The sequence below is a fragment of the Melanerpes formicivorus genome, unplaced genomic scaffold (genome assembly GCF_026170545.1).
Source record: "Melanerpes formicivorus ecotype bairdi unplaced genomic scaffold, bMelFor1.0.p_v2 SCAF_119, whole genome shotgun sequence".
Classification (NCBI taxonomy): Eukaryota; Metazoa; Chordata; class Aves; order Piciformes; family Picidae; genus Melanerpes; species Melanerpes formicivorus.
This window is the reverse complement of record NW_027142471.1, coordinates 1359929-1425377: the sequence shown is the minus strand read 5'-3', so window position 1 is coordinate 1425377 and position 65449 is coordinate 1359929. Positions and strand designations below refer to the sequence as shown.

The 65449-nt window shown below is 64.2% G+C and overlaps 2 protein-coding genes across 5 annotated transcripts; both read left to right on the top strand.

Annotated features, from left to right (window-relative positions):
* Positions 1-27892: 27892 nt before the first annotated feature.
* Positions 27893-33170, top strand: LOC137456258 (hydrocephalus-inducing protein homolog). The gene is made up of 5 exons (XM_068167556.1): positions 27893-27905; positions 29680-29816; positions 30260-30387; positions 30496-30672; positions 33061-33170. The coding sequence occupies exons 1-5, from the start codon at positions 27898-27900 to the stop codon at positions 33121-33123; spliced, it is 513 nt and encodes a 170-aa protein (XP_068023657.1). The 5' UTR covers positions 27893-27897; the 3' UTR covers positions 33124-33170.
* Positions 33171-38852: 5682 nt separating this feature from the next.
* Positions 38853-63711, top strand: GOSR2 (golgi SNAP receptor complex member 2). 4 transcript variants are annotated; one of them, XM_068167562.1, is made up of 6 exons: positions 38853-38921; positions 42381-42445; positions 47799-47907; positions 51176-51308; positions 58164-58304; positions 60520-63711. In XM_068167562.1, exons 1-6 carry the CDS (start codon positions 38893-38895, stop codon positions 60679-60681), a joined length of 639 nt encoding a protein of 212 aa, XP_068023663.1. In that variant the 5' UTR covers positions 38853-38892; the 3' UTR covers positions 60682-63711. The 4 variants fall into 4 exon arrangements, with proteins under 4 accessions (XP_068023663.1, XP_068023665.1, XP_068023664.1 ...); XM_068167565.1 differs by lacking the exon at positions 38853-38921 and adding an exon at positions 38941-39039; XM_068167564.1 differs by lacking the exon at positions 58164-58304.
* The last annotated feature ends 1738 nt before the right edge of the window (positions 63712-65449 follow it).

The window sequence follows — 65449 nt, the reverse complement described above, 5'->3', positions numbered from 1 at the left end:
CCTGCTCTCTTCCTCAGTGGCACTGTCCTGTGTTTTCCTTCATCTGTTTTTGGTTCTCCCTTTTCCCCTCTGCCAAGCCAGCAGTGGCTCAAGTCTTTTATACAGGTTTCAGTCCTTAGCTCTGTGTCCAAGTATTGTCCCTCAGGAATTCAGGGGCCAGGCAATCATCCCCAGCTCAGTATCCAGGTCTCGTTCCCCAGGACATCTCTCTCTGCATTCCTGTGTGTTTGGCCAGGGGGCTGGATGGAGGGGGGAGGCCTCCACCTCCTCCTTCTCCATCTACCTGCCCACACACTCATTCCATTGGCTCCCCATCCTCCCTTCCCAGGGTACTTGATGGCTGGAAATGATCTTGTCCTCTGCATATCCCCGAAGGTGGCCTGGCTCCATTGTTGTCAGGCCAGCTGTGGCCCAGTGAGCCAGGTTATCTTTGCACCTTCCCAGAGTCCTCCCAGTGGCTCTGCCCAACACACATCAGCTGCTGGCTGGGCAAGCAGCAAGTGATTTTCTCTTTGCTGAGTCACACCAAGAGAGACAAGCTTTTAGTCTCTCCCAGGAGGGCTCTCCAGTTGTCCTTTGGCCTCACGCTCTGCCTCAGGTGTGCACCGCATCCTGATGGCTCCTTGGCTAGTCCTGGCTTTTGGGAGGGCCTCTCTGCCTCTCACAGCCTGCTTAGCTGCTCCTGCAATTCACTGACAAAGCTCAGGGGCTGTCTTCTCCCCTTGCTGCTGGGCTAAGTCCTAGGGAGTGGCACTGAAGCTCCAGGAGAGGTGAATTGAAAGAGCAGTGGAACAGACTGATGGAGCAGCAGCAAGGGGAGGCCTTGAGGTGCCGCCTGGGGGCCCTGCTCAGCTTCATTCAGCCCTGCTGGGGCTTTTCTGCAGCTCTGCTTTCCCTTTGGAACACCACAGCACATCCAGAGCCATCTCCTCCTGAAGGTCTCCCCCTGTGCTTGGAAAGAATGGCTGGTGATGATGAGAGTCCCCAGAGAAGTGGAGCAGGGAAAGGCTGCCAAATGTCAGCAGTTTTGTTCCTGTGGGAAGAGCAAAGTTTGAGACTCTTTGAATTTCAGCTGGGGAAACATTTGCTGGAGTGGGGCAGGTGCCCAGAGCAAGCTGGTGGGAAGAGGCAGGAGGGAGCAGAGGAGTTGGGTGCCAAAGGGCTCCAGGAGAGAACCCTGTGCACACAGGGGGTTTCTCTTGCCAGGCAGCAGGCAGGGTGCTGGAGGCAGAGAGGGCTCAGCAACAGCAAAGTGTCCTGAAAGCTGCTGCTCTGCAATGGAGAGCAAGATGTGAAGGGGAGAGGAGAGCAGCTGGGAAGGCAGAAGCAGCCTGCATGAGAGCAGGGGAGGGAGCTCCTCCCCACACCTGCCTCTTGGGGGAAACAAGGGGAGAACAAAAGCTGTGGGGGAAGAGCAAGAGCAGGCCAAGTGTGTGCTGAGAGAAGAGGCTTTGCCAGGGCTGTGGCTGGAAAGAGAAGGCCCTTTGGCAAGGAAGGCTGCAAAGTGTGGGCCCTCTCAGTTACTGCTGGGGAGAAGAGAGCCACTCCTGCTCTGCTGCCCAGCTTGGGAGTGTTGGCAAGAGGCCCCTGGGACACTGGTGTGCTCCACACTGACCCCAGACACTGTGCTGCTGTCTCCCCTTTCCTCATTAGAATGGCCCTCAGTTTCTCCTTTCCTGTGGCTCTCCTTCCCAGCAGGGCTTTGGCCTGCAGCCTGTCTATCCTAGAGCTCCTTTGCCCAGGCAGCAGGACCTTGACTCCCCCCTTGTCCTCTGTGCATGTCCCTGCAGAGCTGGCAGTGCTTTGGGAAGGAAGGATGCAGCTGGCCATGGCCAGCTTTCTTCTCACCATGCCACAGGTGGCAAAGTCCCACTTGTGTCTTCCCTGCAGGTTCCTCAGCAGGTGAAGGTCATCATGGAGACCTCTCCTTACTTCAGGGTGGTTAGCCCCAAGGGGGTGAGCCAGAAGGTAGCACCTGGCATGGCCTCTACTTTCCGCATCCTTTTCACCCCCGAGGAGCACAAGGTGAGGCTGCAGCTCTCAAGGGGTTGCTGCCTTCAGTGGAAGGGGCAGCTGCAGGGCTGGCTGCAGAGCAGGGCAGCTGGGCTGGCCTTTGAGGAGCTGTCCTGCTTCCAGGAGGCTTGCACTGGCTCTCAGACTGGGAGAAAGCCTTTGCCATGCTGGAGATGCTGCTCTCCTGGGCAGGAGGCACTTGGGTGCTGCAGGGCTCTTTCTCCTGGCTGGGACTCCTGGGGTGAGCTTCCTTGGCTTCAGGGTGAGGCTTGGGGGCAGCCTCTCAAGGTGCTGCTTTCTAGGCTATGTCCATTGCTGCCTCCTCCTGGCACCTTTACTCCATGGCTGAATGCAAAAGCCTGTCCAAGAGTGACCTGTGCTTTGGAGGAACCCAAGTGGGCCTGAGCAGAGTGTGGAGCAGCACCCTGGCAAACTGCTTTCACCTCCTGGCTGTCCTGCTGGCCACAGCAGGCAGACAACAGAAGCTGAGCTCTGGAGCCAGCATTTCTCCTGCCTGCTGCTTCTCAGAGCCATGGAATGGTGGGGGCTGGGAGGCAGCTCTGGAGGTCACCCAGCCCAAGCCCCCTGCTGGAGCAGGGACACCCACAGCAGCTTGCCCACCCAGGATGGCAATGTCCAGGAGGGTTAGGAAGCTCTCCAGAGGAGGAGACCCCACAAGAGAGGCACAGCCTCATGAGCAGGGGGGTTGGACTGGATGATCTCCAGAGGAGCCTTCCAAGCCCCACTGCTCTGGGAAGCTCTGGGAAGCTCTCTGGGCAGCTTGGCCCAGTGCTCCAGCCCCCTCCCAGCCCTGCTGTGGGTGCTGGGCACACAGAGCTCCTTGTTTCTGGAGCTGCTCCAAGCCATGCCTGTGTTCCCCTGCAAAATGGGGGCCTGGGGGTGTCTCTCACAAGGCTCAGCACAGAGCATGGGGTGCTTCTAGAAGCATGGAATTGCTTTGGGTTGCTTGGAAGAGTCCTTTCAGATCCAAGGCAGCTGTTAATCCAGCACTGCCAGGTCACCACTGAGCCTCATGCCTCAGCACCATATCTCCACAGCTTTGAAAGCCCTCCAGGCACTGCTGGGCCTGGGCAGCCTGGGCCAGGCCTTGATGTTCCTCAGGTCCAACCTAAACCTCCGTGGGAGCAACTCCAGGCTGTTTCCTCTTGTCCTTTCTCTTGTTCCTTGGGAGGAAAGACCAAGCCCCACCTGGCTCCAACCTCCTTTCAGTGACTTGTCAAGAGCCAGAAGGTCTCCCCCCAGCCTCCTTCAGTCCAGGCTGACTTAAAGCCACTTCCTTCAGGCACTCCTCAGCAGAGCTGCTCTCCAGACCCTTCTCCAGCTGCATGGTCTTGCTCTGGTCCTCTGGCCCCTCAATGTCATTCTTGTAGTCAGGAGCCCAGCAGCCAGGGTGTGCCCCAGCCCTGTCCCTGTCATGCTGTGGGCAGGGGTGGGCAGCACACAGGGAGCCTGCACTCCCCTGACATACACTCAGGCCAGGACTGTGTCCAGTTGCAGCACCTCCCCCAAGAGCCACTGCTGCTGGGGATGTGGCAGAGGCCTTTGGGCAATGTGCCTGAGCATCCCCTGCCAAGCTGCCAGCAGCTGCCTGCATTGCTGGGACTGCAGCTGGCAGCGTGGCACAGCTGGGCTGCCAGTGCTGCCTCTCCCAGGCTGCAGTGGCTCTGGGGGGCTGGCACCCCTGAGCTGGAGTCACTTGGTTGTGCTGCCTCAGCAGCCAAGTCTCAGAGAATCTGCTCTGCTGCTGCTGGCTGCTGAGAGAGCAGGTGGGGCAGAGGGCTTGGCTCAGCTCTGCACCTTCCCAGCCCTGTGCCACTTGTGCTGGAGGAGAGAAGGGTGCCCAGGGGCCCAGGGGCTGCTGCATCTCTGCCTGCAGCTGGCAGCGAGGCAGAGCCCAGCAGCTTCCCTTCTGCCCCGGGGCCGGCACTGCCTGCAGACTGCTGAGGCTCTTCCTTTCCCCGCAGGACTACTACCACCAGCTGCTCTGTGTCAGCCAGAGGGAGGAGTTCCCTGTGCCCATCCGAGCTGTAGGTGCCCAGGCTGTGCTGGACTTCCCCCAGCAGCTGAACTTCTCTGTCTGCCCAGTCAAGTACAGCACCCAGAGGACTCTGCTGCTGCGCAACCTGGGCCAGCGGGAGGCTCACTACAGCCTCAGCACTCAGAGGTGAGGAGCTCAGCATCCTGCTCTGCTCTTCAGGCCAGGCTTTGCCTGTCCCTGGCTGCTTTCTAGGCTGGCATCTCCTGGGCCAGGAGTTGCCTTGCCATTTGCAGCTCTCCAGGCCAGGTTTCTGGCTGGCAGGAAGCCAGGGGGAAGCTCTGAGTGCCAGCAGCTCTTCCAGCCCTGTGCTCTCCAGCAGCCCTGCTCTGGTGGCATTGCCAGCAGCTGGGCTCTGCAGCCTCACTGCAGGGAGCTGGATGCAGGCTCTGGGGCACCTGCTCTCCTTCTCTACTCTGGCACCTGCTGAGGGCTGAATCTCCTCAGCACTGAGCCAGGAGCTCTCTTTCTGATCCCGTGGGGCTCAGATCTCTGCAGCAGCCCTGCTGTGTCTCTCTCTTGCAGCCCATTCTCTGCTGAGCCCTGTGTGGGAGCTCTGGGGGCCGGGGACGCCGTGCAGGTGGCTGTGGAGTTCCTGCCGCTGCGCACCGGGGAGCACCGCAGGGCCCTGACCCTGCACTGGGACTCAGGTCAGTGCTGGGCACTGCCTGGCTGCCCACTGCACAGCCTGAGCTTGGCTCCCCAGCCAGTGCTGGGCCTGAGGGGTGACAGGAGGAGGGCAGGGCTCTGTCAGAGGCTGTGCTGCCCAGGGCCTCTGGCACTCCTCTGTCCTGTGCTCCGCTTCTCCCTTGCCTTGCCTCAGAGCCTTTTGCTGCACTCTCCTCTACCCATCTCCATCCTACACCTCCCAGCTTCAGCACTGAAAGGCTCTTGGGCTTGGGCAGGAAGTGCTCACTGCCTCCTTGGAGAGAGTCAAACTCCTCCTGGGGCAGGAGAAGCCAAGAGCAGGCCCCAGGAGAAGTGTCAGCCTCAGCAACCCCTTGAGGAGTAAGCGGGGAGCCAAGGTGTGACCTCCAAATGCTGCCCACAGCCTTGGCTCAGCAGAGCTGATGCTGAAGCAGAGCCTTGCTCACAGGTGCCCTGGGGCTGTGTTGTCTCTGCCTGCAGCAGAGCTTTGCTTTGTGCCTCTGGCTGCCCTTGGCTCCTGGGCAGCCTGCTGTGCTCTCTGGGTGCTGCTGTGGTGCTGCAGCCCCGCAGCGAGCACTGCAGCTGGCTGGAGCTTGTAGAAAGGATCCAAATGCTGCTCTAGCTGACAAGGGAGATGAGCAGAGCCTCCCCTTGGCTCTTCCAGGGGGAGAAATTCACACCAGCCTCAGTGGCACGGCTGTGGAAGTGAACATCAGGCTGGACAGGAGCTCCTTGAGCATGGAGAAGACCTACCTGTCGCTGAGCAGCCGCAGCACCCTGCTCATCCACAACAGCAGCAGTGTGAGAGCTCACTTCCAGTGGAAGGCTGCTGCTAGTGAGGAGGAGGAGCAGCAGCAGAGGTGGGTTGGAAAGCTGCACTGCAGGCAGATCCCTCTCCAAGGGTGCCACTGGAGTGTGGCCTCCAGGGCTCTGGGTGCTTTGCAGTGGTTGAGGCCAGGAAAGCCCCCACAGCACCAAGGCCTGGATCCCTGGGCTTTGGGCTACTGGAGCTCAGCACTTCCCTTCCCAGCTGCGTCCACACTCCAGCTGAGGATGGTGTTTGGGGGAGGAACTGCAGGGCCTGGATTTCCTCAGAGAGCAAATTGCCTTTGTGGGAGCCACAAAGCACTGAGGCCCAGAGATGTCTGGGCTCCAGAGGGTCCACGAGGCTGAGGCAAGGCTCAGTACTGGCCTGCATGGAGTAGCAGCACTGACTGGCAGCCAGTCACCAGTGGCATCCCCCAGGGATCAGTGCTGGGCCCCAGCCTCTTTAATATCTTCTTTGATGATCTGGATGAGGGCATTGAGTCAGTCAGCAGCAGATTTGCAGATGGCACCAAGCTGGGAGCAGATGTTGGTCAGTGAGAGGGCAGAAGGGCTCTGCAGAGGGACCTTGCCAGGCTGGACAGATGGGCAGAGTCCAGCAGGATGGCATTGAACAAGTCCAAGTGCCAAGGGCTGCACTTTGGCCACAGCAACCCCAGGCAGAGCTACAGGCTGGGGTCAGAGTGGCTGAGAGCAGCCAGGCAGAGAGGGACCTGGGGGTGCTGATTGACAGCTGCCTGAACATGAGCCAGCAGTGTGCCCAGGGGGCCAAGAAGGCCAATGGCATCCTGGCCTGCAGCAGGAAGAGTGTGGCCAGCAGGAGCAGGGAAGTCCTTGTGCCCTGTGCTCAGCACTGCTGAGGCCACACCTTGAGTCCTGTGTCCAGTTCTGGGCCCCTCAGTTTAAGAAGGACATTGAGAGACTTGAAGGTGTCCAGAGAAGGGCAAGAAAGCTGGGGAGGGGTCTGGAGCACAGCCCTGGGAGGAGAGGCTGAGGGAGCTGGGGTTGCTTAGCAATGAGAAGAGGAAGCTCAGGGGAGACCTCCTTGCTCTCTACAACCACCTGGAAGGAGGTTGTAGCCAGGTGGGGGTTGGTCTCTTCTGCCAGGCAAGCAGCACCAGAACAAGAGGACACAGTCTCAAGCTGTGCCAGGGGAGGTTTAGGCTGGAGGTGAGGAGAAAGTTCTTCCCTGAGAGAGTTGTTAGCCATGGGAATGTGCTGCCCGGGGAGGTGGTGGAGTCCCCATCCCTGGAGGTGTTCCAGAGGGGATTGGATGTGGCACTTGGGGCCATGGTCTGGTCATGAGGTCTGTGGTGAGAGCTTGGACTCGATGATCTTTGAGGTCTCTTCCAACCTTGGTGATTCTGTGGTACTGTGAGACTGTGAGCACAGCTGCATGCAGCACAACTGCTACTGCTCACTGCAGCTTCTCCTGCTGCAGCTGGCACCAGCTGGCAGGCTCCTTTCCCAGCCCTGTGCAGGGCAGAGTGCTTTAGGGGCCCAGAAGGTTGAGGCCATGCTGCTGCAGGCCGTTAACTGCCTGCTGGTGTCCCAGTTTCCAGCACCAGGAGCTATTTCCACCCTGCCTTGGAGGCTGAGCAGAGTTGGGAGGTGGAGGGTTCTGCAGGGAGGGTGGAGCAAGGCAGCACTTGGAAGTCCCCTGGGGTTCCAGCACCTGTGTCTTTGTGGTGGTGAGGCATGGGGCAGGCTCTCCAAAGGCTGCCTGTGGTGAAGCTTGGAAATTGCCACCTCAGGCAGCAGAGGAAGAGCTGGAGCCCGGGGGCTGGAAACCACACTGCAAAGCCTGGGGGACCCGGGGAAGCCTTGGGTGACCTTCCAGCCCCGGGGGCATGGAGGGATCTGCAGCTAGTCTGAAGCCACAGCTGGGGAAGAAAGTGCCTTCAGCTGGAGTGCTCTTCAGGGGCTTCTGAGCAAGGCAAGCTCAGCGTGGTTGGGCCAGGCAGGCCCTAAAGGCCAGCCCCGGGTTCCCCCTGCTCTCTGGTTTGCCTTGCCCAGTGTGTGGCTGCTGTGCAACCTCAGGCAGTGCAAAGAGCAGCCCTGAGCAGCTCTAGGGGAGGAAGAGCCACCTGAGGCTGTTGCTGGAGCCTCCATCAGCTGTGGCAGTGGCCTGGAGGCAGGAAGGCTCCCGGGGGGCTGCTGCCTTTCCCAGAGCTCTTTCGAGCTTGCAAGCAGGGATGCAAGTGGCCAGGGAAGAGGCAGGGCTGGTGGGCTGGGGCTGGCAGCCGGGGGCTCGGGGGCAGCCCCTTGCTGTGCCGCTGCTCTTCCTCCCCGAGGGCTTCTGCCAGAGCCTCTGCAGGGCTGCTGCTGACGCCCTTGCCTGCTGGGCTTTGTCTCTGGGCTGCAGGCTGCAGGGGCAGTTCCAGCCGCGTCCCCCCAAGGAGCCCAGGAAGCAGCCTGCGCCCCAAGGACGCCGCTCCCGGCTCGCCCGCCTCTTCGAGCGGCAGAAGGCGACGGAGCAAGGAGAGTCCCTGCTGCGCTCGGGGATCTTCAGCATCGAGCCGCTGGTGAGCCGCAGCTGAGAGCCCTCCTTCCTCCTCCCTGGGGAGGTGCCTTGGCAGAGCCTGCCCCCAGCTCCCGCAGAGGGAGTGCAGCCGGCAGGGCTCGGTGCCCAAGCCTTGGGGAGCTGCAGGGCTCTGGCAGGCAGCGAGAGCCTGCTGGCAGCTGAGCAAAAGAAGGGCACTGCCTCGGTGTGCTGCCAGCCTTCAGAGGGCTCTGCAGGCTCAGCTGCAAGGCCATCCCCTCCGTGTGGGCTCTGGGGCTTCCCGGAGGCTCCTAGAGCACTGCCGGCTCCCAACCCACCTGAAGAAGGGAAGGAGAGGAGGCAAAGCTCAGCTGAGTCGTGGCAGTAGCAATCCCCTCATGGAACCTGGGCTGCCAGCGGCTCTGAGTCTCCCTGCCAGTCTCACCTCTGAGCTTGGGCCCAAGGCTGGCAGCTTGCAAGGGCCTTTGGGAGCTGTGGGGCACCTGGGTGCAGAGAGCAGTTTGCTGCTCTGCTTCTGGGAGCTGAAGCCCAAGAGCCTTGCCCCAAGCAGAGCCCTGCTGGCAGTGTTTGTGTGCTCTGAGGGGGAGAATGCTGCTGCCTGAGCAGGGCAAGAGCCCTTCTCCTCTGGGAGGAAACCCTGCAGCAATGCCAACCTCTCCTGTCTTACCAAAGAGGAGAAATGAGTGGGAAGGAAGAGGTCATCTGCTCCTGCTGCTTCCTCCTGCAGCCCAGCTGAGGCTGAGAGCCAGCAGCAGCAGCAGCAGCAGCAGCAGCCCTGCACTGTGCCAGCACAGCAGCTGGCAGCAGCAGGATGGGAGCAGGAGGTTGTGGCAGAGCAGGAGGGATGTTGGAGGGAGTGGGAGGTGAGCAGCATCCTGTGGTGTGGCAGAGCTGCTTTGGGAGTGTGTCCCAGGGCTCCTGCTTGCTGCCAGCTGCACTGTGTCTCCACAAGCAGCTGAACCTGCTCTCCAGCTTGGGAGGGGCAGCAGTCTGGCTGCCCACAGCACTGAGTCCTGCTGCTCCAGGTACTGATGGAGGGACACCAAGTGTAGCCTGGCCTCAAGCCCTGGCAGTGGAAACCTTTCCTCCCTGGCTCTGGGGATGTTCCACACTGTGCTCTAGGACTGCCTTAGAAGTGGGCTGCTCCATGGCTCTCTCCCCTTCTGCCTTGGCCAGCCTTCTCAGGCTCCTCATTTCCCAGGCTTCCCTCCCTTCTGGAGCAACTTCCCTTGCAGAGCTCTGCCTCTGGCTGTCTCTCCTCCCCCAGCCCCAGCCCAGCACATGTGGTGCTTGCTCCTCGCTCTCCCTTGGTGCTCTGAAGAAAGGCTGCAGGGCTGTGGCTGCAAAGCTGAGCTGCAAGCTTTGGAGATCAATGGTTTGCTGCCATCCTCTCTTCCAGGAGGGAGAGGTGTGGCCAAACTCCTCAGCCGAGATCCAGGTGACCTTTAGGCCCCAGGCAGCCAGAGTCTATGAAGCAAGGCTCTACTGTGACATCTCAGGTACAGCTTCTTCCTGCTGCTCTCTGCCCCAGGCTGCAGGCCAGGCACCAGCAACCTTCCAGCCCCCTGGCTCCTGCTCGAGTTGCTAGGAAGGCTCAGTGGCCAACAGGACCCGTGCCTGCTGTCCCTGTGGCTCCCAGCTGCTCTGCTGGCCAAGGCCAGGGCTCAGGACACTGCCTCTGGACCACTGATCCCAGAACACCTGAGGCAGGGAAGGGCTCAGGTTTCCTGCCGTGGCTTTGCCCTGCTGGGAGGAGTCTGGGAAGGCCAAGGAGCTACAGAACACAGCAGCCCCATAGCCCCTCCAGCCTGTTTCCCTCCAAGGGGAGTCCTTATAGCCTGGAGGCATCCTGGGGCTCCTGAGGTGGTAGGAGCTGAGTTCCAGAGTGCTGCCAGCCCCTGGATCTCCTCCCACTGGCCAGGTACTGCCAGCCCTTGGCTGGGGAACCCTGCTGAGTGCAGGCTGCCCTCCAAAGGAGCATCTCTGGGAGCAGCAGCTAAGCAGCTGCTCCCCTGTGCTGTCAGGGTGGAAACTGTCCCAGAGTCGAGGTGCCTGGAAGAGGAACCCCAGGGTGTTTAACTAGGGAGCCAGTTAAGTTTGCTCCTTGACTCCTCCAAGCCCCTTGGCTGAGCTCCTCATCCCTCCAGAAGGTTTGACACTGAGGGGGCTGCGACCCTGGCCCAAAGTGCCCCGGGAGGGGGTAGGAGCCCCACTCCTGGAACCCCTTCAGGGCAGGTTGCTTGGGGCTCAGAGCCAGCTGCTGTGCCTGCAGCTCTTCTGCTGAGTGCAGAGGCTTGGGCTGGCTGCCCTTGGAAGGTCCCTTCCCACCCCAAGCCCTCAAGGAGTCATCCAATGGAACTCTCTCCCCAGGCCGGGAGGCCAGGCTGCCTCTGCACATCCGAGGGGAAGGCCAAGGGCCCTGGCTCTGCTTCAGCCTGGAGCAGCTGGATGCTGGGCAGGTGGTGGTTGGCTCCACCAACACCTATGAGGTGAGCAGCAGGGGCTGGCAGGGCTTGGGGGGAAGTCCCACTGTGCAGACAGGCTGTGGGAGTTGGGGCTGTTCAGGCTGGGGAAGAGAAGGCTCCAGGGAGAGCTCAGAGCAGCCTTCCAGGAGCTGGGGAGGGGCTCTGGACAAGGGCTGGGAGTGCCAGGATGAGAGGGAATGGGGTGAGGCTGGAGGAGGGCAGACTGAGCCTGGAGGTGAGGAAGAAATTCTTTGCAGTGAGGGTGGTGAGGCACTGGCACAGGCTGCCCAGGGAGGCTGTGGCTGTCCCCTCCCTGGAGGTGCTCAAGGCCAGGCTGGATGAAGCCTTGAGCAGCCTGGGCTGGTGGGAGGTGTCCCTGCCCATGGCAGGGGGTTGGGACTGGATGAGCTTGAAGGTCCCTTCCAGCCCAAGTCATTGTAGGATTCATTCTCTCCAAGTCTGGCTGCTTTGCATGAAACCCCCCCCAGGCAGAACTTGCCTTTGGTTTCTGCCCAGCAGCAGCAGGCAGCATCTTCTGCCTCTTGCAGCTGAGAGGTGTTGGACCAGGACACAAATCAGGCTCCTGGCAGGCAGGCTCCTCAGGGGTTCCCATTGGATGTCTTGCAGGTGATCCTGCACAACAAAGGAGCCATCCATGCCTCCTTCAGCTTGGTCCCTCCAGCCACAGCTCTGGGCTCCTGCTTCAGCTTCTCCCCCTGCCAGGGCCTCATTTTGCCTGATGAGTTGCAACTCATCCAGATCTGCTTCTGTCCCACTGTCCTGGGGCACTTCAGAGAAGAGTTCAAGTTCAGTGTGGAAGGATGCCCTGAGCCTGTGACCCTGACTGTCAGGTGAGAGGCTGCTTGCAGCCCCCTGTGCTGTGAGAGCAGCTTTGCAGCCTGCCAGCAGCAGTGCAAGCTGCAGGCTCTGCAGTGCTCTGCAGCCAAGCCAAGGCCTCCTCTGCTGTGTCCCCCCAGGGGCTGTGTCTCTGCACCTCCTCTGCGCTTCGATGTCCCTTGCCTGCGCTTCGGGGACATCTCCTGTGGTGAGTGTGGCCTGGCCTTGGAGCACAGCCTGAGGGCTCTGCAGCCCCAGAGTGCAGCCTCAGAGCCTCCAGCACTGGTGGCCCTCCAGAGCAGCCTGCAGGAGGTTCACAGAAGGCTTTTCCCTGAGGGGCTCTCAGCTCTGCCTGGGAAGCCAGTTCTGGGCTGACTGAAGAGCTGTGCTCAGCCTGGCCAGGATGCCTCTCTGTTTTCCTCCTGCTGAGGGACTTGGCTAAAAGAACTGCTGGCCTTTGCTGAGCTGCAGCCTCCCCTCCCTCCATCCCTGCTCTGTCTCTTGGCTTCCTTGTGCCTAGACAAAGCCAGAGGGATGCCAGCAGGCAGCAGCCTGGGATCCACGAGGAGAAGAGTCCTCTCCAGCTGCTGGCCTGGAGAAGGCCTTTGCAGCTGAAGGCTTCCCATGCCCTGCTGGCCACACTCTCCTGAATGCACCCCAGGAGACCCTTGGCCTTCTTGGCCATGGGGGCACATGGCTGCCTGATGGGGAATGAGTTGTCCCCCAGCAGTGCCAGCACAGAGCTGCTTGGCTTCCCCAGCAGCTGCAGCTCAGAGGGAGGGGAGCCAAAGGCCAAGGGCAGCCTGCCCATGCCAGGCTCTTGGCAGCAGGAGGCAGAGGAGCTGTGTGCAGAGGTGCAGAGCTGTGTCCTCTCCCCTAGGCTTCCCTCACAGCCTGTCCTGTCGCCTCACCAACCCCTCCCCGCTGCCCCTGGCCTTCGCCATCCGCGTGTCCGGGGCTGGCACAGCAGAGCCCAGCGCTGCCCAGGACAACTCTCTGCCCTCCTGGAGGACAGACAAGGGGCTCCCCACGACCTGTGACTGCACCATCCGCCCTTGCAGAGGCACCATCCCTGCCCTGAGCTCCCTGGACATCCAGGTAGGGAGCAGTGGGGCCAGAGCGGCTTCAGCAGCTGGGGCTGAGCCTTCCCTGCCCTGGGAGAGGCCTTGGGTGCTGCTGGCTGTGAGGGGGAGGCCAGGCAGAGCCCTGCAGCAGGGCTGGGCTGTTGGGAGCTGTGCTGCTCTGGGGCTTGCCTGAAGGAGCAGCCTTTGGAGCCTGCAGGCAGAGTCTGCAGCTCCTGCCCCCCAGGCTCCAGGCCAGAAGCCACTGCTGAGGCTTTCAGAGCTGCTTAGGTCCTTGGACTGCAGCTGGGCAGAGGAAGGCTGAGGGCAGCAGGAGGCTGTTGCAGGGAGAGATGTGGCTGTAGGAAGCAGTTAGCTTCTCTGCCTGCTCTTCTTCCTCCTGTGCTGTGGGCAGGATGAGTTGGATTCCCTGCAGTGCTCTGCAGGGGGACTGCAGAAGCTGTGGTGGCTGTGAGCTGAGCAGGTTCTGCTGGGCCAAGCTTCTGCAGCAGCTTCCCCCTGCACAGCTGCAGTGCTTCTGCTGGAGGCAGCAGCTCTGCCCTGCATTTCTGCTGCTCAGGGGAGATCAGAGCCTGGGCCCTTAGCTGCCATGCAGTGCTGAGTGGAGGATGGCCCTGCTGGTGCCTGCATTCCTCTCACCCATGGCCTGGGAGCTGCCACAGGCATTTCTCAAGGCAGCTCTTGCCAGCAGCCTTGTGGTGCTGCCAGAGCCTGTGCTCTGCACATGGAGCAGCAAAAGGGCCAAGTCCTGCCTTGCTTCCCATGGCCTGGGAATGGCAGGAGAGCAGCTGTGGGGGTGCTGAAGTGTTTGCTGCTTTGCTCTCCCCCCAGGTCACCCTGTGCTCCAACACCCAGGGCACCTGCGAGCTGGCACTGGTGCTGGATGTGGATGGTGTGGGCCAGGAGCTGCTCTCACTGCCCCTCACAGCCAGGTACCAGCACTTCCCTTGCAGCCCTTCATCTCTCCTGCTGCATCCAGCCCCTTGCACGTGGTTTGCTGGCTCCAGCTCCCCAGGAGGAGCCTTGCTCCAGGAGCTGGTTCTGCCCAGGCAGAGCTGGGAGCAGCAGGGTTTGCAAGCAGCCACCTGGAGGAGCATCAGCCCAGGATGGACAGGCCTGGCCATGAGCCTTTTCCTAGAGGGCACAGCAATTCTGTGGCTGCTTGGCACTGCCCCTCCCCTGGCACAGCCTGGGGCCATTTCTCTTGTCCTGTCACTTCTTCCTTGGGAGAAGAAACCAAGCCCCAGCTGGCTCCAGCCTCCTTTCAGGGACTTGTGGAGAGCCAGGAGGGCTCTGCTCTGCCTCCTTTTCTCCAGAGCCTTCCCCAGCTTTGTTGCCCTTCTCTGGACCCACTCCAGTCCCTCAATGCCCTTCTTGGAGTGAGGAGGCCAAAAGTGCTGCCGGGATTTGAGGGGTGGCCTCAGCAGTGCTGAGCCCAGGGGGGCAATCCCTGCCCCGCTGCTGCTGGCCACAGCACCGCAGGGCCAGGCCAGGCTGCTGGGGGCACTTGGCAGCCCCTCTGCCCCAGGCAGCTGTGTTCTGCTCCCTGCCCTGCCCCCTGAGGAGTCAAGCAGCCTCTCCTCTGCCAGTGTCTCCATTGCCTTTGGCCCTCTCTCTGCCCAGGTGTGTGGCTCCTGCTCTGCAAGTGCCCAACCCCGTGGTGACCTTCGGCCGCTGCTACCTGCAGCTCCCTGCCCAGCAGCTGCTGACCCTGGTGAACGACAGCGACCTGCCAGGCTGCTATGCACTGCTGCCTCAGGTTGGCATCACCCCCACCTCCTGCCCCCAGGGCTCAGCCAGGCTGTGCTGGGGAGAAAAGGCCTTTGGCTGAGACCTTGATGGTTCCCAGTGCGCTGAGAACAGGAGCCAAGCCGAACGTGACCTTAGGGAGCAGGGCAATGGGAACCTTCCTGAGCATCAGCCTGAGGCAGCAACCTCAGCTCTTTGGGAGCAGTTTGTGCTCTGGGCTGCTGGCATGCAGAGCAGCTCAGAGGGTGGTTGAAAAGCTGCTCTGCCAGCCCAAAGGTGGCTGTTGGTGAGTACAGCAGCTTTGGGAGCCCCTGAGGATGCTGAGACTGTCCAAGGCTCGCTTCTTGGTTTGTGCCTTTCTGCCAGGGCCGGGCTGGGTGTGGGGCCATGAGCTGCCTGGAGCCCTCCCGGGCCAGGTCTGGGGCTCTGAGCTGCCTGGAGCCCTCCCGGGCCAGGTCTGGGGCTCTGAGCTGCCTGGAGCCCTCCCGGGCCAGGTCTGGGGCTCTGAGCTGCCTGGAGCCCTCCCGGGCCAGGTCTGGGGCTCTGAGCTGCCTGGAGCCCTCCCGGGCCAGGTCTGGGGCTCTGAGCTGCCTGGAGCCCTCCCGGGCCAGGTCTGGGGCTCTGAGCTGCCTGCAGCCCTCCCGGGCCAGGTCTGGGGCTCTGAGCTGCCTGGAGCCCTCCCGGGCCAGGTCTGGGGCTCTGAGCTGCCTGGAGCCCTCCCGGGCCAGGTCTGGGGCTCTGAGCTGCCTGGAGCCCTCCCGGGCCAGGTCTGGGGCTCTGAGCTGCCTGGAGCCCTCCCAGGCCAGGTCTGGGGCTCTGAGCTGCCTGGAGCCCTCCTGGGCCGGGCTGTGTGGGGCTCTGAGCTGCCTGCTCTAGCTGCAGATGTCCCTGCTCAGTGCAGGGGGTTGGACTGGATGAGCTTGGAAGGTCCCTTCCAGCCCATGCCATGCTGTGCTCCTCCCCCTTCCAGGAGCAGCAGGAGGATGCTGCTGTGCTGTACTCCAGCCCTGTGCCCTGTGGCGTCATTCAGCCTTGCAGCTCCGTGGAGATGCCCCTGACCCTGGTGGCCCAGGTGCCAGGGAGCCAGGACACTCCTGCCTATGTGGCTCTCTTTGGGTGTGCAGGATACTCCTTGGTAAGTCTGCTCGGTGCCACAGGGCTTGCTGGGGCCTGAAGGGTAGAGGGCTGCTGGCAGGGCAGAGGCAACTTGTGCCAGAGGGATCCCTGGCAGCAGGTGGTGGTGAGAGGAGAGGCAGGGTGGTGCCCTCCGGGATGGTGAGCAGAGTGTGCCACAGCAGGGCACTGGGGACAGGGCAGAGGGGGTCATGAGCCAGCAGCCTCCCTGGCTCTCCTCTGCTGTTAGGAGAGGAGCAGCAGCTGCTGCTCCCGTGGGGCTCTTGGGGAGGAGCAGCCAGGGCCAGCCCAGAGTGCTGCTGAAGCAAAGGCTGGGCTGGCAATGAGGTGAGAAGGCTCTGCAGCAAAGGCCTCCACCTTCCTCCTCCAGTGCTCTGGGCCACTTCTGCAGGAACACCACTTGTGGCTCTCAGCTGGCCAAGAGGTGAAAATGCTGCTGGAATGCTGCCATCGGTTCTGTTCTTCAGGTCCTGCCAGCATTAGCCCAGAGCACAAAGCAGAGCTCTCCATCTTCCATGAGCTCTCCTCTGCAGAGCCAGCTTGGTGCCAGCCAGGGCTGCTGGGCAAGGGGGAGCTTTGGGAGCCTTCACCAAGCTGCTGCCCGAGCCTGGCTGTGCAGCAGCAGAAGCCAGGAAGGCTGCTTTGGGGCAAGGCTGAGCAGCAGCAGGGCTGGGAGCAGGCCCAGGGCAGAGGAAGGAGAGCTGCTGGAGGGACTGCAGGCTGCTTGCTTTCCCCCTGACAACAGCAGCCTGTGGCTTTCAGCTGGGCTCCCTCCAGAGCCCACACTTGCTGCAGGCCTCCTGCTTCAGGCTTCCAGCACTGCAAACTTGCAGCAGGCAGAGCTCTCCCCCGAGCAGGAGCAGCCTCAGAGCTGTCTGACCCTTGTCAGCTTTCCCCATGGTGTTTTCCCTCTCTCCTCCCTGCAGAAGAAGGTCTCTTTGGTGAGCACTGGAGAGGGCCCAGTTGTCTCTGTGCAGCCCAGCCAGGTGGATTTTGGCAGCATCCAAGTTCTGCAGGATGTCTCCCGCAGTCTGCAGCTCTGCAATCAGAGCCCCATCCCTGCAGCCTTCCAGGCAAAGATGGTGAGGAGCTGGAGAGGCTGCCAGTGGCAATGGCTGCTCTCTGGCCACCTGGGGCTTGCTTTGCATCTGCAGCTTTCCCAGCTGGCTGCCTGAGAGAGCAAGCAAGATGTGCCATCAGAAAGTGGCCAGAGGAGCCTGGCTGTGGGGGCAGGTTCAGCTGGGGCAGCCCTCAGGAGCCCAGAGCTTGAGGAGAGGTTTGAGCAGCAGTGAGCCTGGATCCTGTTGCCAAGCTCTCCCTTTGCTTTGTGGAAGCTCTCTGGCTGTGAGAGTCATGGCTTTGGAGCTCTGGGATCACAGAAGGCCCTAGGTTGGAAAAGACCTTTCAGATCCTCCAGGCCAAGCCTTAGCCCAGCACTGCCAGCTCCCCACTGAGCCATGGTGCTCAGCACCACAGCTCCAAGGCTTTGAAATCCCTCCAGGGATGGGGACTCCACCCCTGCCTTGGCCAGCCTGGGCCAGGCCTTGAGAACCCTCCAGAGGAAGAAACTGTTCCTCATGCCCAACCTAAAGCTCCTCTGATGCAACTTGAGGCCATTGCCTCTTGTCCTATTGCCTGGGAGGAGACACTGAGCCCCCCCTGGTTCCAGCCTCCTTTCAGGGAGGTGTAGAGAGCCAGAAGGTCTCCCCTCAGCCTCCTTTTCTCCAGGCTCAACAATCCTGGCTCTCAGCTTTGAACTGAGGATGGGGCTTTGAGCAACCTGCTCTAGTTGGAGATGTCCCTGCCCCTGGCAGGGGCTTGGAGCTAGAAGATCTTGCAGGTCCTTTCCAAGCCAAACCATTCTGTGACTCTCTGATCTTCTCCCTGGGACTGGCCAGAGAAAAGTCAACTTCTTGCAGCCTTTCAGTACTTCAGGAGGCCTCTGAGCAAAAGTCCTCCAAGGAGACTGGAGGAGGAAGCAACCTTCTCTTGAGGATGGGTGTCCTTTGGGTTGGGTGCCATGGGGGTAATGAGCAGAGGCTGTGAGAGGAGGCTGGCACGGGGGGTGGTGGTGTGTCAGCTCCTGCAGAGGTGCTGTTTGCAGCCCCCCCTAGCTCAGCTGCAGGCAAAGGAAGCCCTTCTGGTTTGCTGCCCTCACATCCTTGCTCCTCCAGCCCACAAGAGAGCAAGGGCTGCGGCTTCCAGCCTCAGCTGGGCTCTGCCTTGTCTTGCAGGCTGGCAGAGACTGGTGCTGGAGGGTGGAGCCCAGCCAAGGAGTGATCCCCCCCGAGGGCCAGGTGTCTGTGTGTGTCACAGCCCAGCTGGATGACACGGGGCAGTTCCAGGCCGAGGTGCAGGTGCTGGTGGAGCACAGCCGTGGCTACGGCATCCCCGTGCGGGCCCTCGGCGTCGGCAGCACCATCGTCACCGACAGGCCCTTGGCTCCGCAGCTCAGCCTGGGCACTCGCTTCAGGTAGGTGTCCCTCAGCTCCTGCTGCTGCCGGGGGCTCAGCCAGGAGAAGGCCCTGGCACTTCCAGGGCAGCCCCAGGGCTTCTGCAGGCTGAAGCCCAGCAGGAGCAGGGCAGGGCTTGTGCCCCTGTGCTGGGCACCGCTGGGGCTGCACCTTGAATCCTGGGGTCGGGTTGGGGCTCCTCACTCCAGGGAGGGCATTGAGGGGCTGGAGCGTGTCCAGAGCAGGGCAGCAAAGCTGGGGGAGGCTCTGGAGAAGAGGGCTGGGGAGGAGCAGCCCCCAGGCGGGCCGAAGCCAGGGGGGAAAGGGAAGGCTTTCCCAACCCCCCCTCTCTTTATCTCCTGCTCGAAACAAAGCGGAGCAGCGGCAGAGCAGCGAGCTGAGCCGGAGCCAAGTAGCTGCTGAGCAGCAGCGCAGCGGGGAGCGGCCAGGGCCCTGCCCAGCAGCTCTGCTGCTGCCTTGGTGCCGCCGGCGAGGCCGGAGCCAGCTCTGCGCGGAGCCTCTGTCCTCTCCCTGCCGCTGCCGCTCCGGGCCTGCGGCAAGGAGGAAGGGCTCTGGGGCAGCCGGGGCTGGGCTTGGCTGGGCCCCCTCGGGACAGCTCTGCAGGAGGCTTTTCCTGGCTGGGCACAAACAGAGCCGCTGCTCGGTGGGGAGAAGCTCAGGGCCAGGCAAGGGCTGGCTCCTGCCGAAGCTTTGAGCCGGCTCAGCCTTTCCGAGGGGGTTGCACTGCCAGCTGTGTGGCCAGACAGCACCGCCAGCAGCTGGGGGAGCGCTGGGCAGCAGCAGCTCTGCTGACCTTGTCCATCTCTGCTCCTCTTGCAGCCGGCTTCCCTGCTGCTACAGCTTCCAGGTCACCAACCGCGGCCGCCGCACTCAGCGCCTCCGCTGGAGCATAGGAGGCTGCTCCCTGCCTGCCCGCGGCGGGCAGCTCCCTGCCCTCAGCAGCACCAAGGGCAGAGCTCCCGCCCAGAGCCTCGCAGCTGCCTGCCCTGTCTTTCAGCCTCGGCCCAAGAGGATGAAGCTGGCCCCAGGCCAGACGATGGAGGTGGTGCTGGAAGGCTTCTCCAGCACTCCCCAGGTGAGCTCCCTCCCAAGGGCTGAGCCTTCCCCATCACATCACCTCCCCTGGCACTTGTCCTGCACTCACAGGCTCATAGGATCGAGCAGCTTGGGAGAGCCCTCCCAGATCATCCAGTCCAAGCTCTCCCCCAGCCCTATCCAATCAACCAGCCCCTGGCACCGAGGGCCTCACCCAGGCTCCTGATGATCTCCAGGGACGGGGACTCCACCACCTCCCTGGGCAGCACATTCCCAGGGCCAATCACTCTCTCTGGGAAGAACTTTTTCCTGCTGTCCAGCCTGAAGCTCCCCTGGCACAGCCTGAGACTCGTTCTAGTTCCATCCCAACAGCTCCTCCAGCTTTCTGTAGCACTGTGCACATCCAAGGGAGAATCCTTCGGGGCAGGGATTGTCCCAGGCAGCACAGAGGTCCCCAGAGCTCTCTGTGGCTGTTGGGTGCAGCATGACTTGGTGCCATGGTCTGGTAGTCAGGAGGTCTTGGGTGACAGGTTGGAGCTGATGATCTTGGAGGTCTTTTGCAACCTTGTTGGTTCTGTGATGGCCACTGGAGGGCAGGAGGAGTGGGATGCAGCACAAGCTGTGGAGGGCCAGGGGCAAACAGCCCTGAGGGGAGCCCTGAGTGTCACTTGAGGGCAGTGGCAGGGCCGTGGCTGGCAGCTGCAGGCTGTCTCCTGGCCCCCTGCTGGCAGCCCCCATGTGCCCTGTGGCTTCTCCCTGCAGGAGGTGAGGGAGCTGCTGCTGTGCCAGGCCAGGGTGGGCAGCGAGGCCAGGAGCAGACAGATCCTGCAGGTGGAGCTCAGCTGCCAGTTCGTTGCTCCTGCCCTGCAGATGTCCTCCACAGTAATCACTTTCCACCTGGAGAAGGTGAGCCTCTGGCTGGTAGCCTGGCACTGGGTCTGCTGGCTGGGAGCTGTGGGCTGCCTGTGCTTGGCTTCCAAGCAGGAGGGGAGAGAGCTGCTCCCAGTCAGTCCCCAGGGCTTTGGCTGCTGACTGCAGCAGGACCAAGCTTTGGCCATTAGCACTGAGGTCCTTCTTGGCTCCCCTGGGGCTGGGAACAGCCTCAGCAGCTCTCTTCTGCCCTTGCTGGTGTAGCACCACTGAGAGGAGTCTGGCCCCAGCCCCTTGTCCCTTTGGCTCTTGCTGAGCACTGCTCAGCTCCCCTCTGGGGCTGCTCTTCTCCAGGCTCAGCAGCCCCAGGGCTCTCAGCCTTTGCTCCTCATGCAGATGCCCCTCAGCCTCTTGTCACTGCAGCAGGGGCAGCAGGTGCCTGGAAGTTTCTGGCTGGCTGTGCCTGGTCCAAGCCAAGCTTAGGCTGCTGCAGGCTCCCCACTGCATCCTGCTTGCTTTTCTCCTCTGCCCAGCACCCCTGTGTTAGGAGGCTCCTAGAGCTGGCAAGGTGGTAAGGAATGAGTGTAGGTGAGTGGAACTCCTCTTGTGCTGCTGGCCCCAAGAGGGGACACACAGCTGGAGTCAGCTGCTCTGGGCTCACCTTCTGGGCTGGATCTTTTTGCAGCAGCTGCCTCCTCTCAGGGTCCTGTTCCCTGCACAGTCCATGAGGCTGTTCCCCTGTCCCCTGGGCCATGCTGTGGTTTGTAGCCACCAGCAGCATCTGCTGTGCTTGGAGAAAGCCCTTCCAGAAGGGCAGAAACAAAGCCAAAGAGTCCAGAGGAGCTGTTGGGAGCTGTGGGGGCTGAAGGGTTTGTAAGGCAGCGGGTGGGGAAGGAGGGCCCTGGGCACTTGAGCTTGGTTGATGCTTCTCTCCTGTGCTTGCAGCAAGCAGGGGATGTCCTAACCCCTCTGGCCCAGCCTCTGTCTTTGAAGAACATCTGCCCCCTGCCCCTCAGCTTGGTGCTGGCCTTAGGGCAGCCCTTCTCCATCTGTGATGTGGAGCAGCAGCCCCTGCCTGCAGATGCTCAGGTGAGCAGCCCTGGGCCTTGCTGCTGCTGGAGTGTGAAGAGGGAGCAGGGTGCTGGTGTGCTCCTGCTGGGAGGGCCTGCAGGAGAGAAGCTTCTTCTGTAGAGTCAGCAGTGAGCCTGAGCTAAATCAGCTTGGAAGTGAGCTGCTGGAGGAAAGAAGGCATCATCTGAACTGGGAAGAGAGCCATGGGATGGTTTGGGCTGGAAGAGACCTTTCAGCTCCTCAAGGCCAACTGGGAACTCCTCACTGCCAGCTCACCACTGGATCATGGCCCTCAGCACCAGATCCCCATGACTTTGCCATGGGATGGGGACTCCACCACTGCCCTGGGCAGCCTGGGCTAGGCCTTGACAACCTTTGTGAGGAAGAACTTGTTCCTTGTGTCCAACCTAAACCTCCCCTGCTGCAACTTGAGGCCCTTTCCTCTTGCCCTATGGCTCCTTGCTGCAACCTCCTGCAGAGGCCTGGCTCTAAGCCATGCAGGAAAGGGCTCCAGGGCCTTCTGGGCAAGCTGCCTCCTAGGAACCATCCCAGCAGCCCTCCTCAGCTGCCTGCCTGCTCCTCAGGAGCAGCTTGCTCCCTTCAAGGGCAGCCCTGCCTTTCAGAAGGCTGAGGATGCTCCTCCAGCCACTGCCTGCCCCCTGTGTCAGTGGCAGGGGCTGGGCACAGGCTGTGCCAGACAGGTGGTGATGTGGGCATGGGCACCACTCCTGTGCCCTGCCGGTGCCAGCCCTGCCAGGGCCAGGCTGCAGTGCTGGGAGGAGCAGGGCAAACAGCCTTGGTGCCAGGCTGCTGCTCTGGGGGGGGCTTTGGTGCCTCTGCTGAAGCCTGAGGGGGGCTGGGCCAGCAGTGGGGTGGGGCTGGCACAGGCAGGCCCTGCTGGAGCCACACTTGGGCACTGCCATGGGTCATGCCCTGAGCCCTGGGGATGGCCTCCCACGGCTGCTGGATGCTCTTCCTCTCCTTGCAGCCCATGAAGCTGGAGGCAGGGCAGGAACTTCAGCTCTGCATCACCTTTAACCCTGCTCATGAGGAGGGCTTGAGGTGCTGGCAAGTGGAGCAGGCTCTGAGCATCCAGTTCCTGGAGCACCCTCATGAGGAGCAGGTCCTGGTGTGGGGAGAAGTCTGCTGCCCCAGCCTGCACTTCCAGAGCATGGCTGTGGACTTTGGCTGCATCCTGAATGACACTGGAGCTGTGCAGAGCCTGGAGATGAGCAACTGCAGCCAGCTGCCTGTCTCCTACTGCTGGCAGCTGCTGCCAGCCAGCCAGGGCAGCCAGCTGAGGTATGGCCACCTCTGCCCTCTCCTTGCAGCTCTTCCCCTTCCTGCTGGCCTGCTTGTGCTTTGCAGAGACCAAGGTTGTTCCCCTGGGCTCTGGCCAACTGCTTTCCCCTTGCCCTGGCAGGAACAAGCCCTCCAGCTGTGCTCAGGCTGGGTGCTCAGGTGTCCTCCAGCACTCTGGGGATGGGCAGGAGACTGTCCTGCAGCCCAGCCAAGACTATAAGACATTGCCAACACTTCCTGTAGCCCATAAGCTCGAGTCCTGCTTTGTCTTTGGAGCTCCAAAGCCCTGCTTGGGCCCTGGGACAAGCAGATACAAGCTGGGAGCTCTCTGCCTTCCCTGCCAGCCCCACCTCTTCTCATTTCAGTCCTAAGAACCTCCCCAGGAACTGCCCCCAGGCCAGTGTCCAGTGCTGGCTCCCTAGCTCAGGAGAGCCAGGGACCTACTGGAGAGAGTCCCAGGGAGGCTGCAAAGCTGCTGAGGGGCCTGGAGCAGCTCTGGGAGGAGCAAAGGCTGAGAGGCCTGGGGCTGCTGAGCCTGCAGAAGAGCAGCCCCAGAGGGCAGCTGAGCAATGCTCAGCAGGAGCTGAAGGCTGGGGGGCAGGAGGCTGGGGCCAGTGCCTGGTGCCCAGTGCCAGGGCACGGAGCCTACTGCCCCCTGGGGCTTCCATCTGAGCAGGAGGAGAAACTTCTGTTGTGTGGGGGCTGGACTGGCTGCTCAGAGGTGAAGCCTGCCTGGCACCCAGCCCCTGCTCCAAGAGCCTCCACCTTCAGGCAAGCAGAGGCCACTCCTCTGTCCCCCCAAGCACAGCTGCTCTGCTGCTGCCAAAGCACAGGCATCCTCTTGCCCCTGCCCTTGAGCTCTTGCTGAGCACTGAGAAGATCCCTTCTGGGCTTGCTCTTCTCCAGGCTCCACAGCCCCAGGGCTCTCAGCCCCTGCTCTCACCTTGTCTCTTAGAGACAAAGCCTCAGCTCCTAGGGGTGCTGCAGGGACAGGACAGAGGCTGAGGGCTCAGTGAGGCCCTGGCTGCAACCTGTCTGGCAGCTTCTTCTCCTTCCACCTTCACCTGCCCTGGAGTGGTGCCAGGGCTGGGGCATCTCCCCCCTCCTCAGGCAGCCTGGGCCAGTGTCTCCCTCTCCTCAGCATCCCAAATGTCTTCCTCCCATCTGCTCTGAATCTCTCCCTCTGAGTTCACCCCAGCCCGCCTTGTCCTGTCACACCAAGCCCTGCTCCCAAGGCTGCCTCCAGCTGTCTTGTAGGCCACTGGGAGGTCTCTCCTGGGCTCTGCCCCTTTGCTTCTCACTCTCCCTCTTTGCACAGTGTGTGTCTGGTTTCCCTTCCTGCTGCCCTTTGTGCCTCCCCACAGGGCACCCAGCCCTGGCCTCTGCCCTGTCTGCCAGCAGCCAGGTGCCTGCACTGCCCCTGTGCCAAGCTGGGCAGCCCTGAGCCTGGCCCTGCTGCATCCTGGGCTGGAGCTGCTGGGGCAGAGCCCTTGCTGAGCTCAGAGCAGCAGTGGGCAGCCAGGAGCTGCTGGGGCAGTCTCCCCTGCCTGCCCCTGCAGTCCCTGCTCACAGGGAGCTCCTGTTCCAGGTGCAGCCTCCCGGCCCAGGCAGCGCAGGAGGAGAGAGCCTGCGGGCAGCGCTCGGCCTCTGCAGGGAGCAGCTCCGGGCATGGGGGTGTGGAGGAGCCAGCCCAAGCCCTGGGGGCAGTGGGGGACCCTGCCCAGGAGCCAGCAGATGCCCAGGACTGCCTGGAAGCAGAGGTAGCTTTCCTGGGACACCTCCCAGTTTGCCCCCAGAGCCCTGCTGCTGCCAACCTCCCCTCTCATGGCCCCGCGGCCACCTGAGAGCAGGAAGGGCAGCAGGGCCAGCAGCTGGACACAGGGCTCCTGGGGAGGGACAAACAGACAGTCTGCCTGGGGGAGGCCTCCCTCAGCTCCTCCTGGCCTCTGCAGAGCTTGGGCTGGCTTGTTTCCCAGTGGCAAATGAGGCTTTTGTCTGCATGCTGCTGGAAGGCTTTGAGCTTCCTTCTGTGCCAAGCACTGATCCCCATGGGCCAGCTGCTCAGCCCCAGCCATTGGCACCTCCTGGCCCTACCCAAGGCCTGGGACTGCAGAGACAGCCCCAGAGCTGTCAGGGCTCAGGAAGGGACCTGACCCAAGGCAAGACTCAGCCCTGCCCAGTGCCTCATCTGCCTGGGAGATGTAGCTCTGCTTAGGCCCAAGGCTGTCCCAGCAGCGTTCCTGCAGAGCCTGCTGGTGGCCAGGCCCCAGCACAAAGCACTTCTGAGCTGCCTGAAGCAGCAGAGCCTCTGGAGCTGGGGCAGCAATCCCAGAAGCCTCTCTCAGAAACAGGGCTCAGAAGGCCAGAGCCAAGGCTCCTTTGGCAAGGTGGCACCTCTGAGGTGAAAGGCAAGCTGCCAGCTGCTGCAGGGCAGGAAAGCATCTCAGCTGCCTTCTTCAGGAGGGTGTCTGGAGAATAATGACCTGGTGGAGCTCCTCAGCTCTCCAGCAGCCATGAGGGCAGGGAATGAAACCAAAGCACCCTCTGAAACTGGAGAGCTGGGCCAAGCCCTGCCCCAGTGCTCCTTTGCCTCTTGTGGGGAGTCTCAGGGGCAGCTGTGTCCCTGGTTTGGTCCTGGAGAGCCTAAGCTGTCCAGGCAGGAGCTTCTCAGCATGTTCTCTGGGCAGGAGGGAGCAGAGCTGGGCTGGCAGGAGGGTGCCAGCTGCCCCCTGGGGGTCTCTGCCAGGCTCCTGCAAGCCTGTGTGTAGGAGGTGAGGATGGAGCCAGGGCCTGACCTGTGGCTGGGCTTGGAGCCACCCTCAGCAGATGCCTCGGGCATAGGCAGACTTGGTTTGCTCCCAGCTGCCATCTCAGCTGCCCCTGGCCTGAGGTGGTGGTGGTGGAGCCTGCAGCAGAGAGCTCTCACCCACAGCAGACGCTCGCCTCTGCCCGCTCGCCCTCTGCCCTGCTTGTCCCCTCTCCTTGCTCCCCCTCTCCTTGCTCCCCCTCTCCTTGCTCCCCCTCTCCTTGCTCCCCCTCTCCTTGCTCCCCCTCTCCCCCTCTCCTTGCTCCCCCTCTCCCCCTCTCCTTGCTCCCCCTCTCCCCCCCTCCTTGCTCACCCTCTCCCCCTCTCCTTGCTCACCCTCTCCTTCTCCCCCTCTCCTTGCTCCCCCTCTCCCCCTCTCCTTGCTCCCCCTCTCCCCCTCTCCTTGCTCCCCCTCTCCTTGCTCCCCCTCTCCCCCTCTCCTTGCTCCCCCTCTCCTTGCTCCCCCTCTCCCCCTCTCCTTGCTCCCCCTCTCACCCTCTCCTTGCTCCCCCTCTCCCCCTCTCCTTGCTCCCCCTCTGCCCCTCTCCTTGCTCCCCCTCACCCCTCTCCTCCCCACCCCAGGTGTTCGATGTGCTGCCCCTCCATGGGCTGCTGCAGCCAGGCCAGAGCCAGCAGCTCACCTTCAGCTTCTTTGGCCGCCCCAACGCCGTGGGCTGTGCCAGGGCCCTCTGCAGGGTGCAGGGAGGCCCCAGCTACGAGCTCAGGCTGAGTGGGGAGGCCTCCCTCATCAGCTACCACCTGGACACCACGGAGCTGGACTTGGGGCTGCAGGTAGCGCAGGCTTCTCCTTGGCTGGAGCCCTCACTGCTGGGGGCTGCCCTCTGAGCTCTAGGGCCAGCTGCTGTGCTGGCTCCAGCACCACCTCTGAGTGATGCATTCTGCTTCCAAGCTGCTCTGCAATGGCCTTCACCACCCCACCCAAGCTGGGAGTCTGGCTGGGGACGTCCCTGCTGCCTGTGGGCAGGTTGGAGCGGGTGACCTTTGGAGCTCCCTTCTGGCCTGGCCCATTCTAGGAGAAGTGCTCCTCAAGGCTACCAGAGAGGCCTGCTGGGGCAGGCAGGATGCCAGCAGATGCCTCCAGAGGGCTGTGGCCTCCAGACAGCATCTGCTGCTCTGCTGCTAAAGCCTGAGCTGCAGGGGGGCTGCTTTAGTGCTCTTGGCTCCTCACCAAGAGGAAGCTCCCTTGGGCTTCCCAGGGGCTGTAGCTGGGGGCAGTGTCCCAGAGCCACCCCCACTTCACTTCTCAGCTCCCCCCCACAACTCTTTCCCTCTCTTGGCCCTCTGGCTGTTGCTCCATGTCCCCCTTTGCTGCCACTGCCAGCTCTGCAGGTGCCTTTGCCTCAGGGCTGTCTCAGTGCCAGCTGCTTTGCTGCAGCCCAGCGGTGGATGCCACCTCCAGGTGCAGAGCACTTGGCTGCTTTCCTGCCTGGTGCCTGGTGCTGTGCCTCTGCAGGGTGCCCCAAAGCTCAGCTCCTGTGCAGGGCCCAGAGCTCCCTTGTGGCTGGGCTTGCCCAGCTGAAGCTGGGAGGGTGAAGCGCCCACCTCTCCTGCTGCTCTGCTGTGCTGCCTGCCTTGGCTCTTGTGCCAGTGCCAGCTGCAGGAGATGCCCAGTGCCAGGCCTGTGCCTAACTGCCCACTCCTCTGTCCTCTCTGCAGCTGTGGGACTCGCTCCTGGAGGCAGAGGTGACCCTGGAGAACAGTGGGAAGCTGCCCTTCACCTTTGTGGTGCTGAGCCCTGGCACGGCCACTGCCCGCAGCCCCCTGCCCGGCCTGCCCCTGGTGGTGCCCAGCACGGTGAGGAGGGGGGCAGCACAAGGGACTGCCCCTGGCCCTGTGCCAGCCTGCCCTGGGTGGGCTTGGAGGGGACAATGGGGAGGAAGAGAAGAGGAGAGGCAGATCCTCCAGCAGCAGCCAGGGCTGGGAGCTGCCTCTGCTGAGGGGGAAGGATGCACAGGAGCCTTGGGGTTGGAAAAGGCCTTTCAGAGCCTCAAGGCCAACTGTGCCCTCAGCACTGCCAGGGGGGGCAGGAGGGGCTGCTGCTGGGGGGGGCAGGAGGGGCTGGGGGCAGGAGGGGCTGCTGCTGGGGGGGGCAGGAGGGGCTGCTGCTGGGGGGGGGCAGGAGGGGCTGCTGCCGGCTGTGGAGCTGGAGCAAGCGGCTGCGCGCTAGCGCCACCTGGCGGCCCCTGGAGCGTCGCTGGCAGCCGGGGGCAGGAGAGAAGCTGTTGGAAAGCAGGGAGCTAGAAGGTGCTGCTGTCTGATGGCTTTCTGGTGCCTTCCCTCTCTCCTCTCCCTGCAGGGTTGCCTTGGAGCCGGCCAGCAGCAGGTGCTGAAGGTCTCTTACTTGCCAGAAGTGCCTGGGGTCTTCCTCAAGGCTTTCCAGCTCCAAGTTGGTCACCTGGAACCTGAAGAAATCTGCTTGAAAGGAGAGGGAAGCTTTCCCAGGGTCTGCCTGCACCTGCCCAGGAACATCCAAGGCAAGCACTGCCTGGCTGCTCCTCAGGATGCTCCCCTGCCTCTCCCCCCATCTCCCCCAGCCAAGCCTGGAGGCTGCAGGGCTCTCAGGGCAGCCCTGGTTGCTGCCTGAGTCTCTGGCAGTCCCTGGGGGCTGTGTCCCGGCAGACTCCCTGCTGCAGCCCTGCCGAGCTGCCGGGCGAGACGCAGGCAGGGCTTTGGGCAGGCTTGGATGGGCATCAGCTGGCAGGGGCTGAGCTGCTGCTCTGGGGGAGGGAGCTGGGCAGGGCTGAAGCTCAGGCTGCAGACAGGAGGAGCAGCTCCCACTGCCCAGAGCTGCTGGAGGAGCATTGCTGGGGGAGGCGCTGTGGGGAGGGGGCTGCCCAGCCCAGATGCCCACGCTGCCACCTGAGGGGGGGGTTCTGCCCTCAGGAAACAAGAGATGGGAGCAGGTCCTCAGGGAGCTGAGAGGAGAGATGGCCCAGGACAAGGAGAGAGCCAGAGCAGATGTCCTGGGGGAGGCTGCAGCCACAGAACCACCCCCAGACCACTTGGATGCCACGGTGAGAACAGCTGCTGCCCCGTGGGGCACCTGCCAGCCTCTGCCCCTCGTGCCATGGATCCCCTTGGAGCCCACAGCAGCCTTCTGGGTGCCCTGCTAACATGTGGGCCCTCCCTGCCCCACTTAGCTGGGGCATCATCAGCTCAGCTGTCCAGCTCTGTCCCTGCTGGAGCTGGAGGAGCTTCCTGGCAGCTGGGTGGGATCCTGCAGGCCCTGCTCCTGGGGATGAATTGCTGGGGCCCCATCTCTAGGCTGCTGCTTGCCCCCCAGCCAAGCTCTGCCAGGTGTGCAGAGCTTGAGAGCAGCAGCCTGAGCCAGCCCTGGGGCTGTGATCTCGCTGCTCATCTCCAAGAGGCAGCAGCAGCAGCTTCCTCCTGGCCTCCTTTGCAAGAGGGCTTTGCTCCAGGCTGCTTTGGCACTGCTTGGGGGCAGGCCAATTCCTGCAGCTCTGGGAAGCTCCTGGCTTGCCCCTCTGTGTCTGGCCAGATCAGCTTTGAGTGCAGTGCCTGGGCAGGTGAAGGGGCTGGAGCTGGCAGCTCTGGAGACAAGGTGCTGCCCAAGAGAGCTGGAGGTGTCCCAGGCAGTGGGGCAGGAGGACTCCCTCAGCCCTCCCAACAAGAGCAGGCTGGCAGCCTCTTGGGGAGCTGAGCCCATGCCCTGGGAAGGAGCTTTGCTGAGCAGTCCCTGTCTTTCCTTGCCTCAGCTGGAGCCTGGGCTGCAGATGCAGCTGGAGGACATCCTGCTGAAGGAGCACATCCTGGAGCAGCAGGCAGCTGTGGCCTGCAGCGCCCCAGAGGAGGCTGCCCTTAGGCTGCGTGCTCGCCGCAGGCTTCTCAAGTGAGTGGAGACCTCCACAGCCACCTGCAGGTGCTCTGGGCTGACAGCCAGCAGTGCAGCCCTGCTGCTGAGAGCTGCTGGGCTCTGCAGAGCCTGGAGCAGCTGTGGGCAGCAGCAAGGCTTTGCTCCTGAGAGCTGTGCCCTGCTGCCTGGGAGCAGCTGAGTGTCCTCGCTTCCCTGAGCTGTGGAGCTGCTCTCAGCTCCCCGCAGATGCTGGGCTCTGCTCAGGGAGCCAGTGCACAGCAGGAGGCCCCTGCAGGCAGCCCAGAGCCCATCCCTGCTGAGCAGCCCTGAAAGAGGCAGCTCAGAGCTGGCTTCCTGGTCCCAGCAGACCACACTTGAGCCAAGGAGCAGGTTGGGAGAGTCTCAGTCAGGGAACTCGGCTGCTGGTGGGACTGCAGGCTCCTGCCCTCTGCTCCCTCATGCTGAGGAGTGGGAGCAGCAGGCTCCAGCCCAGGCAGAAGATGCTGTGCAGAACAGCTCCTTGCTGTGTTTTCCCAGTGGGATGGCTCTGGACAGGACCTTCCTGTGGCTCTCCCAGGCCCCTGGGGCTCTGGGGCCAGAGCTGGGTGCAGAGCGGTGAAGATTTCCTGGGGGGGGCAAACCTTCTGAGCAGGTCCTGAAGCAGTTGCAGGGCTGGGCTGTAGGCCAGGCTCAGCAGTTGCACTGAGAGCAGTGGAGCTGCAGTGGACTTGTGTGCAGTGGCCCAGGAGCTGTGGGCAGTGCCCACTGGCAGCCAGCTGTGCTTGAAGGTGCCCCTGGGAGCTGAGAGAACCTGGGCCCTGCCTTCCCTGGGAGCGGCCAGAGCCTGCTCACCAGCTGCTCAGGGCTTGGCTCTCAGCAGCTTGGGCTGAGTTTTCCCACTTGATTTGCATCTGCCATGCCATGGCAATGTGGCCAGGCTGTGGTTTGAGGAGTCCCCTCCCTCCCCCCTGCAGAGCTGAGCTGCCTGAGTACGTCCTGGACTTCGGCTGCGTGGCTCTGGGTGGCATCCACAGGCGCAGCGTGGAGGTCACCAACCCGGGGCACTTCCCTGTGGCCTTCCAAGTCTGTGGGCAGGTCCTGGCTGGCACAGGTAAGCAGTGCTGGGGACACCTCCTGGGGCCTTGCAAGAGCTGCCTGTGACAGCTCAGCCTGAGCCACTGCCATGGGGAGAACAGACTAGAAGGGAGTTAACCAGGATGGAAGAGACCTTTGAGGTCACTGAGTCCAACCTCTCCCCCAGCACCATCTGATCAACTCAGCCATGGCACCAAGGGCCTCATCCAGGCTCTTCCTAAACACCTCCAGGGGTGGGGACTCCACCACCTCCCTGGGCAGCACATCCCAGGGCCAATCTCTCTTGCTGGGAAGAATTTCTTCCTCACCTCCAGCCTGAACCTCCCCTGGCACAGCTGCTCTGGAGAGGCAAAGGATCCTTGCCAGGGCTGCCAGCCAGGACACTCCGGTGGCCTTAAGGTGCTTGTGCCCCATCCCATGTCCCCTGTGCCTCAGCTGCCTCATTCCCCTCTCTTGAAGGCTTCAGTGTGGACCTGGAGCATGTGGAGCAGCTGCCCTGCTCCCAGAGCAGGAGCTTCACCGTGTGCCTGGAGCCCCAGAGTGCCAGGCTGCCGCTGGGCCAGGCGGCCCTGCTGCTGCCCATCCAGGTGCCCTGTGCCTCCTCCCCTCCCTCTGCCCTCACCCCCTGCGGGGGCAGGCTGGGGCCAGCAGCAGCTCTCAGCTGGCTCTCACCTGGCTGCTCTGTGCCTCACTAGGTGACAGGAGGCCCCACAGTTCATGTCCTGCTGCGTGCCAAGGTGGCTGTGCCATCCCTCAGCCTCTCCAGGCTGGAGTTCTCTGCTGTGCAGTGCCAGGAGGAGACCCCCCAGCCCTACAATCATCTGCCAGTGGCCTCTCAGCAGTTCCTCAGCAGGGAGGAGCCTGCTCAGAAGGTAAAGCACAGACACTGTGGCACTTGGATCCTCTTGGCTGCCCTTCCTGCTTCTCTCTTGCCTTCTCTGCTCCTCTGCCTGCTTGAGCACTTGGGCTCCAGGAGGAGGCTTTGGAGGGTGCCCTGGCTGCAGGTGCTGGAGCCCAGCCTGCGTGCAGGAGGGGAGCCCATGGCCAGCACCCCAGGGAGGCTCTCAGCCAGAGCTGTGCTCAGCCAGAGCTGTGCTCAGCCAGAGCTGTGCTCAGCCAGCGCAGCGTCAGCCCTGCGGCGCCGCTCGGCTGCGGGGCCATGGCCAGCGGCCCCGGGAGAGCCTGCAGCTCCCTGCTGCAGCACACAGGCCTCCTGCCCTTCCACTTCCTCCTCTGCAGAGCAGAGCAGGGGGCAGCTGAGCCCCCAAGGCAAGGGTGAGCCCTGCAGCAGCCTTCCTGCTGGAGGGGGCCCCACAGCAGGGCTGGGGTGCGGCAGGCAGGCAGGGGACACGCAGCCAGGTGGGACACAGGCAGGGGACACACACAGGCAGGACACACAGACAGGCTGCCCTGTGCCTCCTGGGCTCAGGTTTGGGCTCCCTGTGACTCCTTCTGGCTCTCCACACCTGCCTGGAGCACCTCTCCTGTGAGGACAGACTGAAGGAGCTGGGGCTGTTCAGGCTGCAGAAGAGAAGGCTCCGAGGTGACCTCATTGTGGCCTTCCAGGATCTGCAGGGGGCTACAGGAGGGCTGGGGAGGGACTGCTCAGGCTCTCAGGCAGTGCTAGGACTAGGGGGAATGGAATGAAGCTGGAGGTGGGGAGGTTCAGGCTGGAGGGGAGGAGGAAGTTCTTCCCCATGAGAGTGGTGAAGCCCTGCAATGGGTTGTGCAGGGAGGTGGTTGAGGCCCCAGCCCTGGAGGTGTTTCAGGCCAGGCTGGCTGAGGCTCTGGGCAGCCTGATCTAGTGTGGGGTGTCCCTGCCCATGGCAGGGGGGTTGGCACTGGCTGATCCTTGTGGTCCCTTCCAGCCCTGACTGATACTACTCAGATACTATGCTACACCTCCCTGCAGGGGGCTTGGAGCCAGGTGGGGCTTGGTCATTTCTCCCAAGCAAGAGGAGAAGAGGAAAAGCCTCAGGTTGTGCCAGGGGAGGGTTAGGTTGGACGTGGGGGAAAATTTCTTCCCCTTGAAGGTTGTCAAGGCCTGGCCCAGGCTGCCCAGGCCAGGGTGGAGTCCCTGTCCCTGGAGGGCTTTCAAAGCTGCTGCTGAGGGCCATGGAAGAGTGGTGCCCTGGTAGTGCTGGGTTCAGGCTTGGACTGGATGACCTTTAAGGTCTCTTGCAGCCAAACAAGTCCATGTTCTGTGAGCCCTGGGCTCTTGTCTGCCTGTGCCACTGGCTTGTGAGCAGGGTGTAGAAAGAGGCCACAGGATCCTCCTGGGGCTCCTGATGCAGCTGGGGCTGGAGCCCACCTGTCCATCAGCTACAGCCACAGGTGCTGCAGGGGGCTGTGAAGAGCAGGAGGACTTTCCTCCACGGGGAGGAAGCTTTGGCTTTGCAGAAGGGCAGGAGGAGCTCAGCCTGAGGGATGTCCTCTGCTCTTCCCTCTGGTGCACACCAAAGGAAGTCCTCCCAGGCCCACCAGTGGCAGAGCTTGCTCAGAAGCTCTGCTGCAGCCAGGCTGAGCTCCAGGCAGCTGAATGGCTCCTGCTGCCCAGCACAGGCTCCTCCACACTGTGCCCAGGCTGGGGGCTTGTCCCCATGGCATGGGACACGCTCTGCATGGGGGGCCTGCACCTCTGCTTGGAGCCCAGCTCCACCTGTACAGCCCAACTCCTTCCTCTAAGCCCCTCAGGATAGGCCTGCACCTCTTCTTAGCTTCTTTGTCCCAGCCTGGGTCGTGCCCTGAGCCAGGGAGTCATCCCTGCCTGCCCTAGGCCCAGCTGCAGGCCAAGGCCCAGGCTCCTCCTTGCTGGGATGCTCAGGGGGAGGCTGTTGGCCATCAGCCTCTGCAGCCCAGCAGGGTGGGGGCTGCCCCAGCCCAGATGTCTCTCTGGGAAGTCCTTTCTCCTGAGACAGGAAGGAAAAGGAGTTTCCAGAGCTGTTCATCCTTGGGGCTCTCCAGCCACAGCCTCCAGGAGGGCAACTGGGGGCTGCTGGCTTTCCAGGGGCCAGGAAAAGCAAGGTCAGGCCCTGGGAGCCAGGGGCAGTCCCCAGCTGTGTGCTTGCAGTGCTGCTGCTGATGGCTTTGGCCAGCAGGTGACACACAGCCTCCAGCAGAAGGCTCTCCTGCTGCCATCTCCATGGGATGAGCCCTGGGGATGTCCTTCCCAGCCCCTCTGGGTGGCTGCTGCTGGAGGCTCCCTGCTCAGCCTGCTGCTCAGGGCCCTGCTCAGTGACTCTTCCCTCTTCTCCTTGCAGCTGCTGGAGCCAGGGCCAGAGGCAGCTCACAGTGTCCTGGAGAGAAGCTGTCATCAGCTCTGAGTTCCTCCTGCTCTCAAAACTTCCCTGGGATTGAAAACCTCCTCTCCCATCCCCCCCCTCCCCTCCCCTCCCATTTGCTGCTCTTCTCCCCCCTCCCCCTATTTGTGTTGTTCAGTGAAGGTTTGGTTCTTTGCCTCTCCCCTCCCCCTTTCCCTCCCCTCTTTCCTCCCCCCCATTTCCTCCCCCCATTTCCTCCCCCCATTTCCCCTTCCATTTCTCCCCCCACATTCCCCCCATTCCACCCCCATTCCCCCCTCTTTTCTCCCCCCCCATTTCCCCCCACTTTCCCCCCCCTCTTCCCCCCCCCTTTTCCCCCAGCTCATGTTGTTCAGTAAAGGTTTGGTTCTTTGGCTCTTCAGAGCTGCTCTGGCTGCTTCTTGCCTCCCTTTGGGGCACCCTGGCCCTGGGGCTCCTTCTGGGGGGGCCTTCCTCCTGGGCTGGGCTCCAGTCTGCTTTCCCCTCCTGTGCCATCCCTGCAGGCCCCCTGGGCTTGTCTCCTGCCCCCTTTGCTGTGCCTGGAGGGGCTCTGGCTTGCTGCCTGCTGTGCCAGACAGCTGCTGGAGGCTGCCTGCCCCCCAGCTTCTCAGCTCTGCCCTTTGGCCCTGGCTCTGACCCCATCTGTGTCCCCTGGCTCCTTGTGCCCCTTTGCCCCAGCTGCCTGTGGCACTCCAGTCCTGGGGAAGAGAGCTCTGAGCATCCCTCCCCAGGGGCTGCTGGGCACAGAGGGCTGAGCTGCTTGTGCCAGTGGGGAAGAGGGCAGGGGGGTGTGGGGGGGAGGGAGGGCTGGGAGTGAAGGCACTGCTGGGGGGAGCAGCCGTGGGCTGCTCATCCACCCCCAGCAGGTGCCACTGAGGCTGCCTGTCCCTGCCCTGCTGCCCTCTGGCTCCTGGCTGGGGGGCAGGGCAGGGCTGTGGGGCCCGAGCTCCACCAGGCCCCAGAGCAGGCAGGCTGTGCCCAGCCCCCAGCAGGGAGCCAGCAGCTGGCCCATGGCCACTGCTCCAGGCTCTCCCTGCTGCCTCACCTGCAGCCCCCTGCTCCTTTCCAATCCCTTCTCAGCAAGCTGGGAGGAACCCCCCCTGGGCTTCCCTCTGCAGGACTTTCCTGCTGCCTTCCACCTGGCTCCCTGCTCCCCCCCACCCCCAGGCACCTGAGCAGCTGAGTCCTGTCCCACTGGGAAGAGCTTCCCCCGGGCTGAGGCAGCTGCCACCACGCAGCTCCCTGCCTGCAGGAGGCCACCAGAGGGACAAAGAGCTTGACTGGAGCCAGCAGTGGGCACTGGCAGCCCAGAGCCAGCCCTGTGCTGGGCTGCAGCCAGAGCAGCAGCACGGGGAGGGGATCCTGCTGGGATGGATGGAGCACTAATTCCTCTGCAGCAGAGCATTGGGCTAAGCTCTGCCATGGGAGCTGGCAGCAGGGAATTGCAGGAGCCAGAGAGATGGAACTTGGGCTTCAGCTGGAGCAGCTGTGTCAGGAAATGTTGCCATGGAGAAGAGTGAAAATGTGACCCTAAGGGCAACTGAGGAAGACAACTCAGTTCCTCTCTAAGCACCAGCAGACATTGCTAATGCCTTCTTCTCTATTCCCACAGCAGAGGAATGCAGGCCTCACTTTGCTTTCCCCTGCAGAGGACTCCAGTACACCTTCCTTTGTCCCTCCCCTGGCTGACCACACCAAGACTTCTTGGCTTGCAGGGGCTTTTTGCTCCCCACCTCAGCTGAGCTAATCTCCACTCCACCCTGAGAGCAGCAGGAGCAGGGAAGTGATTCCCTCACTGGGTTGGGCACTGCTAAGGCCACAGCTCGAATCCGCTGCTCAGTGCTGGGCCCCCTCGCTCCCAGCAGGACACTGAGAGGCTGGAGCAAGTCCAGAGAAGGGCAACCAAGCTGGGGAAGGCTCTGGAGAAGAGGGCTGGGGAGGAGCAGCTGAGGGAGCTGGGGGTGCTTAGCCTGGAGAAAAGGAGGCCAAGGGGAGACCTCATTGCCCTCTGCAGCTCCCTGAAAGAAAGCTGAGGGAGGTGGGGATGGATCTCTTCTCCCTAGTCTCAGGGGACAGGAGAGGAACTGGCCTGGGACTGTGCCCGGGGAGGCTTAGGCTGGAGAGGAGGAACAATGTCTTGGCTGCAAGAGTGGTCAGGGCCTGGCACAGGCTGCCCAGGGAGGTGGTGGAGTCCCTGTCCCTGGAGGGGTTCAAGCAATGTGTGGCCATGGCCCTGGGGGCTGTGGTTTAGTGGCCATGGTGGGGCTGGGCTGCTGCTTGGCCTGGGGGAGCCTAGAGGGCAAGGCCAAGTGCCACAATTCTGTGGGTCTGTGCCTTCCTCTCGTCCTATCACTCGCTCCTCGGGCCCTGCCGCTGGCTCCAGCGGATGGCGATCCCCTGCCCCACCACTCCCTCCCCCGCCCCTCGCTCCCCGCAGCCGCCTCGGGCCAGGCAGAGGGCTGCTCCGCGCTCCGGCCCCGGCCCCAGCACGGCCCGGGGGGACAGCAGCTGGCCGCAGCAGCGCAGCTTTCTGCAGGCTGCTGGCTCGGGAGGAGCAGCCAGAGCCTGGGCCCCGTGTGTGCAGCCGCGCTGGCTGCGGCGGGCAGCAGCACCGAGCCCGGCGCCTCCCGGGGCTCTCCCGCCGCCGGCACCCCCCGGCAGCGCCGCCGGGCCCTAGCTGCTGAGCAGGCGCTGCCAGGGCACCGCTAAAGCCTGGCCCTCAGCACCGCAGCTCTCTGCTTTTCAGTCCCTCAGGGATGGGGACACCAGCGCTGCCCTGGGCAGCTGAAGCTCAGGCTGGCCCCGCAGGACCCTTGCTGGCCCCATGCTGCCTGGGCTTGTCCTTGCTGTGCTGTGGGGTGCTGCCAGCGCTGGGGGCTGCTGCTCAAGGGCTGTGCTCTGCAGGGCTGTTCCCTGGAGCCGCTGCCCCACAGCTTTCTCTTAGTTTCTTGCTAGGGAGAGCTCCGAGGCCAGCAGCTGGGATTGCTCAGGGGCTTCCAAGGGGCTTTATGTTCTGCTGAGGTTCAGTGTGCTGCTGTTCAAGGCTGCAGGGCTCCCCTGGCTCTCCTCTCGTCTCTGCCCCTCCTGCACAGCTCCGGCTGAGCCCCAGGGGCAGCACGCTGGCAGAGCTGGGCCTGGGGAGCTGTGTGCTGCCCGAGGAGCTGCTGCTGGCCATCCTCTCCCAGAGGCTGCAGGTGTGTGGCCAGGGGGCAAAGGACACCTTCCTGCTGGAGAGGGACAGGGCAGTGTCTAAGTGCTGTGTGATTTCCCTAGGGACAGGTTCAATGCCCTGCTGCCACGCTGCACTTGTGCCTCTCTGACTTCAGACAGCAGGCACCTCTGGGCTTTCCCACAGCACTCCCTATTTCCATCCTGCAGGACAAGCTGGCAGAAGGCCTGGCACAGCAGCCCTCACTCCTCGATGGCCTGGTGGCACTGTGCTGCTGCACTGGAATGGTCTCTTTCAGCGTGGATGTCAGCGAGGGCAGCCAAGCCCTGGGCTTTGCTCTCTGGGCAGGACTCAGCTTTTCCAAAGGAGCTTTTCAGGACTGAGTGGAAGTTGCCCTGGTGCTCAGATCATCCACTCTGATCACTCAGAAAGGAAACAGGGGAGCTGGTGACAAGTGACATGGGGAAGGCTGAGCTTCGCAGTGACTCCCTTAGCTCAGCCTTCACTGGCAAGGGCTGCAGCCACACTCCGGGAGGACAGGGTGGGAGGGAGCTGGGGCAGCAGAGAGCTGTTCCCGCTGCTTTTGGTGGTGCTGACTCCACTTTCCCTCCTTTCCCCTCAGCCCTGCATCCTGAACAACACCCAGCAGCTCCCTGTCCAGCTCAAGAAGATGTTTGAAGCCATGGGTGGGAAGGAGGGGTGTATTAGGTGTCCAGGAGGGAGCCATGTGGAGGAGCTGGATCAGTGTCCTCTTCCCAGAGGAAGTCCCTTCCCTGGCTCCACAGCACTGGCTGCAGACCCTGGTTCCTCACCCCTGTATGGGGCCAGGCTATCCCACCCCTACAAGCCCTTGCTCTTCCCCCATGTCAGAGGATGGACGGGCTTCACCCTGCCCAGGGACGCATTGGGCATGCAGAAAGTCCCCCAGGGCTGGACCAGGGACCCTGATGGCTTCTCCAATCTGTCCCTCCTCCAGCTGGACCCAGAAGCCAGAGATAGCCTCCAGGAGCTGCAGGTGAAACTCAACCATGTCCTGGGTGTGCTGAGCCAAATCTTTGCCAGCAGGTACCCCTGGCTGAGAGGAGGTGGGTTTGGGGGTCAAGGAAGTGCAGCTGGGGCCTGGCTGGGGGCTCTGCTTGGCCAAGCAGGTCCTGGGCATGGCTGTGGGAGATGCTGAGCTGACTGAGCAGTGTGGTCCCCGGTTTCCAGCCACGCCTGGAGGAGTCTCTGTGCACCGGGGGGGCTGGGGGGGGGCTGGATGCACCTCGGTGTCTGCAGATCACTCGGTAGAGGCCATCCCTGCCCTGGGCTGGGGCTGTCTGGGAGCAGGGGGTGGAATCCTTCAGCTGCAGGGGGGCTCAGGGGTCACCTGGGGCAGGGCAGGCAGTGGTAAGTGACTCTCTCCATCCCCTTTCATCCTGTTTACAGAGGCTTTCCTGCACCAAAAGCCTCTGCTCTGCTCTGCTCTCCTGCTCCTGGCTGCTGTGTCCCAAGCAGCCAATGTGCTGAGGGCCTCCTGGAGGCCCTGGAGCCTGGCAGGAGGGGAGGCTGGGCTGCAGGAGGCTGTTCCCAGCAAAACTCAACCCCTTGGCAGCAGAGCAGCAATTCACTGCTGCAGCTCAGCGCTCACCACTGCAGCAGGACTCCTCTGCTGCTCCCCAGAGCCCTCCTGGCCCGGAGGGGAAGCCCTGCAGCTGTCCTCACCCAACCTCTTCCTCTGCAGGGAGGCTCTGGGCAGGGTGCAGCAACTCAGAGAGCACAGAGCAGGGGCTGGATGCATTCCTGGCTGCTGCAGGGCAGGGCAGCTCATTGCCACAGTGCTGTGGCCTGAGCTGCTCTTAGGCACCCAGAGGATGATCCTGTGCCAGGCTCAGAGTCACAGAATGGTTTGAGCTGGAAAGGATCTCTAAAGCTCCTCCAGGCCACCCCCTGCAGCCAGCAGGGACAGCCCCAGCCAGAGCAGGCTGCTCACAGCCCCAACCAACCTCCCCTGCACTGCTGCCAGGCATGGGGCAGCTCCCAGCTCTCTGGGCAGCCTGGGCCAGGCTCTCCTCACCCTCAGTGCCAAACATTTCTCCTTCTCTCCACTCTCAATCTGCCTGCCCTGCCCTACTTTTCCCTGTCCTGCCCTGCCTTACCTTGCCCTGCCCTGCCTTTCTCTTCCCAGCCCTGCCCTGCCTTGCCCTGTCCAGTCCTGCCCTGCCCTGCTCTGCCCTGCCGTGCCCCTACCTTGCCTTCCCCTGCCCTGCCTTGCCCTGTCCAGCCCTGCCTTTCCCTGCCCTGCCTTGCCCTCCGTGGCCCTGCCCTGCCCTGCCCTGCCCTGCCCTGCCCTGCCTTGCCCTCCGTGGCCCTGCCCTGCCTTGCCCTGCCCTGCCCTGGCCGCCGTGCCCGGGGCGCTGCCAGGCTGCGCTCCCCGCGGGTCGCTCCGGGCGGCTCAGCGCTGTCACCTTCCGGCCCTCGCGCGGCCAGCGCGGGACTCGCGGTCCTGGCGCGCCCCCTGGCGGGTCGGCGGCGGCGCTGCGTGCGGCGCGGGCTCGGGGTCCGTGCCCGCGGGCGGCGGAAGCGGAAGCGTCCGCGGCCGGAAGCGGCTGCCGGTGACGTGTGCGGCGCGCGCGGCCGGCGGCATGGAGGGGCTGTACCACCACACCAACAAGTGCGTGAGGCGCGGGGGGGAGGGGAACGGACACGGCTGCGGCGCGGCAGGGGCCCGGCACCCCCCGACGGCTTCCCCGCCTCAGGAGCTCCCCCGGAGCAGAGGGCTGGCGGCGCCGGTGCGGGGCTGCGGCGGCGCCGGTGGCTGCTGGCCACGTCAGAGCGAGAGCGGCAGCGGCGTGCCGCGGAGCCGGGGGCCCGGCCCGGCCTGGCGGAGCCCCGCGGGTGCCCCTGGCCGCAGGGCTGCTGAGGCGCCCGGGCGCTGTGGGCCCGCGGGACAAGCAGCTCCTTAGCCGCGAGTCCCTCCCTGCTTTGCAGGCAGGGCTCGTCCCGGGGGAGGAGCTATGGCAAGGGCGAGTTGCAGCTCCTGCAGCTCTGGTTTAGGGGCAGGGTCGTGTGGGCAGGAGGCCAAAGCAGACGGCGGGGCCAGGGGCTGCTGTGCTGAGCTCTGCAGGGGGCAGGGTGGGGACTGGGAGACTCCTCCTGGCTGCTGGCACAGAGCGGTCCTGGCCCTGCCCTGCTGCTGAGCCAAGCCCCGCAGTGCTCCTGGCAGGCACAGCAGGGCCCAGGGGAAGGTGCTGCCCGGGGAGGTGCTCAGGAGGGGCTGGATGTGGCTCCTGGAGCTGCGGTGTAGCTCTCAGGAGGTGCTGGGTGACAGCTCGGACTTGGTGAGCCCTGAGGCCCTCTCCAGCCTGGTTGGTGCTGTGGTTCTGGCTGGGGGAGCTGCTGGGCAGGGTCTTGTTTTCTGCCCCTTCCTTGTTGCTTTGCTCTGTGCCACAGAGAGGTTGGAAGAGACCTTGAGGCCCCACCCAGATCCACTCTGGCCACGGCCAGGGCTGTCACCCCCGGGGCAGGTTGCTCACTGCCCTGGCCAGCCTGGGATGCTTTGGGGCTGGGGTTCCACCGCCCCTCTGGGGCCTGCAGTGCCTGAGTTGTGTTGCTGCTGGCTGACAGGGACACTCTGAACGTTTTAATTCTTTGCCCACCTCTCCCCCACCCCTCCTGTGGCATGGGAAGAGTCTTGCTGAGCCTGCAGCAGTTCCTCTGACCCAGGTGCCTGTGACTAAGGTTTGGCTGCCACCCCTGGGCTCCTTAAAGCCATTTTAAGGGCAGTGTGAGTCCAAGCTGCCTGAGGCATCCCAGAGAAACCACTTTGAGAGCAGAGCCACAGAGCAAGTCTGGGCTGCAAGGTACTGGGTGTGGAGTTGGGTCTGTAGTGAGTTCCAAGGGCTGTGCTGCTGAGGACAGCTCAGTGATCCCTTGGGCAGCACAGAGGTGAGATTGGGAGCCCTGGGAGTCAAAAACCTCATAACTGGAGACTAAAGTAGTGAGAGCAGGGGCAGGGAGGGGACTGAGCTTGTCTGTGCTGTGCTGAGACCTGCCCTGCATTGAGAGGCTGCAGCAGGGCCAGGGAAGGGCAACAGAGCTGGGGAAGGGGCTGGGGAAGGGGCTGGGGAGCAGGGCTGGGGAGCAGGGCTGGGGAGCAGGGCTGGGGAAGGGGCTGGGGGAGCAGGGCTGGGGAAGGGGCTGGGGAAGGGGCTGGGGAAGGGGCTGGGGAAGGGGCTGGGGAAGGGGCTGGGGAAGGGGCTGGGGAGCAGGGGCTGGGGAACAGGGCTGGGGAAGGGGCTGGGGAGCAGGGGCTGGGGAAGGGGCTGGGGAGCAGGGCTGGGGAGCAGGGCTGGGGAAGGGGCTGGGGAAGGGGGCTGGGGAGCAGGGGCTGGGGAAGGGGCTGGGGAGCAGGGCTGGGGAAGGGGCTGGGGAGCAGGGCTGGGGAAGGGGCTGGGGAGCAGGGCTGGGGAGCAGGGCTGGGGAAGGGGCTGGGGAGCAGGGCTGGGGAAGGGGCTGGGGAGCAGGGCTGGGGAGCAGGGCTGGGGAAGGGGCTGGGGGAGCAGGGCTGGGGAAGGGGCTGGGGAGCAGGGCTGGGGAAGGGGCTGGGGAAGGGGCTGGGGAGCAGGGCTGGGGAAGGGGCTGGGGAGCATGGCTGGGGAAGGGGCTGGGGAGCATGGCTGGGGAAGGGGCTGGGGAGCAGGGCTGGGGAGCAGGGCTGGGGAAGGGGCTGGGGAGCAGGGCTGGGGAAGGGGCTGGGGAGCAGGGCTGGGGAAGGGGCTGGGGAGCAGGGCTGGGGAAGGGGCTGGGGAGCAGGGCTGGGGAGCAGGGCTGGGGAAGGGGCTGGGGAGCAGGGCTGGGGAAGGGGCTGGGGAGCAGGGCTGGGGAGCAGGGCTGGGGAAGGGGCTGGGGGAGCAGGGCTGGGGAAGGGGCTGGGGAGCAGGGCTGGGGAAGGGGCTGGGGAAGGGGCTGGGGAGCATGGCTGGGGAAGGGGCTGGGGAGCAGGGCTGGGGAAGGGGCTGGGGAGCAGGGCTGGGGAAGGGGCTGGGGAGCAGGGCTGGGGAGCAGGGCTGGGGAAGGGGCTGGGGAGCAGGGCTGGGGAAGGGGCTGGGGAGCAGGGCTGGGGAAGGGGCTGGGGAAGGGGCTGGGGAAGGGGCTGGGGAGCAGGGCTGGGGAGCAGGGCTGGGGAAGGGGCTGGGGAGCAGGGCTGGGGGAGGGGCTGGGAAGGGGCTGGGGAGCAGGGCTGGGGAGGAGCAGCTGAGGGAGCTGGGGGGGTTGAGCCTGGAGCAGAGGAGGCTGAGGGAGACCTCCTTGCTCTCTGCAGCTCTGAGAGGAGGCTGCAGCCAGGGGGGGTTGGGCTCTGCTCCCCAGGCTCAGGGGATGGAAGGAGAGGAAATGGCTGAAACTGTGCCAGGGGAGGCTGAGGCTGGAGAGGAGGCAAAATGTCTTTGGTGCAGGAGTGGTCAGGGCCTGGCAGAGGCTGCCCAGGGAGGGGGTGGAGTCCCCAGGGAGGTGTCCCAGGTGTGGCCATGGCCCTTGGGGTTGTGGTTTGGTTGATGTTGGCCTGGGTGGTCCTGGAGGCCTTTTGCAGCCCAAGCACTTGTGTGAGTCTGTGCCAGGCTGTTGGTGCTGCAGCTCAGCAGTGGGGCAGCAGTGGGGTTTGGGCTGCTCTGTGCCTGCAGGGCTGTGCACAGGGCTGGGGAGGTCTCGTTGGAGCCGACTCTCCTCCTGGTCAGGTCTGTCCTCTGCTGGGAAGTGCCTCTGAGCTCTGCCCTGCATGGCTGTGGGCAGAGCCTTCAGCTGTGTGTGGGGCACAGGGAGAGCCCCAGCTCAGGCTGCAGAGAGGAGCAGGGAGCTGGCAGTGCCCTGGGAGTGCCTGAGGAGCAATCACCAAGCTTGCTGCCCTTGAGCTGTGTCAAGCCCAAGTGCCAGGAGTGCTGGAGGCCTGGGCTGGGCTGTGGGCTGGGTGGTGCTGCCCGTGCAGGGCTGTGGGCTCGGTGGTGCTGCCCGTGCAGGGCTGCTCTTGCCCCCTGCAGAGCGCTGCTGAGCACAGCAAGAGGCATTCTGCCCTGGGGGAGGTTTGGTTCTGAGCTGCTGCCTGAGCTCTGCTGTGCCTTGGCTTTGTCTCTGACAGGCAGGTCCACGAGGTGCAGTCCCACATGGGGCGCCTGGAGACCTCGGACAGGGACTCGGTGCACGGTAAGTGACCGGGGAGGGGCGACTGGGGCTGGGTGCAGAGCTGGCCAGGAGCCAGCACCAGGCACTGCCAGCCCCAGCCTGGCCTGGGCTGACCTCCCCTGCAGGGCTGGGGCAGCTCTGGAGCCCTCAGCACAGCCAGGGAGCTGGGGGAGCAGGGCCAGAGGAGGCCACAGCAGTGCTGGAAGCCCTCTGCTGGGAGCCAGGCTGAGAGAGTTGGCCTTGGGCAGCCTGCAGAGGAGAAGGCTCCAGGCAGACCTCAGAGCAGCCTTGCAGTACCTGAAGGGCTCCAGGAGAGCTGGGGAGGGACTCTGGCCAAGGGCTGGGAGTGCCAGGACAAGGGACAGTGGCTTTGGGCTGGAAGTGGGGAGACTGAGACTGGAGAGGAGGAAGAAAGTCTTTCCAGTGAGGGTGAGGAGAAGTTGTGGAGGCTTCAGCTGTGGAAGTGCTCAGAGCCAGACTGGATGAGGCCCTGAGCACCCTGTGCTGCTGTGAGGTGTCCCTGCCCATGGCAGGGGGGTGGGACTGGCTCAGCCTTCAGCTCCCTTCCAGCCCTGACAGCTCTGGGACTCTGTGAAAAAAGCTCTGCCCCCCAAGCCCCTGCCCCCCAGCCCCCTGCCCCCCAGCCCCCCTGCCCCCCAGCCCCCTGCCCCCCAGCCCCCCAGCCCCCTGCCCCCCAGCCCCCTGCCCCCCAGCCCCCTGCCCCCCAGCCCCCTGCTCCCCAGCTCCCCTGCCCCCCTGCCCCCCAGCCCCCCTGCTCCCCAGCCCCCCTGCCCCCCAGCCCCCTGCTCCCCAGCCCCCTGCCCCCCAGCCCCCTGCTCCCCAGCTCTGTTGCCCTTCCCTGGCCCTGCTCAGCCTCTCAAAGTCCTTCTTAGACTCAGGAGCCCAAAACCCAACCCAGGGTTCCAGCTGTGGCCTCCCCAGTGCCCAGCCCAGGGGCACCATCCCTGCCCTGCCCCTGCTGCCCACAGCATTGCTGCTCCAGCCCAGGCTGCTGGAGGCCTTCTTGGCCCCCTGGGCACTGCTGCCTCAGCTCCAGCTGCTGGCACCCAGCACCCCCAGGGCCTTTCCTGCTGGGCACTTCCCATCCCCTCTGCCCCCAGCCTGGAGCCTCCCTGGGGCTGTTGTGCCCCAGGTGCAGCACTCAGCACTTGGAGTTGTTGAACCTCCTCCCAGTGGCCTCAGCCCTGGATCCATCCTGGCCAGGTCCCCTCCTACCCTCCAGCAGCTCACCACTGGCACCCAGCTTGGTGCCATCTGCAGGCTGCCTGGGGGTGCCCTGATCTCCTCAGCCAGAGCAGTGCTGGAGACATCAAACAGAGCTGGCCCAGCTCTGAGCCCTGGGGACAGCTCCTGTGGGCAGCCCCCAGCTGCATCCAGCTCCTGTGAGCAGCCCCCAGCTGCATCCAGCTCCTGTGAGCAGCCCCCAGCTGCATCCAGCTCCTGTGAGCAGCCCCCAGCTGCAGTCCCTTCCCCAGCAGGCTCTGGGCCCAGGCAGCAGCAGCCAGGCTGTGCAGGGTGCTGTGGCAGGGGCAGGGTGCTTCAGAGTCCCTGGGGAAGGTTTCTCTGTTGGCTGAGGAACAGGACTGGGAACCAGGACATCCAACTGCTCTCAGCTTTCCTCCTGCAGCTCTGGGCTCAGCCCTTCCCCTGCAGGGTGCCCAAGGCAGCAGTGCTGTGGCTGGCACTGGCAGCTGGCTGCTCTCCTGCTGATGGCTGCCAGGCTCAGCTGTCCTCAGTGGGGGAGGTCAGAGGGGTGAGGACAAGCTGATCGATTTGTTGGTTGCTCTTTGGCTGTGTTGAGATCAAAGGGCAGAGGGAAGGAGTTGGTTGTGCTGCTGAGAGCCCTTTCCTGGCAGAGAGAGGCAGGGCAGGAGCCAGAGCTGCTCAGCCACAGCCACAGCATGGGAGGGGCTGGAAGGGACCTCGACAGATCATCCAGTCCAAGCCCCTGCCAGTGCAGGGCCACCCAGGAGGCCACCCAGGAGGTCCCCCCCTGCTCTGAGCCTGCCCAGCCTGAGCAGGCAGGCAGAGCTGGCTGGGTCTGCAGGGCTTGGTGGTTCCTCAGGGTGGCTCTGCCCAGGCACTCTGGGACTGCAGGGCTGCCCCCACGGCTGCACAGCCTGCATGGTGCTGCTGGAGGTGACCCTGCAGCCCCTGCTCAGACACAGGGGTTGGGGCCCTGCCCTGCAGCCCCCCCCCTAGGCCCTGCAGCCCCCAGGCTGTGCTCTGCTGGTTGCTGTGGTGGTTACAGGGGCAGGAGGCCAGCTGAGGGCTGCAGGGCTGTGCTGTGCTTGCAGAGCTGGCCCTCTGTGGCTCCCTGGGCTGCAGGGTTGGTGCTGTGCTTGCAGAGCTGGCCCTCTGTGGCTGCCTGGGCTGCAGGGCTGTGCTGGGCTTGCAGAGCTGGCCCTCTGTGGCTCCCTGGGCTGCAGGGCTGTGCTGGGCTTGCAGAGCTGGCCCTCTGTGGCTCCCTGGGCTGCAGGGTTGGTGCTGTGCTTGCAGAGCTGGCCCTCTGTGGCTGCCTGGGCTGCAGGGCTGTGCTGGGCTTGCAGAGCTGGCCCTCTGTGGCTCCCTGGGCTGCAGGGCTGTGCTGGGCTTGCAGAGCTGGCCCTCTGTGGCTCCCTGGGCTGCAGGGCTGTGCTGGGCTTGCAGAGCTGGCCCTCTGTGGCTCCCTGGGCTGCAGGGCTGGGGCTGGGCTTGCAGAGCTGGCCCTCTGTGGCTCCCTGGGCTGCAGGGCTGGGGCTGGGCTTGCAGAGCTGGCCCTCTGTGGCTGCCTGGGCTGCAGGGCTGGGGCTGGGCTTGCAGAGCTGGCCCTCTGTGGCTCCCTGGGCTGCAGGGCTGGGGCTGGGCTTGCAGAGCTGGCCCTCTGTGGCTCCCTGGGCTGCAGGGCTGGGGCTGGGCTTGCAGAGCTGGCCCTCTGTGGCTCCCTGGGCTGCAGGGCTGGGGCTGGGCTTGCAGAGCTGGCCCTCTGTGGCTCCCTGGGCTGCAGGGCTGTGCTGGGCTTGCAGAGCTGGCCCTCTGTGGCTCCCTGGGCTGCAGGGCTGTGCTGCTGCTGGGCTTGCAGAGCTGGCCCTCTGTGGCTCCCTGGGCTGCAGGGCTGTGCTGGGCTTGCAGAGCTGGCCCTCTGTGGCTCCCTGGGCTGCAGGGCTGTGCTGTGCTTGCAGAGCTGGCCCTCTGTGGCTCCCTGGGCTGCAGGGCTGGGGCTGGGCTTGCAGAGCTGGCCCTCTGTGGCTCCCTGGGCTGCAGGGCTGGGGCTGGGGCTGGGCTTGCAGAGCTGGCCCTCTGTGGCTGCCTGGGCTGCAGGGCTGTGCTGTGCTTGCAGAGCTGGCCCTCTGTGGCTCCCTGGGCTGCAGGGCTGTGCTGGGCTTGCAGAGCTGGCCCTCTGTGGCTGCCTGGGCTGCAGGGCTGTGCTGGGCTTGCAGAGCTGGCCCTCTGTGGCTCCCTGGGCTGCAGGGCTGTGCTGCTGCCCTGCTGCTGGTCCTGTGCAGGTTAGCAGAAGCAGCTGCAGCTGAATGGGTTCCTGGGGCAATGCTTTGGTGCTTTGTTTCTGGTTTCCCCTTGCAAGGGCTCCAGCCCTGCTCTGGCCACATCTTTGCTGAGCTGTTTGTCCACTCTGGGGCCCAGGCTCAGCCAAGCTCCCCTCCTGTGGGCATGGAATGGTTTGGCCTGGAAGGGACCTGGAAGAGCATCCAGCTGCAGGCCCTCTGCCGTGGGCACACCTCCTGCCAGACTCAGGTTGCTCAAGGTCCCATCCAGCAGCTGCAGAGCTGGAGCCTGCACAGCTCAGGACCAGCTGTCCTGGGAGTGCTAACAACCTGCCAGCAGCGTTCAGAGGCTTGAATCCCTGCCTGGCTGTTGGCTGGGGTGGGCAAACCCTGCAGGGGGGATGTGAGAGTTTCAATCACAGAGCTGGCAGGGCTGGAAGGGAGCTCAAGGCTCAGCCAGCTCCAGCCCCCTGCCATGCCCAGGGACACCTCACACCACAGCAGGTTGCTCACAGCCACCTCCAGCCTGGCTGCAAACACCTCCAGGCAGGAGGCTTCCACCACCTCCCTGGGCAACCTGTGCCAGGCTCTCACCACCCTCCTGGGCAACAACTTCTTCCTCACAGCCAATCTCAATCTCCCCCACTTCTAGTTCTGCTCCATCCCCCCCAGTCCTATCCCTCCCTGACACCCTCAAAAGTCCCTCCCCCAGCTTTCTTGCAGCCCCCTGCAGATCCTGGAAGGCCACAATGAGGTCTCCTGGGAGCCTTCTCCTCTCCAGCCTGCACAACCCCAGCTCCCTCAGGCTGTGCTCACAGCAGAGCAGCTCCAGCCCTCTGCTCCTCCTCCTGGCCCTGCTCTGGACACCTTCCAGCCCCTCCAGAGCCTTCCTGGCACAGAGGCTCCAGAACTGGCCCCAGAGCTGCAGCTGTGGGCTCAGCAGAGTGGAGCAGAGGGGCAGAATCCCCTCCCTGCCCTGCTGGCCACACTTCTCTTGCTGCAGCCCAGGCTCTGCTTGGCTCTCTGGGCTGCAAGTGCTCCCTGCTGGCTCCTGCTGAGCTTCTCCTCCCCCAACACCCCCAAGGCCTTTCCTCCAGGGCTGCTCTCCAGCCAGTCCCTGCCCAGCCTGGATCAGTGCCTGGGGTTGCCCTGCCCCAGCTGCAGGACCTTGCCCTTGGTCTTGTTGAACCTCCTGAGGTTGTCCTGGGCCCAGCTCTGCAGCCTGCCCAGCTCCCTCTGGCTGGGTCCTTCCCCCCAGCTCTCAGCAGCACCACTCACCTTGGTGCCATCTCAGCCCTGCTGAGGGAGCCTCAGTGCCACTCTCCATGGCACCAACAGAGCTGTTAACCAAGCCTGGTCCCAGTGCTGGTCCCTGAGGGGCTCCCCCTGGCCATGGACCACTGACAGCCACCTCTGGGTGCAGCCATCAAGGCTGTTCTGTGTCCTCTGAATGCTCCTTCCCTGGCAGCCAGCCTGCCCCAGCCTGGGGCCCAGGATGTGGTGCAGGGCAGTGCTGAAGGCTGTGCTCAGCTCCAGGTCAATGCCAGTTGTTCAGCCTTCAGCTCTTGGTGTTGTGACCTGATGCATGGAGCTGAGAGGGAAACAGGCTCTGACCTCTTGGAAGAGCCAGAGGCCTCCCTGGCTCCCTCCTCCTCCCTCAGAGGGAGGGAGGGAGGAAGGAAGCAAAGGCAACAGTCTCCAGTTGCTGAGCTCAAGAAGAGTCCTTCCATGCCCTGCAGGGCCCTGGGTGGCCTCTGCCCACTCAGGGTTTGCATCTCTCAGGGCTTTGTGCTGCTGTGGGTGGTTCTGAGCTGCTGCCTGCTCTCAGGCTGCAGCACTTCCATTCAAATCCCGTTTTTCTTGTCTTGCAGTAGTAGAGAACGAGATCCAGGCCAGGATAGACAACATCTTCAGCAGCCTGGAGAGGCTGGAGATCCTCTCCAGCAAAGAGCCTCCCAGCAAGCGCCAGAATGCCAAGCTGTGAGTCCCTGCTCTGCCCTCTTGGGGGGCAGCATTCCCATGGGGTGGGGAAGTCTTTGCCTTCAGGCTAGAGCAAAACCTTTGTGCTCTGCATGACTTAACCTCCCTGCTCTGCAGCAGCAAGATGGAGGCAGAGAGGCAAAGCCTCCTCCCTGCAGCTGAGCACAGACTGCTGCTGGAGCTGAGCTCTGGGGTGAGTGAGGCAAAGCCTCCTCCCTGCAGCTGAGCACAGACTGCTGCTGGAGCTGAGCTCTGGGCTGAGTGAGGCAAAGCCTCCTCCCTGCAGCTGAGCACAGACTGCTGCTGGAGCTGAGCTCTGGGCTGAGTGAGGCAAAGCCTCCTCCCTGCAGCTGAGCAGACTGCTGCTGGAGCTGAGCTCTGGGCTGAGCAGAGCAGGGCTGAGTGAGGCAAAGCTTCCTCCCTACAGCTGAGCACAGACTGCTGCTGGAGCTGAGCTCTGGGCTGAGCAGAACAGGGCTGAGTGAGGCAAAGCCTCCTCCCTGCAGCTGAGCACAGACTGCTGCTGGAGCTGAGCTCTGGGGTGAGTGAGGCAAAGCCTCCTCCCTGCAGCTGAGCACAGACTGCTGCTGGAGCTGAGCTCTGGGCTGAGTGAGGCAAAGCCTCCTCCCTGCAGCTGAGCACAGACTGCTGCTGGAGCTGAGCTCTGGGCTGAGTGAGGCAAAGCCTCCTCCCTGCAGCTGAGCACAGACTGCAGCTGGAGCTGAGCTCTGGGCTGAGTGAGGCAAAGCCTCCTCCCTGCAGCTGAGCACAGACTGCAGCTGGAGCTGAGCTCTGGGCTGAGCAGAGCAGGGCTGAGTGAGGCAAAGCCTCCTCCCTGCAGCTGAGCACAGACTGCTGCTGGAGCTGAGCTCTGGGCTGAGTGAGGCAAAGCCTCCTCCCTGCAGCTGAGCACAGACTGCTGGTGCAGCTGGACCCCAGGCTGAGCTCTGGCAGTGGCTCAGGAAGGCTTCCAACCATTGCTGCTCTATGTAGTGGCCCCTGGGGAGGTGAGGAGCTGAGCTGCCTCAGCTGCTGTCATTTCTCTGTTCCATTCTCCTAGGGGAGGAGGTTTGTGAAGCTTGGGTGGAGCAGGAGGGGGGAGCAGAGGGCTCAGGACTTGCAGCTCCCAGCTGGAATTGATTCTGTGGCTCTGCTGTTAACATTTGCTCCCCAGCTGCCTCTGCAGACACTGGGGGCAGATGGAGGCATCAGGAGGAGGAGGCTCTTCTCAGTGGGGTGGTGACACTGGGGCAGGCTGCCCAGGGATGTGGTTGAGGCCCCAGCCCTGAGACATCCAAGGCCAGGCTTGAGCAGCCTGCTCTAGCTGCAGCTGTCCCTGCTCACTGCAGGGGGTGCACAAGGTGACCTTGGAGGGTCCCTTCCAGCCCACTGCTTTCTGTGCTTCCCTGAGTTCTTCTCACCTCTGGAGAGGTCTGAAGTTCACATCTGGGCTTTACAGTCCCCAAACACTGACCAGGGGCAGTGGAGCTCTGGGGTTTGGTTATCCCAGTGGAGATGCTTCCTGCACTGCTGAACTGCTTCTCACAAACACTCAGCCCTAGGTCATGCTGCTGGTTAGCATGGAACCATGCCATGGGCTGGGGGAAGGGACCCCCACAGCTCACCCAGGCCACCCCCTGCAGCCCCCAGGGACAGCCCCAGCCACAGCAGGCTGCTCACAGCCCCAACCAACCTCCCCTGCACTGCTGCCAGGCATGGGGCAGCTCCCAGCTCTCTGGGCAGCCTGGGCCAGGCTCTCCCCACCCTCACTGCCAAACATTTCTCCTTCTCTCCACTCCCAAGCTCCCTCTTGCCCTTTCCAACCATCCCCCCTTGTCCTGTCCCATCAGGCCCTGCTCAAAGCTCTGTCCCCAGCTCTCTGCTGGGCCCTTGAAGCACTGCAAGGCCACCAGAAGCTCTCCCTGGAGCCTTCTCCTCTGCAGGCTGCCCAAGGCCAACTCTCTCAGCCTGGCTCCCAGCAGAGGGCTTCCAGCCCTGCCAGCACTGCTGTGGCCCTCCTCTGGCCCTGCTCCCCCAGCTCCCTGGCTGTGCTGAGGGCTCCAGAGCTGCCCCAGCCCTGCAGGGGAGGTCTGAGCAGAGCACAGCAGAGGGCAGAATCCCCTCCCTGCCCCTGCTGCCCACCCTGCTGGGGCTCAGGCCAGGCTGGGGCTGGGCTGGCAGTGCTTGGTTCTGGCTCCTGCTGTGTCTGTCCTCAGCTTCCTCACAGCTCCTTTGGAGCACTGAAACTGGAAAGCTCAAACCTTTATGTGCAGGGGGTGGTGAAACAGGCACTGTTCAGACCCTGCCATCTCTCCCAGCCTGTGGGCAGCTCCTGAAGGGACTCCTGCTGGGCTGGGATGTCCAAGGCAGCTCAGGAGCTCAGCCTCACAGTCAGCTGCCCTCCAGTTAAAGAGTTGTTTGGAGAAGGAGGCAGAGATGATGTGAGACTGGGACATGGCTCTGGCCTGGCCTTCATCTTCCAGATGGCAGAAGCCTGCCTGCCAGTGAGGCTCTGCATGGGGCAGCAGTGAGCCCTTGAGGCAAGAGGGGCAGCGGAGCATCGAGCAGAGTGTGGCCAGCAGGTTGAGGGAGGCTCTGCCCCCCTCTGCTCTGCCCTGGGAGGCCACTTCTGGAGTGCTCTGTCCAGTTCTGGGCTCCCCAGCTCGAGGGGGACAGGGAACTGCTGGAGAGAGCCCAACAGAGAGCTATGAGGATGAGGAAGGGACTGAGCCTCTCTGCTGTGAGGAAAGGCTGAGAGCCCTGGGGCTGTTGGGCCAGGAGCAGGCTGAGAGGGATCTGATCAATGTTGATCAATATCTGAGGGCTGGGGGGCAGGAGGCTGGAGCCAGACTCTGCTCAGTGGTGCCCAGGGACAGGACAAGGGGCAATGAGCACAGACCCAGGAGGCTGCACCTGAGCAGGAGGAGAAAGTTGTTTGGTGTGAGGCTGCTGGAGGCCTGGGGCAGGCTGCCCAGAGGCTGTGGAGTCTCCTCTGGAGAGCTTCCAACCCCCCCTGGGCACTGTGCTGCTGTGGGAGCCCTGTGGGGCAGGCCTTGGGCTGGATCCAGAGGTCCCTCCCAGCCCCCCCTGCTGCTGCATTCAGCCCTTTCCTCCCCAGCTGTTGCTGGCAGGGGTTCCACAGGCTGGGGGAGGCCGCTGGGGGGCGCCGGGGGGCGCCGGGTGAGCTCCGGAGGGCCCTGCCAGCCCCCCCCCCCCCCCCGCTGCCGGGCCCAGGGTCACCTCTGGCCTCCTGCTGTGCCCCCTGCAGCCGCGTGGAGCAGCTCAAGTACGACGTGCAGCACCTGCAGAGCGCGCTCCGCACCTTCCAGCAGCGCCGCCTGGCGCGGGAGCAGCAGGAGCGGCAGCGCCAGGAGCTGCTGGCCAGGACCTTCGCCCCCAACGTAAGGCCCTGCCCCGCCCCTCTCCCCGCCCCTCTCCCCGCCCCTCTCCCCGCCCCTCTCCCCGCCCCTCTCCCCGCCCCTCTCCCCGCCCCTCTCCCCGCCCCTCTCCCCGCCCCTCTCCCCGCCCCTCTCCCCGCCCCTCTCCCCGCCCCTCTCCCCGCCCCTCTCCCCGCCCCTCTCCCCGCCCCTCTCCCCGCCCCTCTCCCCGCCCCTCTCCCCGCCCCTCTCCCCGCCCCTCTCCCCGCCCCTCTCCCCGCCCCTCTCCCCGCCCCTCTCCCTCCTTGCCCCTCCCTCCCCTTCCCTGCCCCTCCCTCTCCCTGCCCCTCTCTCCCTTCCTCCCTGGTCCTCCCTTTCCCTCCCTGCCCCTCTCCATCCCACTCCCTCTCTGCCTGCCCCTCTCTGCCTGCTCCCCCCCCCTTGCCCTCACCTGCCCCTCTCTGCCTGCCCTCACCCTCCTTGCCCTCTCCCTGCCCCCCCTCCCTCTCCCTGCCCCCCCTCCCTCTCCCTGCCCCCCCTCCCTCTCCCTGCCCCCCCTCCCTCTCCCTGCCCCCCTCCCTCTCCCTGCCCCTCTCCCTCTGCTCTCACACAGGAGCTCAGCCAGCAGCTCAGCAGCTCTCTGTTAGACTGCAGCAGCAGTGGAGAGATGGAAAGATAGAGGAGAGATGGAAAGGGACTCAGGATAGGAAAGAGAGGCAGTGTGTGTGGGAAGGAGTCCAGCCCAGGGGCACAGAGCTGCTGCAGGCACTGCAACATCTCCTGTGGGGCCAGGCTGAGGCAGCTGGGGCTGGGAGCAGAGGAGCCTGAGGGGTGCAGGGCTGGAGCCAGGCTCTGCTCAGGGCTGGAGCCAGGCTGTGCTCAGGGCTGGCCAGGGACAGCACAGGGGGCACTGGGGGCAAGCTGGAGCAGAGGAGCTGCCAGGGGAGCAGGAGGGGAAACTTTGTCCCTGTGAGGGTGCAGAGCCCTGGAGCAGGCTGCCCAGAGAGGCTGTGGATGGAGTCTGCTGCTCTGGAGAGCTTCCAACCCCCCTGGATGTGTTCTGGGTGCCCTGCCCTGGGTGCCCTGCCCTGGCAGGGGGCTGGGCTGGCTGAGCTCTGCAGGTCCCTTCCCACCCCTGGCACTTTGATCCTGGGCAGTGCAGCTCTCCCATGAGGAGAGGTTGGGCTCTGAGAAGCAGCAGGGAGAGACTCAGCAGCTGCTGCTCCTGGGTTTCTCTCCTTGCACCCAGAGCAGGTCAGGGAGGGGCAGTGAGCTCAGTGCCCCAGTGCCCAGCTTTGGCTTGGTCTCAGCTCTCTGCCCTGCTGGCAGCAGGCCCCAGGCAGCCTCCCATTGCCCAGCCCCAGCTCCTCTGGGGGAGTTTCCTTGATGCCTGCCTGGAACCCATGCTGGAGCCACTGGAGCAGGGGCTTGGCCCTGGGAGTGCTGAGACCTCCCCCCCCGGGCAGGGCTGAGCTCCCCCCCGGGCAGGGCTGAGCTCCCCCCCGGGCAGGGCTGAGCTCCCCCCCGGGGCAGGGCTGAGCTCTCCCCCCCTGGGCAGGGCTGAGCTCTCCCCCCCCGGGCAGGGCTGAGCTCCCCCCCCCCCGGGCAGGGCTGAGCTCTCCCCCCCCGGGCAGGGCTGAGCTCTCCCCCCCCCGGGCAGGGCTGAGCTCCCCCCGGGCAGGGCTGAGCTCCCCCCGGGCAGGGCTGAGCTCCCCCCGGGGCAGGGCTGAGCCTCCCCCCGGGCAGGGCTGAGCTCTCCCCCCCCAGGCAGGGCTGAGCTCCTCCCCCCGGGCAGGGCTGAGCTCCCCCCCGGGCAGGGCTGAGCTCTCCCCCCCGGGCAGGGCTGAGCTCCCCCCCGGGCAGGGCTGAGCTCCCCCCCGGGGCAGGGCTGAGCCTCTCCCCAGGCAGGGCTGAGCCTCCCCCCGGGGCAGGGCTGAGCTCCCCCCGGGGCAGGGCCCTGCTCTGCAGCTGCCCAGAGCAGTTCAGCTCTGAGTGGTGCCCAGCTGGGGGCAGCTTGCCCTTGGCTTAGCTTTGTCCTTTGGCTTTTAGATCTGGAGGTTGTTTGGCTTTCTTTGGCTTTCCTTTGGTCTTATTTTGGGTTTAATTGCTTTGATTTGGGGTTGGTTTATTTTGTGTAGGGTTTTTCACTGGGTTTAGCTGGGGTTTAGCTGGGGTTTACTTGGGTTTGCCTTTGGGCTTGCTTCTATTTGTGTGTGTTTTCAATTGTATCCTACTATCAGTCAGGGCTGGAAGGGACCACAAGGATCAGCCAGTCCCAACCCCGCTGCCATGGGCAGGGACACCCCACACTAGATCAGGCTGCCCAGAGCCTCATCCAGCCTGGCTGCAAACACCTCCAGGGACAGGGCCCCAACCACCTCCCTGCACAACCCAGTCCAGGGCTTCACCACTCTCCTGGGGAAGAACTTCCTCCTCCCCTCCAGCCTGAACCTCCCCACCTCCAGCTTCATTCCATTCCCCCTAGTCCTAGCACTGCCTGAGAGCCTGAGCAGTCCCTCCCCAGCCCTCCTGTAGCCCCCTGCAGATCCTGGAAGGCCACAATGAGGTCACCTCAGAGCCTTCTCTTCTCCAGACTGAACAGCCCCAACTCCTTCAGTCTGTCTCCAGAGCAGAGCAGCTCCAGCCCTCTGCTCCTCCTCCTGGCCCTGCTCTGGACACCTTCCAGCCCCTCCACATCCCTCTTGCCATAGGGGCTCCAGAGCTGGAGGCAGGACTCCAGGTGGGGTCTCACCAGAGCTGAGCACCTCCCTTGCCCTGCTGGCCACACTTTGTTTTATTTGGGCTTGATTTGGTTTTACTTTGGGGGGTTGAGAGTTGGTTTGGTTTTGTTTGGGGTTTAATTGGTTTAATTTGGGTTTATTTGGGTTTATTTCTTTCCAAGTGTTTCTCCTGGGGGTCTGACTGCCTTCTTACTGCTTGCTGTGTGATTGAAGGCCCCAAAGCAAACAGTCCCTAGCTGTGTGGTCAGGAGCTCTTGGGACAAGGAGGAGAGGAGGTGCCAGTGCCACTGCCTCACCACCTGGGCAGTGTGCTGCTGGCAGGGCAGTGGCACTCAGCTGGTTTGGGGCTGGCTCAGAATGATCAGCAGGGCTCCAGCAGCACACTGGAAGCCTGAGCTGTGATGTGCCTCTGCAGGCAGAGAGAGGTCTCCAGCAGCTGTTGGCAGCTGTGTGAGCAGAGCAGGGCTGAGGGCCAGCACCAGGCTTGCAAATGCAAACAAGCAGTGGGCTGGGGTTTGGTTCTTACAGAGTCACAGAGTCAGCCAGGTTGGAAAAGACCTCAGAGGTCATCAAGTCCCAGCTACTACCTAACCCCTCCTGAGAGCTAAGCCATGGCTCCAAGTGCCACATCCAGGCCTCTCCTGAACACCTCCAGGGCTGGGGACTCCACCACCTCCCTGGGCAGCACATCCCAGTGGCCAATTCCTCTCTCTGGGAACAACTTTCTCCTCCCCTCCAGCCCAAGCCTCCCCTGCACAGCTGTCTCCTTTCAGCTGCTGAAAGGTGCCTCAAGGGGAAGAAAAGAGCAGGACTCTTGTGTGCTCCTTTGAACTCCTGCCCCAGCTGGGGCCTGGTGTAGAGCTGGGCTGGAGGAGGCTGCTCAGGGAAGCACAGGATGGTTGGGTTGGAAGGGACCTCAAAGCTCAGCCAGTGCCAGCCCCTGCCATGGGCAGGGACCCCTCCCCCAGCCCAGGCTGCTCAAGGCCTCATCCAGCCTGGCCCTGAACCCCTCCAGGGAGGGGACAGGGGACAGCCACAGCCTCCCTGGGCAGCCTGTGCCAGGCTCTCCCCAGCCTCCCTGTCAGGAATTTCTTCCTCCTCTGCAGTCTCAGTCTCCAGCCAGGGGCAGAAACTTTCCCTTGGCCTTGTTGCCCCTCATGAGGTTCTCAGGAGACCACTTCCCTGGCCTGCCCAGGTCCCTCTGGGTGGATGCTGTCCCTCAGTCCCACACCACTCAGCTTAGTGTCATCTGCACACCATCTCTCCCAGCTCCCAGCCATTGTCCCTAGGCCTGTCCCTCCCAGCCCTTGTCCAGAGTCCCTCCCCAGCCCTCCTGGAGCCCTCCAGGTGCTGCAGGGCTGCTCTAGGGCCATGCACTCCAAGCCCCTTGCAGCACACAGGGGCAGTAGGGCAGTGCTGATCTCTCTGGGGGTTCTCAGCCTGATGGTTTGGTTTGAGGTTCACAGAGCCTCCAGCTCCATCCCAGCCTGTTCCACCACCCAGAAATGGCAGCTGAGCCTGTGAGCAGCCTGAGCAGACCCTGCAGCATGGCCTGGGAGAGCTGCAGCAGTGAGCTGGGCATTGAGCTTGATCAGAAGGTCAGTATGGTCCTGAGCTTTAAAATCTTCCCTTGGACCATTCTGGAGAAGGCCACAAACAGGAAGGGAAAGATCTGCTGATCCCCTGCAGCAAGCTGCTGCCTTGTGCTGAGTGAAGCACCCTGCCAGCTCCTGCCTGGGGAGTGGAATCTTGGAGATAATCAATATCTGAGGTGCAGCAGTGAGCCCAAGGGCTCTGCTCTGCAGGCTGGGGTAGGACAGCCCAAGACTTGGCTCAACAAGTTAGCAACAGAGCTGGGGAAGGGGCTGGGGAGCAGGGGCTGGGGAAGGGGCTGGAGAGCAGGGCTGGGGAAGGGGCTGGGGAAGGGGCTGGGGAGCAGGGCTGGGGAAGGGGCTGGAGAGCAGGGCTGGGGAGGGGCAGCTGAGGGAGCTGGGGGGGTTGAGCCTGGAGCAGAGGCTGAGGGAGACCTCCTTGCTCTCTGCAGCTCTGAGAGGAGGCTGCAGCCAGGGGGGGTTGGGCTCTGCTCCCCAGGCTCAGGGGATGGAAGGAGAGGAAATGGCTGAAACTGTGCCAGGGGAGGCTGAGGTTGGAGAGGAGGCAAAATGTCTTTGCTGCAAGAGTGGTCAGGGCCTGGCAGAGGCTGCCCAGGGAGGTGGTGGAGTCCCCAGCCCTTGGGGCTAGGGGTTGGTGGCCATGGGGGGGCTGGGTGGGTGTTGGACTGGGTGGTCCTGGAGGCCTTCTCCAACCCCAACACTTCTGTGAGTCTGACCCTAGTGCTCCATTCCCATTTGCTCAGTTTCTGCCACAGCTTCTTCACCCAGCTCTGACCTGCAGCTGCTCACAGCTCTGTTGGCTTTCAGCTGCTGATTCTTTGTCCCCTTGCAGGGTGGCAGCAGCTGCAGGCAGTCCCACTCCAGCCCCTGTCCCCTCTGTCACTGCCACCTTCACTCTCTATCCACAGCAGCCACCTGAGTGTGCTCAGAGCAGGCCTGGTGCTGTCCCACACTGGGGAGCAGGCTGCAGCCACCTCCTGCCCTCAGTGCCAGCTCTGCTCCTGGCTGGCTGCTCAGGCACAGTTCCCACACTGACCTCCTCCCACTGCCATTCCTGGCCATGACCCAGTGTGGGAGCCAGGAGCAGCTCTCTGGACTCCCAGTGGAGTGGTGTCCAGAGGGGATCAAACTGCAGAGCTTTTGGAGAGGGAGATAGAGGGAGGGATCCCCATCCCCTCTGTGCCTCTGGTGCAGTGCAGGTGACAGAACTGGGCCCAGCTGTGGCAGGGTCACAGCTTGGCTGAGCCAAAGCATCTCCCCTGCAGAGTTCCTGGCTCTGGGTCTGGGTGCTGTGAGCCAGGCCTCAGGGAGCTGAGCTGCTGGGGGGCAGCTCCCAGCCCCTGTCCTGCAGCCTCTTGGTGCTCAGAGCTGTGGCAGGAAGCCTGAGAAGCCTTCCAGTGCTCAGAGGGCTCCTTGGGAAGCCTCCTCTGCTGCTTCGCTCTTCTCTCTTCCTGCCCTTTCCTCCCTGAGCTGATGGAAAACTCTCTTCTGTCCCTCTGACCTCCATCCCTTGTCCTGGCTGCCCTTGAAGGCCTGATCACAGCCCCCCACAGAGCTGCAGGCTTGGGGCAGAGTGGTAGGAAGCTGCCCAGCAGAGCCAGGCCCGGGGGGACGCTGTGTGCCGGCCCCTGGGGGGCGCTGTGTGCCGGCCCCTGGGGGGCGCTGTGTGCCGGCCCCTAGGGGGAGCTGTGTGCCAGCCCCTAGGGGGAGCTGTGTGCCAGCCCCTAGGGGGAGCTGTGTGCCAGCCCCAGGGGGCGCTGTGTGCCGGCCCCTGGGGGGCGCTGTGTGCCAGCCCCTAGGGGGAGCTGTGTGCCAGCCCCTAGGGGGAGCTGTGTGCCAGCCCCAGGGGGCGCTGTGTGCCGGCCCCTGGGGGGCGCTGTGTGCCAGCCCCTAGGGGGAGCTGTGTGCCAGCCCCTAGGGGGCGCTGTGTGCCAGCCCCAGGGGGCGCTGTGTGCCGGCCCCTGGGGGGCGCTGTGTGCCAGCCCCTAGGGGGAGCTGTGTGCCAGCCCCTAGGGGGTGCTGGGTGCCAGCCCCGGGGGTGAGCCAGGCTGTGCCTCCCTGCAGGCCTCTCCATTCTCTCCCCCTCAGCTGCTGCTGCTCCAAGTCCTGTCCTTTAGAGCCCCCCAGCAGAGGCTCTCTGCAGCCCCCCAGCAGAGGCTCTCTGCAGCCCCCCATGGGAGGCTGTCTGCAGCCCCCCAGCAGAGGCTGTCTGCAGCCCCCCAGCAGAGGCTCTCTGCAGCCCCCATGGGAGGCTGTCTGCAGCCCCCCAGCAGAGGCTGCCTGCAGCCCCCATGGGAGGCTGTCTGCAGCCCCCCAGCAGAGGCTCTCTGCAGCCCCCCATGGGAGGCTCTCTGCAGCCCCCCAGCAGAGGCTCTCTGCAGCCCCCATGGGAGGCTCTCTGCAGCCCCCCAGCTGAGGCTCTCTGCAGCCCCCATGGGAGGCTCTCTGCAGCCCCCTGGGCCCCTGCTGCCCCTGGCTGCTGGCCCTGCCTGGGCAGGAGCCGAGCAGCTGCCTCTCGCCCACAGGACTCTGCCACCTCCATCCCCATCGAGGAGAGCCTGCAGTTCAGTGAGTCCCTGCAGAGTGCCCACCGGGGCATGGATGAGCTCATTGGCAGTGGCACCAGCATCCTGCAGGGGCTGAGGGACCAGAGAGTCACACTGAAGGTGGGGGCACCCTTTGTCTTCCCGAGGACACCCCGGGCTCGGCCCTGCTGTGAGGCCCAGGCCCTGGGCAGCCAATTGCTGAGCTGGGGCCAGGCCCCTGCTGCAGGCTGGGGGGGCTGCAACTGCCCTGCCCCTGGAGCCTGGGCACCTCCTGGGACTCCTTGGGCTGGAGAGGAGAAGGCTGAGAGGGATCTGATCAATGTCCATCAACATCTGAGGGGTGGGGGGCAGGATGCAGGGGCCAGGCTCTGCTCAGTGCTGCCCAGGGACAGCACAAGGGGCAGAGACCTGCTGGAGAGAGCCCAGGGGAGGCTCTGAAGCTGCTGAGGGGCCTGGAGCAGCTCCATGAGGAGCAAAGGCTGAGAGAGGGGAGCTGAGCAATGCTCAGCAAGAGCTAAAGGCTGGGGGGCAAGAGGCTGGGGCCACGCTCTGCTCAGTGGGGCCCAGGGACAGGCCAAGGGGCAGGGGGCACAAACTGGACCCCAGGAGGTTCCATCTGAGCAGGAGCAGAAACTTCTTTGGAGTGAGGCTGCTGGAGGCCTGGGGCAGGCTGCCCAGAGAGGTTGTGGAGTCTCCTCTGGAGACTTTCAGGACCACCCTGGGTGTGTTCTGTGCACCCTGCCCTGGGTGGCTCTGCCCTGGCAGGGGCTTGGACTCTGCAGGTCCTTCCACCCCCTCCCATCCTGCGATGCTTTGAGCTCTCTGTGGGGCCTGGCAGCTTCACCTGCAGCACAGCTCCCAGCTGCAGCCCTGGTTTGTTGCCCTCTGCTGATTTGGGTTGGTTGGTGGAGGAGGGGAGGCTGTGGCCAGCTCCTGCTGAGCAGCCCCAGAGCAGCCCCACAGCTGCTGGGAAGTGCCTGTGCTTGGGGCTGCTGAGGAGGATGGTGACTCCCCCAGGGCTGAGGCAGCTCAGCAGGGCAGCCTCCCTGAGCACTGCTGGAGCCAGCTCCCTGTCCCCATGTCTCAGGAGCAAAGATCTCTCTGGAGTTGCCCAGCCTGCTCAAGGAGCTGCTCAGAGGGACACAGAGTGTGCTGGGGGCAGCTGGGGCTCAGGGTGTGGGCAGCTCCCTCTCTGCTGCACTCAGCCTCAGCTGGGGGCAGCTCTCTCTCTGCTCTGGGGCTGCTCTGCCAGAGGATTCAGGCTTTGAAGTGCTGGATGCCTGCATCTGGTCAGAGGAATCCCCCCCTGAGCTCCATGGGCTGCACAGGCAGGACAGGACCAGCTCAGGGGCTAACAGCAGAGGACATCTCAGAGTCACAGAATGGTTGGGTTGGGTTGGAAGGGACCTCAAAGCTCCTCCAGTGCCAGCCCCTGCCATGGGCAGGGACCCCTCCCCCAGCCCAGGCTGCTCAGGGCCTCATCCAGCCTGGCCCTGAACACCCCCAGGCAGGAGGCAGCCACAGCCTCCCTGGGCAGCCTGTGCCAGGCCCTCCCCAGCCTCACTGCCAACAACTTCCTCCTCTCCACTCTCAGTCTCTCCTCTCCCAGCTCAGAGCCATTGTTCCTCACCCTGTCCCTCCCAGCCCTTGTCCCAGTCCCTCCCCAGCTCTCCTGGAGCCCTTCAGGTCCTGGGAGGCTGCCCTGAGGTCTCCCTGGAGCCTTCTCAGGCTGAGCAGTGTCCTCTGTGTTGGGCCCTGGATGGCTGTGCAGGGTCAGCCCAGGGGCTGGGGACATGCAGTCACCAAGGGGCAGGAGTGGAGCTTTGCTTCACTCAGGAGTTTGGGTTGCTGAGCCTGCAGGGCTGAGGCCCTGGTTCAAGGCAGTGCCTGAGGGGCTCCTGAGGCACTTGAGTCCTGCAGGGCTCTTGGGAAGGCAGCAGGCATCAGAAGTGCAGCTGGCAGAGAGGGCCAAGGCCCTGCTGCTGCAGGAGAGGGCAGGACAGAGACTGGAGCCTGGGAGGGACCCCAGAGCTCATCCAGTGCAGCCCTGCAGCCAGCAGGGCCAGCCCCAGCCAGAGCAGCCCTGAGCTCTCTGTGCCCTGGGCCTGAGCTCTCTGTGCCCTGGGCCTGAGCTCTCTGTGCCCTGGGGCTGAGCTCTCTGTGGCCTGGGAGCTGCTGCCCTGGGGCTGAGCTCTCTGTGCCCTGGGGCTGAGCTCTCTGTGGCCTGGGAGCTGCTGCCCTGGGGCTGAGCTCTCTGTGCCCTGGGGCTGAGCTCTCTGTGGCCTGGGAGCTGCTGCCCTGGGGCTGAGCTCTCTGTGCCCTCTCCTGCCCCCAGGGCACCCAGAAGAAGCTGCTGGACGTGGCCAACATGCTGGGGCTGTCCAACACGGTGATGAGGCTGATCGAGAAGAGAGCCTTCCAGGACAAGTACTTCATGGCTGGGGGGATGCTGCTCACCTGCCTCCTGATGCTGCTCATCCTGCACTACCTGGGCTGAGCTGCCAGGCTGCCCCCAGCAGCACCCACCCTGTGCTCCAGACTGCCCTCTCCTCTGGCTGCTGCTGGGCAGCAGCTCCTCCTGCGGCCCCGGGGGGGAGCAGAGCTCCCTGGGCTGTGCAGCTGGGCCTGGGGCTGCGCTGCCCTCGCCTGCAGGGGTAGGGCCTGCTCGGCTGGGAGGCAGAAGAGGACCTTGCTGCCCGTGGGCAGGCAGGGGCAGGGCCAGAGGCAGAGCAGCTGCCCTCAGCCTTCCCTCTGCCAGCTGCCAGGGACCCTGGTGGCTGCAGTGGCACTGGGGGGGAGCACAGCTTGAGGGTGAGCAGAGAGAGGCAGGAGGGGCAGGGCCTTGGAGCACGGCCACAGCCTCAGCTGCTGGCTCTGCTCACAGTCAGTGGTACCCAGCACCAAGCTCCTGCCTTGGCCTGGGATTCTCTGAGCCCCTGGCAGCTTCCCATCCCTGCTGAAGCTGCACTGGGGGCAGCCCAGGCCTGTCTCACCTCTGCACCTTGTGCCAGCTCCTCCCCAGGCCAGGGGATGGTTCTGGTTGTGCCCACAGAGCTGAGCTGGGCTTGTGTGCTGAGCTGCTCTGAGCCTCCCTGCTCTGCTGCAGAGCTGCAGGTCCTTGCTCTGCTCCCCTCTGCTATGGGGCTGTGAAGTTCCTGGCTCTGGAGGGGGCTCTGCTGTGCTTCCCCAGCTGCAGTGGCTGTGGGCCCCTTCCACTGGGGGCCAGTTGCCAGCAGTCCCCTGGAGTCGAGTGCCTTGGGGTGGAGAATGTCCCTCAGGCTGGGGAGGGGCTGCTGAGTGTCCCCTGCACTGTGCCCCCCCCAGAGCTGCTCCCAGTGCCCCAGAGGTGCCCAGCATGGCCCTGTCCCCTCAGCTCTGGGGCCCCACAGCTGGGCACTGCCTCACCTCTCCCTCTGCCCCTGCAGACCTGGGGGGGCTGTGCTGCTGTGCCCAGCCCAAGCTCCTGCCCCTCCCCCTCCCCATTTCAGTGCCCCTCAGACACATTCCACCAGCCTTGTGCCCAGGGCTGAGCGCTTCCAGCTGTGGCACACAGCTGGCCTGGTGCTGGAGATGCCTCCTGGTCCTGCCTGGAGTGGTGCTGGAGCTGTGACCAGCACCAGCTGAGGTCCATGTCCTGTCCCTGCTGCTTTCAGCTTTGCTTTGTGGCCCCAGCCTGGAGAAGTGGCCAGAGCTGGGCAAGGGTGAGCCAGGCTGAGAGGAGCTCAGGGGAAGGGCTGCAGCCCTGCCCAGCCACAGCAGGGCCTGAGCTGGCTGCTGGGGGCAGCTGCAGAGCCCAGAGCAGAGCTCCCAGCTGGCACAGGCCAGGCAGCACCATCCTGGGAGCCCAGGGCAGAGGCTGTGCCAGTGGTGGCTGCTGCACAGACACAGGATGCTGCCCATGCAGGGGGAGCCTGGGGGGAGCTCACTGGGAGGTGTCCCCCAGTGCCTTCTGGCTGCCCCTGCCCTGCTTCTCCCTGCCTTTGGTGCTCTTCACCTTCAGCCTGCAGGGCTGCCCCAGGAGCACCTCAGCTGGGCAGCTCCAGAACCACCTTGCACCAGCCTGAGGGAGCAGGGAATGAGAGGAGCAGAGGAAGGCTGCAGGGAGAGAGCCTCTGTGCCCCTGGGCCAGCAGGGAGAGCCTCTGTGCCCCTGGGCCAGCAGGGAGAGAGCCTCTGTGCCCCTGGCTCAGCAGGGAGAGAGCCTCTGTGCCCCAGGCTCAGCAGGGAGAGAGCCTCTGTGCCCCAGGCTCAGCAGGGAGAGAGCCTCTGTGCCCCTGGCTCAGCAGGGAGAGAGCCTCTGTGCCCCTGGCTCAGCAGGGAGAGAGCCTCTGTGCCCCTGGCTCAGCAGGGAGAGAGCCTCTGTGCCCCTGGGCCAGCAGGGAGAGATCCTCTGTGCCCCAGGCTCAGCAGGGAGAGAGCCTCTGTGCCCCTGGCTCAGCAGGGAGAGAGCCTCTGTGCCCCTGGGCCAGCAGGGAGAGATCCTCTGTGCCCCAGGCTCAGCAGGGAGAGATCCTCTGTGCCCCTGGCTCAGCAGGGAGAGCCTCTGTGCCCCAGGCTCAGCAGGGAGAGAGCCTCTGTGCCCCTGGGCCAGCAGGGAGAGATCCTCTGTGCCCCAGGCTCAGCAGGGAGAGATCCTCTGTGCCCCTGGCTCAGCAGGGAGAGCCTCTGTGCCCCAGGCTCAGCAGGGAGAGAGCCTCTGTGCCCCTGGCTCAGCAGGCAGGGTCCCTCTGTGCCCCTGGCTTAGCAGGCAGGGTCCCTCTGTGCCCCTGGCTCAGGCAGGGTCCCTCTGTGCCCCTGGCTCTGTAAGCCCAAGCTGGCTGCAGGCTTCAGCTGCTCAGCCTGGGCAGTGTCTCACCCCTGTGCCTTCTGCTGTCCCTGAGCTGCTCCTCCTGGGTGGTTTGGTGCCTGAGGGAGGGCACAGGATGGTGTTGAAGGTCTGTGTGGCAGGGTTTGTCTGGCACCCAGGGGCGGCCCCAGCTGCCTTGGGTCACTCTTGCCTTGTGGCAGGAGCCATAACCCAGTGGGGTCTGAGTGTCCTCCCTGGCCCTGTGATCCCTGCTCCTCTGCTCTTTCCTCTGCCCTTTCAGAGCCCCTCTGGCCCTGCTGCTGCCCACTGAGGCTGAGCTGTGGCCCTGCAGGCCTCGCCTTGGCACCAGGGCTTGATGGGCTGCAGGCTCAGGCAGGTTTGGAGATGGCTGAGTCCCAGGTGGCTCCAGGAGCCGCTCTGCAGGCTGGGACCACTCTGAACCCTCCCAGCCCCTGCCCCAGGCTGTGCCAGCTGTGCCCCTGCACAGGGGGGAGCTGGCACCCTGCTGGCTTCACCCCTGGCTGCTGCAGCTCTGCAGCTTCCTCTGTGCCCTCAGCAGGGCTCTGGGCTGCTGTGCTGCAGCTGCTGCTCTCCCACAGCACACTGGAGCTTGGGCTGCCTCTGGCAAATCCTTCTTGCCAGCGTTTGTTACAGGAGGGCAAGGGGGGCCAGGACCTGCTTCCTCCCCTGGGTAATGGGAATAAAGAGTTGGCAACCCAAAGGAGGTGTTTGGCCTGCTGGCAGCTGCCCAGATGCTGCAACACCTGGGCCAGACCATGGCAGGGGAGGCAGAGGCTGGCTTGGCACAACAGGGAGCCCAGGCCTCAGCCTGGGGGGCGAGGAGGAGGAGAGGAAGCAGAGGTAAGGGCCAGGTGCCCCACAGGAGGGGCCAGAGCTCAGCTGGCAGTGAGGGGAAGGAGGGGTTGGTGGTGCTGGGTAGGTGCCCAAAGGAACCCAAGGCACCAGCCAAGGGAGGGGCACAGCACAGGAGGCAGCTGGGGGACAGGCACAGAAGGGTTGGGTTGGAAAGGACCTGAAAGCTCCTCCAGGGCCAGCCCCTAGCCCAGGCTGCTCAGGGCCTCATCCAGCCTGGCCCTGAACACCTCCAGGCAGGGCACAGCCACAGCCTCCCTGGGCAGCCTGTGCCAGGCTCTCCCCAGCCTCACTGCCAACAATTTCTTCCTTCTCTCCAGTCTCAGTCTCTCCTCTCCCAGCTCAAAGCCATTGTTCCTCATCCTGTCCCTCCCAGCCCTTGTCCACAGTCCCTCCCCAGCTCTCCTGGAGCCCTTCAGGTACTGCAAGGCTGCTCTGAGGTCTGCCTGGAGCCTTCTCTGCTGCCGGCTGCACAGCCCCAGCTCTCCCAGCCTGCCCACAAGGGAGACTCTGCAGCCTCTGAGCATCTTGGTGACCTCCTCTGGCCCCTAACCCTGACTGCCCCTTCCCACCCCCCTGCCCTGCTCCCCACTGGCAGAAGCAGCTCAGCCCTCTGTGCCCAGCAGCCCCAGGGGAGGGATGCTCAGAGCTCTCTGGCCCAGCACTGGAGTGCCACAGGCAGCTGGGGCCAAGGGGCACAAGGAGCCAGGGGGCACAGGGCAGAGCCGCAGGAGCCGAGGGGCAGGCAGCAACCCAGAGCCCCTCCAGGCACAGCAGAGGGAGCAGGAGGCAGCTCCAGGGCCCTGCAGCGATGGCAGAGCAGGGGCAGGCAGAGTGGAGCCCAGCCCAGGCCCTCCCAGAGGGAGCCCCAGCCCCAGGGTCCCCCCAGGGCAGGCAAGAAGTAGGCAGAGCAGCTCCGAACAGCCGAAGAGCCAAAGCTGCACTGAGCCCCACCAAAGGGGGGCGGGGAGGGGGGGGGCTGCCGCAAAGGGGAGGGGAGGGCAGGGGAGGGCAGGGGAGGGGACGAAGGGCCGCGGAGCACCCCTCGGGGGGAGGGAGGGAAGCGCTCCGCAAGCGGGGAAGGGGAGGGGGAACGGGACCCCAGGGACGGCACCGAGCAGCACCGGGGTGGGGGAGGGGGCACAGGGACGGAACCGAGCAGCACCGGGGGGGGGGGAGGGGGCACAGGGACGGGAACCGAGCAGCACCGGGGGGGGGGGAGGGGGCACAGGGACGGTACCGAGCAGCACCGGGGAGGGGGGGGAAGGGACGCAATAAATGTTTGGCAGCATCGCGGCCAAGCAAAATGTTGCAGAGGGCAGAGGCGGCGCTGGGCGGCCGGGGACTCTGCTGCCCTGCCGGCGCCTCGCAGGCTCTACCCGCTCGGCCTTGGAGAGCCTTTGGGCTGCGCAGCCCCAGGCCCTGGGATGCCTGCAGCCCTGCGCTCTCCTCACGCCCTGGGATGCCTCCGGCCCTGGGATGCCTGCAGCCCTGCGCTCTCCTCAGGCCCTGGGATGCCTGCAGCCCTGCGCTCTCCCCAAGCCCTGGGATGCCTGCAGCCCTGTGCTCTCCTCAGGCCCCGGGAT

Bases quoted from the DNA above. Each gene is read 5' to 3' on its own strand.
- LOC137456258 (XM_068167556.1), top strand. The intron at 29,817-30,259 runs GTAAGCAGTGCT...CCTCTCTTGAAG, and splicing joins GCAGGTCCTGGCTGGCACAG to GCTTCAGTGTGGACCTGGAG. The intron at 30,673-33,060 runs GTAAAGCACAGA...TTCTCCTTGCAG, and splicing joins GGGAGGAGCCTGCTCAGAAG to CTGCTGGAGCCAGGGCCAGA.
- GOSR2 (XM_068167562.1), top strand. From the start codon at position 38,893: ATGGAGGGGCTGTACCACCACACCAACAA. The intron at 38,922-42,380 runs GTGCGTGAGGCG...TGTCTCTGACAG, and splicing joins CTGTACCACCACACCAACAA to GCAGGTCCACGAGGTGCAGT. The intron at 51,309-58,163 runs GTAAGGCCCTGC...TCTCGCCCACAG, and splicing joins CCAGGACCTTCGCCCCCAAC to GACTCTGCCACCTCCATCCC.